General features: G+C 41.0%; 1 protein-coding gene across 4 annotated transcripts; it reads right to left on the reverse strand.

Annotated features, from left to right (window-relative positions):
- Nucleotides 1-46,895: 46,895 nt before the first annotated feature.
- On the reverse strand, nucleotides 46,896-50,280 carry LOC147886591 (transcription factor bHLH67-like). Of its 4 annotated transcripts, none has more exons than XM_087395729.1 (5): nucleotides 49,977-50,280; nucleotides 49,671-49,818; nucleotides 48,686-49,580; nucleotides 47,691-48,122; nucleotides 46,896-47,275 (listed from the first exon to the last, which is right to left on the reverse strand). In XM_087395729.1, the coding sequence occupies exons 3-5, from the start codon at nucleotides 49,493-49,495 to the stop codon at nucleotides 47,186-47,188; spliced, it is 1,332 nt and encodes a 443-aa protein (XP_087251855.1). In that variant the 5' UTR covers nucleotides 49,496-49,580; nucleotides 49,671-49,818; nucleotides 49,977-50,280; the 3' UTR covers nucleotides 46,896-47,185. The 4 variants fall into 4 exon arrangements, with proteins under 4 accessions (XP_087251855.1, XP_087251857.1, XP_087251856.1 ...); XM_087395731.1 differs by having other exon boundaries at nucleotides 49,771-49,885; XM_087395730.1 differs by having other exon boundaries at nucleotides 49,686-49,885.
- Between the last annotated feature and the right edge of the window lie 21,809 nt (nucleotides 50,281-72,089).

Consider the following 72,089-nt stretch of genomic DNA (forward strand, 5'->3'; position numbering starts at 1 on the left):
ATGGTCATCTCATGTACTTGTGCTTTTGGCTGGCTTTTTGCATCGATGTTTGCATTCATTCTTTGCTTTTCCATTTGTTGCAAAGGTCTTACCAATAGATTTCTTTCAATATTGGCAGTGTCTAATTGCATACAATGATTTTGACATGACAGGCGCGTGAAGCTCAAAAAGACGATCACTTTTCCTTTTTGGAGCATGTCCAAATTCTTCCTGGATTGCAAGTTATGGCTTGTTGAAGCTTTTGTGAAGAGGAGGGGCCTTTGATGATGTGACTTGGCTATTCACATGCGCTTGCAGGACTGTGCTTGGCAGGGGCTGTGTGCTTAGGTGGCCCTGTGCCATGTGGTAGTTGACCAACCCTGAACCTAAACCTAACCATGTTCCAACCCAGACAATTGACCCAAGGCTAACGCTAACCCGAGTCAGCTTGACCCAACCCTTGTAGGTGATGAGGGTACCACGTGTCACTCTAGTGGCCAATAACTATACCCAAGGTCTCATTGACCTAACTGTGGGTAGGAGTTATCTTCCACGTGGCAATCAGCCAGGTGGCCTAAGGTATGAAACCTTAGGTTGGAGTTTCATGCAGAGAAGCGACGATGGCAATGCGGCTTGGGTGACGCCCACGGCTGTTTGGAGAAGGTCGCACGGTGGAGGCGATGCCTGGAGCCGATGGAGTGATCTAGAGCCTCGCTGTTGTTGCCTCAAATTTGCAGATGAGCTTGGTTGCGTCGTTTGTGGTTGTCACAGGGGTCGAAAATCCGGCAGGCTGAAGGCATTGCAGAATCCAGCATCGTTTGAGACGTAGGGACTCGAGGACTCTCAGATGGCGCTGAAGCTGTGGAAGAGCCTTCCTCGATGATGGCTTTGGAGCTCGACTCAGCTGAGAGAAGCTTGCAACTCAGATGGCTGGTTGTTGGCGATGGTTGCAGTTCGTTGACTGTGCTATAGAGCCTTTGATGGAGGCACCTTGATGCTGTGGCGGTTGATAAGGAAGACAATGAAGGTCGCGGGAGTCTTTTGGAGCAGCAAGTTAAAGGCGTTTCCCTACTTGTCTGTAGATGGCAGTTCGCTCCATCTATGTATTGCTTGTCTCATCCGTGAGCAGGTTGGAGGGAGTTTAGGCTGCGCCTCAGGAGCCACAGTTGCTTGAAGGCTAAGATGAGGAGAGCAGTCGTTGGAGCAGTCCATGGAGTCACCGTGAGATAGTCAAGGTCCTTGAAGCTTGGGAGATCGGTTGGATCATTGCTGCCCTTCACAAGTGCTTTGTGTTGCTTAGTCGGCTTTGATGCCCATCTCTCCTCTCAGAATAGGAGAGTAGATCTCTTTCTCAGAAGGGATCTCTCTGAAGAACCTCACAACTTCTTATCTCAATAGAAACACCTCTCTCTCATGGACAAAATGAATGGACGGAAATTCCTCTCTCAAGGGACGGAAATTTGTTTTCAATCTAAAACTAAAACTAACCTAAGAGAAAAACATGAGCTCCTAGAACATGCCTACTACTAATCTAGGTATGGAAGCAATCCTAGTGAACTACTAATGAGCTAAACTAGGAGAGCTAAACCTATGCTCTGATACCATGACAAAACATGTGTGCCTCAGTATCTATGGAGCACTCTAAGGTGGATGGAACCTGTGTGGAGACATGATGAAGAGAGTGCTCATGACATGTATCTCAAGTCAATTAGGTTCCAAGATAGATTAGCTTGGACTCATAAAAAGAATCTTGAGATAGTGCAAAGTGCTTGATTGAATTACTTCAAATGAACCTCCCTTTTATAGGTGAGGGTACTTACATCCATTTTGCTTGCTCACATGTGGGATATCTTCTCCATGCCATGTGGCAACTTGTCCTTTGCTCATACCTTTGCTCTACATGTGCTCATGGCACCACAACTCTCAACATCTTGGTGATATTCGGGAAATGAAATACGTTAGACATGTATTTCTTTTTCCCATCCTGCATAGACAAAGGAATTTTACCGATCTGCACAATAGGATGTGCAGTATCATCACCAGTCTCCACAAATCCTGGTCTTTCTATTTTCCTTGCATCCTGCATCCATTCTGCATGACCTGTCATGTGGTTTGACGCGCACTTGTCATAGAATTGGTCATGTGATGCACCATAAATAAATGCTCATTTCTGTCATCACCCTGTCTACTAGAAGATGCATAATTCCCTTGTTGCAATTTTCCATTCATGATGTCATTATGCTTTTTATAGCAATCTTTAGCCATATGACCCATTTTACCACAGTAGTAACATTCAACATTACTATTTGCATTTTGGCCTCTCTGCCATCCACCACGACCTCTTAAGCTCCCCCTCCCTCTAGAGTTACCACGTCCTCCTCCATAGGACTGGTTTTCTTGAGTTTGCTGCATATTTTGATTTCTACCATGGCCTCCAGATCGGCCTCCTCTACCTCTGCCTCTACCTCTTCCAGCATTTGAGTAGAAGACAATTTCTTTTGAAGTTCCTCTTGAAGAAGATGCACCACCACCATTTCTCTGCTCTTCAAAAATTAGAAGAGCAAACAACTCTTCAAAATCAGGAAATTTTTCACGGATGGCAATTGATGTCCGGAACTGTGCATAATCCTTTCCTAGACCATTCAAGGTCACAAAAACTAAATCATCATCTTCCACTGGTGACCCAATGGAAGCAAGTGCATCTGTAATTTTCTTCACCTTCATGTGGTAGTCATTGATGCTCATATTTTCTCTTTGCACATTGTGCAACTCCTGCTTGAGCTACATTTTCCTGGCTTGCGTATTTGTGCTATATATTTTTGCCAAAGTATCCCATGCCTCCTTTGGCATACTTGCATCCTTAATATGCACAATCATAGAATCTGAAATACTAATAGATAGCCAGTACATAACTTTTCTGGCTCTCTCATGCCATCCTTTAAATGTCTGCATTTCCTATTGATTGGGAACATTAGGAAGAACTGATTCTTCTTCATTTCTTGTAATGAACTCCCAATAGCCTTTTCCCATAAGGAAATTCGTCATTCTGAACTTCCATGCCTGGAAGTTGTTCTTGTCAAGATTTTCAGTGACAATCTATGAAAGAGAATCAGATGCTATTACAGAATATTGCAAAATATTCTGTCACTGCAAAAAACACAGCTTCTACCTCACAAGGGCAAATTCGCAAAACTGACGAAAGTGGTATTTGACCACACAATCACTTCCTAGTGATGATTTTGCATCAACATGCAATAAGGATGATTCTGTAACTCCCAATATCTCTACACACAGGCATATGATGTGATTTTTGCGGCAAATTTTCACCGACCTTCAAAGCAGTGGTCGCACAGCAAAAATAGGGCCTTTTTCTCAGTGCTTGTGGAGAACTTCTGCCTCCGAAACGGCCCCCGAAATGGCCTTGAATCAAAAAAATAAAGTGACCCAGGGCTTTGCCCTAGCCCGCAACATATATTTCCCTCTCACCACACTTTGAAGGGCGTCTCAATCTGAGACAATGCACTCTTGCTCTTTTTGGCTGTGCTACCTGTAGAGATTTGCTCCCAAACTCAAAAAAGGAAAGCAACATTGGTCCTCTTACCAAGACACCGCGAACTTGGTTTGCTTTCTTGAGCTCCTTACCACAAACCAGGCTTTGATACCATGTGAAGATAGTGGGAGAGAAGGAAGGAGTCTCACTTGCGGCTTTCTCACATACACAATGGGGGAATACACACAAAGGTCGAGGCTGAAAACAGTTTTCCTCTTCTTAGTTGTGAAAGCCAAAAGAACTCTTGTACAAAGAAATAGAAGAACCCTATATGTGGGTCTCAAACTAAACTCAGCTAACTAAGGTGGCATACTAACTGAGCCACAAGCTAGAGTACATAAGGATAGCTATCATCTAGCTATTATTCATGGGCGGTGTACCAACCGCATCTGCAGCTAACAAGTCGGTGACATAAATGCACAACGGTCATCCTAGCATATCACGAGTGGAGCTCGATATCTCAACAAGACCTTCATGATACTTTGCAAGATAGCCTAGAAGTATTGACATTTGTTTTAGGGCTAGAGAATCATGGGAACATTGTGAATCCCACATTTGCAATGTAAGGATGCATGTTATATGGGCAGACATCCCTAGATCACTCTTCATGGATCCATCATATACCATTTTGGTAGCTTGGAATGTTTGGTGCACGGGATAATGTTGTTTGCATGTATGTTGGTGAATGAATATTTGCTTGACAATCTAGTAGTTTTTTAGGCATTGAGCAACCCCATACATATGATGGACATGTGTGCATAAGAAAGCGCAATCTAGAACTCCACTGAATAATGTGTATTGAGGTTGATAGAAATTACTATCAAGTAGATGATGCTATGAGCAGGTGATCTTTACAAAATTTGTTGAAGTAATTAGTGTTATTGAAGGTTTCAAATACCCTTGTCTAGCTTGGAATGCTGGTGCATTTGCCCTACCTACTCATAAGAGTCTTTGTGCACAATCCACCTAGTCATAGAGTAGCTCGACATACATGCAATTCCTTGGATATGAGGCATGTGGTAGGTGGATCAGTTTTTAGGGTGATTGTACCCTTGTTACTGAGTGTCACACAGAGTTGCCCAATTGGATAAGGGGTAGAGATGGCAAGAGAAACCCATGATCACTTCAAGGAAGGCCATAAACTTTGATTCTTTGAAATTGTGTTCATTGTAGTAACAAGTCTTCCTTAAAAATGTTGTTCTGTGCAGGTGGTTGTTAGGAGCCTTCACCATGATTGGGGACCTTGTGCTAAACTACTTTTGTGAGGACCGATAGCATGGCAAAGGCATACATGCAACTATTGCGGCACTGTATTAGCATTGAGAATAATTGGTGGTGCATCCATGATCATTGGCAGAACTACAAGACCAGCCCATAGAAATGGGTGTTAGTGCTTTTGTAGGGAAGGAGATATAGGCATGGCAAAGATCAAGAGGAGCTCAAGCACCCCCACAATGGTTCAAGCCATCCACTTAGCCATGCATGCCACCCATTGGGCCATTTATGCCACTGCATTTATGCTACCAACTTAGCCACAAATATCTTAGCAGCAACAATTGTATTTGCCCCCATTCACAACCCATGCATCTCCACCCTTCTATCTACCTTAGACACTTGGTCCCATTCGGAGTGCCCATGCATCTCCACCACTCTCTATACCTTAGACACTTGGTCCACCATTCCTCTAGAGTGTCTTGACTTGTAGTAGGTTATGATGTAAAAGAACCCATTTTTAATTGTATGTTTGTAATGGAAATTATTGTTATGTGCATGGGGAGCTTATGTATACAACTTTGCATAGGACACTATGCTATCCAAGATTATGTTCTTATTGGTTGCATGTCTCTATTTGATAGATTTAAAAGTGAGTTAGGCTTCTATAGAGCAATGGACTAGTTCTTCTTAGATGATGAGAGTCGTCTTGATCTAGTGGCCACTATTGGGTGGCTAACAATGTCATTGCAACCTAGTCATATGTCCTTTAGTCTTCCTTGGAACATAGCAATGAGCTCCTCCTCTGTTGGGTGGCTAGTAGTCTCATTGCAATGTGGTTATATGTCCTTGAGAATTTTCTTGTAACAAGGCAACAAGCCTAGTCAGGTTGAGCTCAATATCATGAAAGGTTTTTTTGTTTCAAGCATGCCATAAACATTCCTTCCTATCATTTCATTTTTGTTGTCTAGTGAGAGAGGAAGAAGTTTTTGTGTTTCTAGTGTGTCATAAACATTTCTTTCTATCAATTCATTTCTAATGTCTATCTATATTATTTAGATTTTCATCAAATTCCTAATTTCCTAATAGTAAGATGTCGAGTTTGGAGTTTCTTTGATGATGAATTGTGAGAGCTATGGTAGTGCGTACATCAAAGATAAACAAAACTTTCATGATCAGCCCTAGGTTTGAGATCTAATGATGAAGGCACTAAGCCTATGCTTTAGAAGTTTCCATCATACTATGCAGAACTAGTAACAATTTTATAAGTGAGTTGTGAAAATCTTGATCGGCAAGCTGAAGTGCCATAGTTGTTGAGGGGTCTACCTCCAAGCAAGTTATCTGCACTAAAAAATTCACTTTACCTCACAATTAGTAATGTGATGTGGCATGAAATGTCAATTTGTTGACCATTTCTTTTTTGGGGGGGTTTGTCGACCATTCATAAGTGATGCGAGAGGTTTTTCTTATGTGTGGGAGGGCCGAGGGAGGGGGTTGGGCAAGAGTAGGTATGCCCTTTGCATCTCCAAAAGCCTCATAAAACATTGATAAGTGAAGTGAGAGGTTTTTTTTGTGTGTGGGGGGGGCGAGTAGGGAGGGGGGGCAAGAGTAGGTATGACCTTTGCATCTCCACCACAAGGGGGGGACAAGAGTAGGTATGCCCATTGCATCTCCACAAGACTCATAAAAAATTGACACACATGTCCATACAAAAAAGGAAGACTCCCATCTATTTTGACTTACGGAGTCAGGTATCCCCATTGAGCTTCCATTGCCTCCATCTCCCCTTTGTAAAACAATGAAATCACCTCTGATTCCCATCATTTATGTTCACTGTGGACCAGGTATCCCAATAGAACTTCCATTGCCTCCTCCTCCCCTTCATAAAATAGAAAAATTGAGTTTGCCTCCCATTCAATCTTCTCTAGGGGGAAAAGATCCAAAGACCCAACTAATGTCTACCCATGGCACCCTCTCAAAGCCTATAGTAATGAAAATACTTAGTGTTCCATGGTCAGTTGATGAAAATGACTACCCACTCTGGAAAGGAGAGAAAGGACTACCCACCCTGGAAAAGAGAAATGAGTACCCACTCTGGAGAAGAGAGAAATGACCACCCACTTTGGAAAAGAGAAATGACTACCCACTCTGGAAAAGAGAGATGAGTAACTACTTTGTGTTAAGAATGATGTAAATTGCACTATCTACATAAAGCATTAGGGGCAGACCTTAACTCTAAGGGGCTCACATATATATCTTCATGTTCATGTTCAGTACAACTTAGTGTATATGTAGCTCTATCATGTGCACTCCTCTCTCTCTCCCTCTCTCACTTCTGCTATCATGGTATCAGATCTAGTTTCCATGCTCCAGGATTCAACTAGCTCTCAACACAGGCTCTCAACACACTACTCCTGTCTCCATTAGCTGCTACTGTGAAGCTATAAAATAGTCTCCGTCGACCACCTCCGTGTACCCAAACTCTGATTTCAGCTCTCTACACCATCTGAGTACCAACGGACAAGCCACAGCTATGATTGCACTCCGGCAATCCTCTAATGTTGACCCACCTTCAATGACCTTGTAGTGCCTTCATGGAATGAGGCTTCAAGGACAAATGCCTTTCTCGTCTCAATGGCTCACAAGCCTAGGACAACACCCATGCCTTTGCTTGTTGTTTCCTAAGGCAAGCTCTAGGATCTTGGGTGGCACCTCATGCAAATGAGTAGCTTCTATGAGAATGCCATAGACCCTCAAAAAAGTACCCTATAGCATAGCAAACATGGCTCCTTTCCCAACTCGTCCCTTGGATTTTTCAATGGGTTCCTACATAACTCCTTCAACGAGCAGCATAGCTTAGCTCCTCCACAGTTGCAAATATCAATGTCTCCATGAGCTTTACTAGCTCCATGGCTCCACAAAGGACGAGCATAGCTCCATACTCCAAAGCAGCTCTAGCCTCCATGCACCGATGCCTTCAGGCTACTCCAACAGCTCACAAGAACCCATCGACTGACGACAGATTGACAAAATATGAAGAGGGGAGAGGAGAAGACTGGAGATGAGGAGAGAGGGCACAGCTAGAGAGCACACCACAAATGACTAACTGTACACTAGATTTAATTGAAAAAATAGAATATATAGAAACCCATTTAGGGTTAGGGTTAGGGGATCTAACCCTTTCCTTTATAGCACTCTATAAGGTTAGTGCTATGCACATATGATCATGTGATGGTGCTATGCACACATGATCACATGATGTTGAGCATGAACTCTCAACACCTTTCCTCAAGATCAACATCATGAAGTAGGCCTTCCCTCAAGATGATGATTCTAGGGAATCGAAGAAGGACTGAGCATTACATTCCATCACACCCCTTTAATGGGAATGTCCTTCCTCTGCATCAAACTAAGAGCTAGTCGGTGTTTCTCGAATAGCTCTTTACTGAGTGGTTTGGTAAAGATGTCTGCAACGTTTTCTTTGCTATCACAATGCTGTAGTGTGATGTCACCAAGTAACACTCTTTCTCTGATGAAGTGCTCTCTGATGTCAATGTGCTTTGTCCTGAAGTGATATACCGGATTCTTGGCCAACCGATTGATTATCACAATATATTGTTGTTGGCTTTGACTCATCAAAGTAATCTGTTTCTAACAATAGTCTTCTGAGCCATATAGCCTCATGTGCACCTGTAGTGAGTGCCCTATATTCTGCTTCAATCGAAGACAAAGAAACAGTTGATTGTTTGTTTGACAACAATGATATAGCACCTTGACCAAGGAAAAATGCATATCCCTGTGTCGATCTCTTGGTCTCATGATCTCCAGCATAGTCACTATCACAGTATCCATGCAACCGTGGATGGCTTCCTCTGTATTCTATCCCAAATTGTCTTGTACCTCTGATGTATCTCAAGACTCTTTTGGCTACATTCCAATGAGACTGTTTTGGATTTGCCATAAACTGTGCTAGTGAGCTTATTGCATAACAAATATCTAGCTATGTGATTGTCAGATATGTAAGAGATCCGATGAGCTACTTGTAGTATCTGTCATTGACTGTAGGCTTTTCTAAATCTTTAGTAAGTTTCAAACTCTGTTCCATGGGAGTGGCTGCAATCTTGCAATCTGCCATATGAAACTTCTTCAGGAGACTATCAACATACTTAAGCTGACTCATGAATGTGCTATCTGAATCTCTCCAGGACTCAATTCCAAGACAATAGTGCATAAGTCCAAGATCTTTCATGTCGAACTCTGCAGATAAGTCTTGTTTCAGTTTTTTGATGAAGCTATCCTTGCTTCCTGTCACAATCAGATCATCTAGGTACAAAAGTGCAATAGTAATTTCTTCCCCTTGAACTTTCTAGTAGAGAATATGATCTGCATTGATTCTACTGTACCAACTTCTGGGTGCTTGTTTTAAGCCGTAGAGACTTTTTTTGAGATGGCAAACCTTATTCTCCTTTCCTGGTTCAACATAACCTACTGGTTGTTACATGTAGACATCCTCATCTAGATAACCATTGAGAAATGCATTCTTGACATTGAGCTGATACACATTCCATTTGCTGAGTGTTGCTAGTGATATCAAGAACCATATGGAATCCATCTTTGCTACTGGAGCATAAGTCTCATCATAATCTTGACCATATTGTTGTGCAAATCCCCTCCTGGTGGAAGGTCACATAATTCCCAAGTATTATTTTTATACAAAGCATCCATTTCTTCATTCATAGAAGTTTGCCATTTTGGCTCGTCTACTACGTCTTTGAAGTACACTGGCTCTTTTGTAGCCATGATGGTAGTCATAAGAGCATAGTTGGTGGTTTCCACCTGAATTGCTTTGAACTTTTGAGCATATGTCAATCTGGCTAGAGGTCTGCTTTCCCTAGTAGACCGTCTGAGCTGTTGTGGCTCTGCTTGGGGTGTTGCTGGCAATTCTTGCTCTTCTTCACCAACCTATTCTATAGATGACTGTGAAGTCGATGCTTCTATCTCCTGTGTAGGTGAGGTTTTCCATTTTGACTCCTCATCAAAGATTACATCTCTAGAGATAATGACTTTGTGGTTGATGGGATCATACAATTTGTATGCTTTGCTTTCTTCAGTATAGCCAACCATGATGCATTTGTGTGACTTCGCATCCAATTTCTTGCGATGATCATCATGGATGTGGGCATATGCTGTGCAACCAAATATGCAAAGATGCCCAATGTGTGGCTTTTGTCTAGTGAATTCTTCATAAGGAGTCATACCCTGTATCGGTTCGGTAGGAAGCCGATTAAGCAAGTAGTTTGTTGTAGCTATTGCTTCTGCCCAATACTGATTTGGAAGATGCTTTTCATTAAGCATTGCTCTAGCACTGTCTGCTAAAGTCCCATTCTTCCTTTCAGCTCTTGCATTCTGCTAAGGAGTATCTGCACATGTGAATTGTCTTCGAATGCCGTGATTTCTGCAAAAGTTCATGAATGCTGAAGACATGTATTCACCTCCTCTATTTGATCTCATGATCTTGATCTTTCTGCCTATCTGGTTTTCTACCATGGCTTTGAATTCTTGAAATCTAGAAAACACTTCAGATTTCTCTTTTAGAAAGTAGACCCAACAATATCTAGTATAGTCATCGATGAAGGTCAAGTAATAAAGTGAACCATTGATGCTGCGGGTCTGGGCATAACCCCATACATCTGTATGTATCAAATCAAGAATATCTCGTGCATGAGAGGTACTTCTGACAAAGTTGGTTCGCTTTTGTTTGCCGAAGCAGCATGCTTCACAAACTTTTCCAAGAAACTGTAGCTTCGGAATCCCAATTGCCATATTCTGAATCCTAAGATCTAACAAGTATCTGAAGTTGACATGGCCATATCTCTTGTGCCATTTTGAAGATAGTGGCATCTATTGTGGTTGAACTGACATGGCATGCTTACCTGGTACTGTAGCTAGCATTCTATATAAGCATCCTTCCTTGACACCTTTTGCTACTAGCTGACATCTTTTGGATTTGTCTCTGATAGTGCATTCATCATCATCAAAGATGACTTTGTAATTGTGTTCCGTCATTTAACCTACTAACAAAAGGTTCTTTCTGAGCTTCGGAACATAGAGCACATCTTTCACTAATTCCTTTTGTACCAGTGAAATTGTTCATAGGGATAACACCTGTCCCTTGAACTGGATTCGGTGTATTGTCTACTGTGTAGATGACATTCTTCTAACCTTCTAATGGCTTCATTTCTATGAACCATTCCTGATGATTTGTCATGTGAGATGATGCACCACTGTCGATGTGTGTCCATCACTATCAAACCCACTACCCTCTCCATGTCCATCCTCCATCTCCTCTCAACAACTACTATGTCAGGTTAATCTTGCAAATGTGGTGGATGACTAGTTCAGGTTCTTGTGCCATATCCAAGCTATGAGAGTTGTTGAAGATGACTCTCATGGCGTTGGCCAAAATCAAAAAAATAACTGCCACTCTTAGTGGTGGAGTCCCCATGGCAATATCAGTTGGGGGGTTTGCCAACCATCGGTAAGATGACTAGCAGTGAACTAACACATGAGCTTATCGATAGTCACCATACAAATGGTGGGCAAGGTGACATGTCATGCCACATCACATTTTTGATGGTCAGTTAAACCCCTCAACAACAAAAAAGATGCATGATTCTCTCTTTCAAGTGATCAGAGTCTATTGGCTTTCTAGTGCCAGTGGGTGAATGCAACCAGTAGTGGCATTTTTTTACAATCAGTGTTCTGGATGGTAAGATGATCAATTCTATGACCAAACAACGTCTCTTTTTAGCATCACTACCACATAAGCTTGCTCATGGTCGGCAGAGCCCCCTTGGCAATACCACATCGAGTTACTCATGGGGGGTTTTGCCGACCATCGATAAGTTGATGTGGTAGTAAATTGCCACATGAGCTTACTAATGGTCAACTTGCTGGTGGTCGGCAAGTTGACATGTCATGCCACATCACGTTATAGACACCCCGCCCAAAAAAAAAAACACACACATATCCTGGTGGCAATGGGTGAATGCGGCCAGTAGTGGCAAATTTTTATAATCAATGTTCTAAATGGTAAGATGAACAACCTTGCGACCAAATAGTCTGTCTTGCTTGGAATCACTGATATATGATACAAATAAACATGTATCAAAATCAACACCAACAAAATGTATAGCGCAGCTTGATTGAAGGACTACAACAATGATGGCCATCTTGATGTAATCTGTTATGTTGGCAAAATTAAGTCGGGCAGATTGGATCTTTGTCGAACTTAAAAGTCCTCCGTCATTAGAAAATATGTTGTTTTCACAACAATTTGCAGAGGCGCTATAGATAGGAATAATGCATAATCAGTGATTGTTTAGATCATAATGACGACGAGTAACCTGACTCAGGCTAGCGACTCGCTCCGTCGGGTCTCAAGATGCTAAAATGTCTAAAACCAACAATATAACAAAAGAAACATTTAAATGCAAGCAACATACTCTAACCAAAAAAAATATCTATGACATAGTACTTCAAAATATTGCATCCGAAAGTGAAGCCAGAGAACTCATTGATATGCCACCCAAGAAAGTCTGAGGAGGGCTTGAAAGAGCAATGTCATAATCCTAGGCTCTTGCTGTTGCCAATTGCAAAACTACCTTGTACACAACATTTGTGGTAGAAGTGTTATCCATCTCCTCGCCCCTGGCATCAGATGCACTCTGCGAAATGAAAACCTTAACATCATTTGATGCTCGGATACATGAAAATGCCATGTATAGTTGGCCATGACTAAATACCGGTGTCGCCAAGTATAGCCCCAAAACAAACAATGTTTGGCCCTGTGACTTATTGATTGTCATGCCAAATGCCAATCGAATAGGGAATTGCCATCTCCTCATGTCGAATGGAAGTTTACGGTTGGTCGGATTGAATGTTATCCTTGGAATAAACATTCTATCACCAGCATTGGTACTAGTAATGATTTCAACTTCTAACACTTTCGTGTGAAACTCTTTGCAAATACACATCCACAAACAAAGTCATAATTGAACATACAAAATCTACAATAGACACACAAACATCCCTAAAGGAAAAAGTCTGCGGCCATGCACGAACCATGTACTCCACATCCGCCACATCCAAAAAAATTTCTCTATGACAGAGTACTTCAAAATATCACATCCAAAAGTGCAGTCACATGTCTAAACATGCAATAGCTACATCAAAGAACTGATTGATATATCCAAATACATAGCCGCAAATAAAGTCATAACTGAACATACAAAATCTACAATAGACACACAAACATCCCTAAGGGAAAAGTCTGCGGCCATGTACTACAGGGAAAAGCCTACAACAACCATTCACTCATCGTCCACCACATCCATCGCATCTACCGTGGCTACAAACATACAACGGAGTACCAACAATCGTATCCCGACCAGCATCACATAGAAAGATAATTTAGGAACTATAATTATTGAGCCATAAAACTTTTATACATGTATGTTGGTAAAACCCAACTCATTCTTTAGAGTACTTACTCAGACGCAAAGGGTTGTCAACAATGCTCACAAATGTGTACGTGTAGTCCCCATTTTGCCCTTGATAGAAAATTTGTGTCTGCACACATTCATAGTATCCCAGCCAGCGAACAGTGATGGTCTGTGGTCCATCATCCCTATGAAGCCGGCAAGCCAGGACAGCGTAATATCCCAAATGGACTCGTCCATCCAAAGGATTGTGGATGTGGAGATTCATTAGAAACCTTGAATCAGGAACAGTCCTAGAAGACAAACAATAGCATGTTTTCCCACTCACATATAATCCAAAAAATCTTTTTGTTTTAACAAAGATAAAGCAACAAACAATGTACATGGTTCTTACCCAAGGTAGCTCTCCAGCTCAATCAAATCCAATAATAGTTGCATGCTCTCCAGAGATCCCAAGCTCACAGGATCTGCAATTTTCTAAAAGTGAGTGACTATACTATTACACATGTCAACATAAAATGTGGTTGTCAAGCAACTATGTACCTTGCACCTGCGCTCCTGTTTCGGTGATAAACGTGAACTGCCTAGACATCCTATCACATTGCAAAAAAGAATGCACATGTCAATCTACATATACTAGAAAAAACAATAGGCTTTGAAGAGAAAATAGCCTGTAGTGTATTGCAAAACGATGAGTCAAATGAAAAATGAAATCCAAACATTATCAAGGACACAGTCATGAAATATTACATCTCACTTCATATTTGTATAAATAGCGAACATTCCCGAAGACCTATGAGAGTTGGAATATTGAAAGAACTTAAAAAAAGCTATACAAAGATTACCGAAATGAAGATTTACCACCCAAGAAAGTCTGAGTAGGGCTTGAAAGAGCAATGTCATACTCCTAGGCTCTTGCTGTTGCCAATTGCAAAACTTCCTTGTACACAACATTTGTGGTAGAAGTGTTATCCATCTCCTCGCCCCTGGCATCATACACACTCTATGAAATGAAAACCTTAATAGTGTTTGATGCTTGGATACATGAAAATGCCATGTATAGTTGGCCATGACTAAATACCGGTGTCGCCAACTACAACCCTAAAACAGACAATGTTTGGCCTTGTGACTTATTGATTGTCATGCCAAATGCCAATCGGATAGGAAATTGCCATCTCCTCATGTCGAATGGAAGTTTAAGGTTGGTCAGAATGAATGTTATCCTTGGAATAAACATTCTATCACCAGCATTGGTACCAGTAATGATTTTAGCTTCTAACACTTTCGTGTGAAACTCTTTGCATATCAACCGTGTCCCATTGCACAAATCTTGGCAAGGATTCAAATTGCGCAACAAAATTATAGGAGCATTCATTTTCAAAACCCACCGATGCGGGGATATCCACCACCAAGATTAAGACTTTTCAAATACTCGACTGTAAACAAAAAGGAATCTCCCCCTAAGTTGTCCACTGAGTCTGCACTTAGGTACTCCCTTTCCTCACCGGGCATTGCCTTCAATGCCGTAGCATTAATTGCATCAACCTCAATGTTTCGAGGTGCAAGAATAGTGTGCTCCTGAAAGTATGGTGCATAGTCCAAAACAGTTGCAAGCCCTCGATACACCCATCCAATGAGGCCTTCCATGGACTTTGTCTCTAAAAGCATATGCAATGAAATCACAACAGTATCTTCTTTTGTACATCTATTTATCCCATTGCTAATGTCCAAAACCCATTGCATGAACTCTTGCTCAGCACAATTATCACCATTCCGAGGACTCACATATTCTCCGTCAACTTCAATAGTGTAGTGCGACCCCAAATCCTTGAGTGGCATAAGGTAGCATTGACAATGTCCTCTCGTCCTGCCTTTGGAAGAACTGGCAAGACTTGTCTAAAATCCCCCCCCAACAATACCACCTTCCCACCAAAAAGTTGCTCATTGGACATGATATCTCGCAATGTTCTATCTAGTGCCTCGAAAGCAAACCAGTGAGTCATGGGTGCCTCATCCCATATTATCAGCCTAGCCATTTTCAAAACATCTGCGAGTTGACTATTAACCTTAATATTGCAACTGCTAGTACCATCCAGCTCCAATGGTATCTTGAATCATGAGTGTGCCGTGCATCCATTGGCTAGTAGCAATGCAGCAATCCCAAAAGATGCACATGCCAAAGCGATAAGCCCCTCCCCATGCAATCGAGAGAGCAAGCAATTGTAGAGAAAGGTCTTTCCAGACCCTCCTATATCATCAAGAAAAAAGACCTCACCACCATCTCCATAGACCCTTGTCAAAATCCGATTGAATGCAACACGTTGACAGTGATTCAAGGACATTTCCATTTGCTGGGTAGTCTATGCTTCTTTCACACAATCAAACATTCTTTCTTCTTGCAATAAGCCATTTCCAGCTTCTGACAAAGATGTTCTATCTACAACAGGCATTCCATCAAACTTAGCCAACCTTCGCCCATGTTGTTGAAGAATGTGCTCAAGTGCAATACAGCCTTCTTTATCGCTAGTTCACGACGACCAATTAAATTCCCCATACTTGATTCCAATATATAAAAAAAATCATCCGAAAGCTCAACGGAAAATTTTTCCCACAAAAGTCGAGGAGACGTTGGCTCACAAAAAACCAATATTGTGACAAATAGGTGTCTCAGTTGTGCACTATTTTGACAAAACACAGCCTCTTGCATACACACAAACCATTCATCATCACTCTCCAACAATCCCCGTGCTATGCATGCTGCCTTGAAAGTAGGGTATACTTGACTATCAAAAGTACGTAGGTCATCAAAGGACTTGCATCCCGTGCACACATTAAGAAGCATACGCATGAAGTAGAGCTCACCAGCTGAGGGGGAAATATTGTACATCCGATCAATGGTCACCTGGAAGACTAGGGATGTTTTGAGAGCACCTGGAAGTGAGCCTACTTTGCGCAGGTCTACCAGAGCTAGGTATCCTGTGGATAGGCTAGAATATGATGGATTTACAGCCATTCACTATGCCTATATGGTCAAAGTGATACAAGAAACAGAACCCACTTCTTTTGCGCAAGCCATGGGAAAAGAAAAATGGGAGAAAGCGATGGATGAAGAAATGGATGCCTTGGAAGCAAATGCTACATGGGAATTGGTGCCTTTGCCTAAAGACAAGAATGCAATTGGCTGTAAGTGGTTTTAAAAGGTGAAGCACAATGCAGATGGTTCTGTGAACAGATACAAGGCAAGATTAGTTGTCAAGGGGTATGCACAAACATATGGCATTGATTATGAAGAAACATTCAATCCGGTTGCAAGGATGGCGACCGTAAGAGCGATCATTGCTATGGCTGCATCAAAGGGATGGTCTTTACATCAGATGGATGTAAAGAATGCCTTCTTTCATGGTGATTTGCAAGAAGAGGTCTTTATGGAGCAACCAACAGGTTATGTTCATGCTGTTCATCTTGAGTTTGTTTGCAGGAGGTTGAAGAAAGCATTGTATGGCTTGAAGCAAGCACCTAGAGCATGGTCTGACAAGAGAGGACAGTATCTTGTCATTATTGGCTTTCAGATTTCCAAGGCAGATTTCTCACTTTATGTGAGAGAAACAGAGAAAGGTATTATGCTGCTTGTCATTTATGTTGATGATTTGATCATCACAGGTGATAGTGATGAAGATATCCTTCATGTGAAAATGCTATTGAAGCAGAAGTTTGAGATGAAGGATTTGGGAGAGCTGCGTTATTTCTTGGGCATTAAGGTCATTAGATCACCAAGTGGGATACAACTCTTGCAGAGGTAGTATGGATTGGACATGCTGTCCAAATATGGGATGATAGGTTGTAAGCCTATTTCAATTCCTTTGGAGCAGAATGTGAAGCTGAGCGTAGATGCAGGTGAGCTTCTGGAAGACCCTACTATGTACAGAAGCATAGTAGGAAGTTTAATTTATATGACCATTACCAAGCCAGATTTGAGCTATGCTATTGGATTGGTAAGTCAGTTTATGCAGGCTCCAAGGAAACCGCATTTGGATGCGGCTAGACGCATACTCAGGTATGTGAAGTCCACATTGCAGTATGGACTATTTTATGAGGTTGGGGTTCAGATACAGTTGCATGGATACACTGATGCTGATTGGGCTGGTAGTATTTCTGATAGACGATCTACTAGTGGATATGTGTTCTCTTTTGGGAGTGCTGCAGTCACTTGGAGCAGCAAGAAATAGCCTACAGTTGACTTGTCGAGCACAGAGGCTGAGTATAGGGGTGCAGCAATGGCTGCATGTGAGGTAGCTTGGTTGCATAAGCTACTTTATGATATGCATAGGTCTATAGATGGGCCAGTTGTTATTTATTGTGACAACATGAGCAGTATACACCTGGCAAATAACCCAGTGAGTGGAGCTCGATATCTCAACATTGAACACTATGAGCATGGGCATACTTAAATAGAGTACTCCACCACAATTCATCTTGCAACACTTTTTGAGTAGTAAGCTTTGTTGAGATATGGTGCCATGAGCACATATTAGAGGCTAAGGTATGGTATAGGAATGTATTAAAGTAGCCACCCTAGGATGTAGACTACATGATGTGAGCATGTGGATCGAGGACATCCACAAGGAGAGATGTGGATTAGAGGATCCCACAAGTGTTGAATATTCTAAGGGTACTCTCTATATAAGAGTCCTATCATCTATTGTTGAATAGAGAAATGCATATACACTCAAGATTCTATTTATGAGTCCAAGCTAATCTATCTTGGAACCTAATTGACTTGAGGTACATGTCATGGGCACTCTCTTTATCTTGTCTCCACAGAGATTCCATCCACCTTAGAGCACTCCATCGATCCTGAGGCACGCATATTTTGTCATGGTATCAGAGCTCCCTTGCCTTCCACTAGGCATTGCGATCCATGTGAGTGTGAGAGATTGAGTGATTGTGAGTTCTCTTGAGTGTTCTCTATGAGAGTCCACTTTCGTGAGAGATCGTCATTTATTTTTTGAGAGAGAAAATTTTCATCACTTGAGAGAGAAAATTTCCGTTCATCCATTTCATGAGAGATTCATGAGTGATTTATATTGAATGTTCATTCATATTTGAGAGCATTCTTTGAGGAGATTTTGGTCATTGCATGTGAAAGAAATTCCATTCATTCCATTGTGATTTGAGAGACTCTACAAGCTTGACTTTATCCAGATCTTCTACATCTCATCGCAAAGGTAGCCCAAGGTTACATACAAGGAAGCTCCTATGATAACTTCTTTGATGGCTCCCTAGCGGCCTTTACTCCGTTGGACCATCTACAAGCTCTTGCGGCTCCATCATCAAATTCTTGAGCTAGCTCTCAAGTAAACACGCTGCAAATGGCTCACAGGCAGCCTCGCGACCAACAAACTTTCCAAGTTCGGCTCTCAACACCATATTAAGCCCACAGACAGCCTTTGAAACACTACGTTCCAACTATGAACCTTCTACATGATGGACTAGCCTATGCCGCCTCTCCATTGAGGATTTATAAGGTAGCCAAGCACCTTCAAAGCAAGATAAGGCAATGATTTCAAAGCTGCAATGAGCACCTTCATCAACTCTGAGAGCTGCTCTAGCAACTCTGAAGGCCAAGTCAACGTGCCTCCATGAGATCCTTCTACAAACTTCACAGAAAAGACCTCCATGCAATTGCAACCTCAACCCAACACGCCTGACTCAGCCCCGTGTGTGGCCTGATGGCTGGACAGCTTCAGTTAGAGTTGGCACACTGCCAACTAGGCTACATGCAAGTGTGAGAAGGTATCCCATGACTGACCAGATTGAGGGTAGATGGAGCATTTCCTGGGGCAGTCCACTCGGGTTGCAGGGCCCGTTTGGAGCCCCAGATGATCTCGGATGGCGCCTGTAGGTCAGTTGCTCTATTCTATGCCACAGTTCTAACGTGTGGTCGGTGGCGCTTGTAGGTCAGTTGCTCTATTCTATGCCACAGTCCTAACGTGTGGGCCGAATGGCACCTGTAGGAGGTCAGTTGCTCTATTCTATGCCACAGTTCTAACGTGTGGTCGGTGGCCTATTTTGGGACCGACGGCCGTTTTGGGTTGACTGGGTCGGTCTCCCAATTGGGTCTAACTGACTACGACTGGTGGCTATATAAGAGCACGCCCGTGAAGCCCATTATCATCACTGGCTACAGCAACCCTGATTCCTTAGCATCCAGCCTCCATCCTCTACTGTTTCCAGCATGCCATTGAAGCTTCTCACATAGGAGCGCATGGCTGGGAGGCAGCGCCATCTATTGTATCAGTTTTACAGTAATCAAATTTTTGATTCTCCATACTATCTGCTTTTCTCTCTTGCATACGAGATCCCGTTATCTGTTGAGCATAGACGTTGTATTGTTTTCTTACATGGTATCAGAGCTTGGGCTTGGTCTTGAATATAAGTCTTTTGACACTTCCATTTCGATGAGGCCAGATATGCCAGATTTCAATGAACTGATTGCTCTTTTGATACATGAACAAGTGAAGCTTGGCCTAAATACTGGTGCTAGTAGCTCTAAAAATAGAGATGCTATTTTTTACTCTAATCAGAGAGGTAGAGGTGGTAGAGGCAAGAGTGCCTCTCATGGTAGAGGTGATGCAAATATACATCACAGGCTCAAGCCCATAATTGGAGCAATCAAAATCAGCCTCATAGAGGAGGAGGATCTCTCTAAGGTAGGGAAAGATCTGGATCACGATGTAGAGGGGCTTAGCAACCACCTCACCATGTGGATCAGCCCAGTAAGGATAAGGTATGCCATTACTGTGGGAAGATTGGCCATATTGCCAGGGATTGCTTCAAGAAGCAAGCAAATCAGAGAGGAAGGGCAAATCAGCAAGGTCATTTTGCTTCTTCAAGTCATACACATGACACACCCACAGACCAGTTGTTTGCTATGAAGTATGTACAAGATCATAAGCCTACTAATGGTGGCTTTGAGGATGTGTGGTACATAGATTCAGGAGCATCTAACCATATGACACCACATGGTGAGTGGTTTGAATAGATGACTCCTGGACTGCATGGATCTGTTTGCACCGGTGATGATACTCAGCATGACATTACTCATACGAGTGTTGTACCTTTGGCTATGCATGATGGCTAGACTAAGAAATTGATTGATGTGTTGCATGTGCCTTTTATCACGAAGAATTTGTTATCTGTTGGGCAAATGGTAGAGCAAAACTTGAAGGTGCGGTTTAATAAACATGGCTGTTTCATTGAAGAATTTGATAATGGCTATAAACTTATTGCAAAAGGAAAAGACAAGGAAGAATGTTCATTTTAGATGCAGGTATACCGGAATTGAAGGCTGTCATGTTCACCCATGGTACGGGTGTTGTTCAGGACTTGGAAATTTGGCACAAATGCATTGGTCATATTAATATTTAGAAGCTGAAAAATATGTAGTATAAAGGCATTGTTGTTGGCCTACTAAAGTTTAAGTATAATGCTTTGGAGCATGTATGTCCTACATGCCAATTTGGCAAGCAATCTAGGTTGCCATTTACTAGGCATATGCAGGAAAGTAATAGACCCTTGCAGTTGATTCACACTGATGTTTGGGGTCCAGGTCAGACTACCTCGATAGGAGGTTCATCATATTATGTCACATTTATTGATGATTTCAACCGGTATACATGGCTGTATTTTTTGAAACATAAGGATGAGGTCGTGCCTGCCTTCAAGCATTTCAAGCAACATGTTGAAAAGGAGTTTGGGTCATATATCACATGCTTGAGATCAGATAAGGGAGGTGAATATCTGTCAAATGAAATTGATGACTTCTTGGCCTATCATGGGATTAGACGAGAGCTTACATGCCCATATACACCACAACAGAATGGACTAGCTGAACATATGAATGGGGTGATTGGTTCATCTGGTAGAGCCATGTTGAATGAAAAGAACTTACCTGATTATTATTGGGCAGAAGCACTTGCAACTGTAGTGTATGTGCTGAATCGCACTCCTACTACTAGCATTCATATGCTCACACCATATGAGAAATTGTATCAATAGAAGCCTGATGTCAATCATTTAAAAGTGTTTGGCAGCTTGGCATATGTGCATATACCGGATCAGAAGAGGAGAAAATTATACTTGAAGGCTGAAAAATGTGTGTTTATAAGCTATGCTCAAGACCAGAAAGGCTATAAGTGTTACAATCCCTCTACTAGGAAGACTTTGATCAGCCATGATGTTATTTTTTACGAGATGGGATCTTGGTATGGAAAATCTGATATAGTGGTTCCACATCAAGCCTCGGATGCTTAGTTGAATGATAAAAATCAGCCACATACTACTTCTATGATGTCAGGACCTATAGCCAGTGGTGATTCCACTGTGAGTCCTTGGTCAGGCAGGTTGCATTCTTCCACCACTGACACCTCTATATCAATGAGGGGGAGAGATAAAGGGAAGAACAAGGTGAATGAGATTATTTCAGTGCCTGAGATTGAGGTTGATATGCCCCCTGGACCATCTAATTCAAGTTATGATTCTTCTGGTAACGACAGTTTGGATAGTGAATTGGGCATTCCTTCTATTTCCACACTAGGTGTGAAAAGCAGTAGGTATGTGCCTCCTCATGAGAGAGGAGAAGCTGAAAAGTCAATGTCTAGAAAGTCTATGAGAAGATCTCAAAGGGTAAGATACCCTGTTGACAGGTTGACATACACTGGGTTTGTGGCAAAACATTGTGCATACATGGCAAAAGTTGTGGGACATACAGAGCCATCTAGATTCAATGATGCTATGCATGAGGAGCAATGGCAGATAGCCATGGATGAAGAAATGGATTCCCTTGCCTTGAATTAGACTTGGGATTTGGTTGAGATTCCTATAGGAAAGACACCCATTGGATGTAAATGGGTAATTTCTTATAGGATGTGTGTGTGTGTGTGTGTGTGTGTGTGTGTGTGTGTGTGTGTGTGTCTTTTCTACCACATTCCCGCAAGTCCAACACACAATCCAAGTGAGGGTAGTAGACCACCCATCACTATGGATTGGGTCACGGACTACTGCCCAAGAAATATATATATAACTGATAAGTTCATAGGAATTGTGGAGTGTGGAGGTGTATATACCTAACCACTTTCTCAATTTTTGAAGATCCAAGTCACACCCGGGGAACTCTTGTTGTATGAATCTTCTTATTAGTTTTCTACTTTTACCTCTCTTGAACTCATTCCTTTCAAAGTTCCCGATCAATTTCTTAATTTGACCAAAGGCATTGAAATCCTCTTTCTCAGTGTACAGTATGGGCATTACTTGGGAAAGTATTACTTTCTCGAAAAATGATAACGGTCTGTTACTATCTACCCAGATGAACTTACATACTGGGTAGTCTAGGGACTCAATTTTATCATATTTGTTCATCACTGCTACTCCATTGCTCTTGTTGGTAATAGTAATGGACATACTCAAGAGGTTGGCTTTTACCCCTATAGCAATACCATCATCTCCAATTTGTATATCTACTATAGTGTCTTTTATTTCCAAGAATTGGAGGGGGTAAATCCAAAGTGGATCGATCTCATCATTCTCTTGTACTTTGAAGAATTCTCTTGGGGAATCCACATTGATTAACAATATATCATCCATATATCTAAATGGGTGTTCAAATTTGGATAATCTCCCCCAATCCTTTTTCTCCCATAATTTATTATGAAGTTAAGATCAAACCAATGTAAATATAAGTTACAACATAGGGGTGAACAAGAAAATCCCATGGGTATGCCTGAGATTTGTTTATATACTTGATCTGCTAATCTCAAGTGCATGTTTTCCAGAAGCCACATATTGATCATGATACATTCTTGTTTAGACCAAGATATCATGGTTTTACTTTGTCTATTACTCCATGAAGCTTTTTTCCTATTCCAGTTTAGGTTCAGATACTTCTTTCTCTTCCCTCCATAAGCCATGCTAATGATTTTTTATATAACCTTCTTCAACCCATACCTCCCATCCAAAGGGATGTTTTCCTAACAATTTCCAATATCTGTAGTGAAGACTGAGTGGATATTTTTTGGTAAATTTAGTTTCACCTCATAAATGGAACTAACTATCCAAAATGCACTCATGATAATGTTGGACTCCAATTTAATTTGCTCTTGAAGATCCCTGGATGAGGGATCTAAGCATGCTTGTAATACAAAATTGATTAATGATGCCAATTCTGAAAAGATACAAGGTGTGCATTAGTAATCCATCTAAAAGTGTTCTTGTGAGCTTTGAAGGTAGCCATTAGATATGGTAATGAATGAGATTCCAAAGTAATATTTAAGTTAAAGTTTTGAATATCTTTGACCAGTTAGTCAAAGATGTATGGGCTATCCACTCTTGTGAAGTTCTGGCTGGATACCCTTAGTATTGCTTGATCATAAATGAACTTCTTACAAATATATCCTGGAGTTGAAGCTGACTTGTCTGTGGAAGTAATAAGAAGGGATCTTGTTAGTCTCCTAACTTCCTTCATTATAGATGGTGTCTTCATGGGATCCCCTCTTTCATCAATGTTTAGTTTCTTCCTCTCAATCAATCTCCTCAAATGGTCAGTGCAAAATAATCCAAATTCGCTCTCCATTGGGTTCAACAACTCTAAAAACACAAGACTTAGTGTAATTACTTGGTTCCAAATCATATATAATGTGTCTAGTGTCCCATCAATACTCAAATGTTTTCTAGGGATATGTCCTAATCCTTTCTTCATATATCCCTGTAATGTGTTCTCATCCACAATTTCATTGTCAATAGTACACACATGTCCCCATTCCATTTTAATGAATATCCTAAAAGTACTAGTTTGACATTGACATACAATCTCTGATCCATCCCTGAATATTGTCCCTGGTTTACAAAGTAAAGATGCTAAATTAGCAGAAAACTTCCAAGCAATGCTAATGTCTTTCATGGTGTCAATCAGGTTACCCATCTCATGGTGGGATAGAAAGCCTATAAATAGTTTTTTAATTGAAAACATTTCAAGTAGAGGGCTATCAAATAGTGCATGAACGAAGAGGTTAGACTTCTTCTCTTTACTCATCAGAATTTTCATGTTATATGGTAACATCATAATACTTCTCAAGCGAACATCACATACCTGCCATCAATCAGTCCTTGTCACATCATAAAGCAGATGTCACACAGGAAGATTCTTGTTCTTTGTATGTGTATGACATGGTCTTACCACCTCTTAAGATCTTTGATGGCCATACCTGGGATTCTGGACTATCCATATGCACCAAACTCTTTGAAGGGGGTTTCCATTCAATGATCTTACTAGAATATTGGTCCTTAGGTGAGTAATCAGATGTGTGCCCCTGGCCCCTCGTATACCTGATGCATCCTGTTGATCTCCCTCTTGCTCAAGATCCATATGCTCTAGAGGGTAGCATCTCAGGGGACCATAGCATGAGTTCCCTAATGACATCACTCCTGGCAATGGTTGGGGTAATAATGGAGCAAGGGGATTCTTCTCCAAATTCTTAATGGCTAATAAAACTAGCCCCCTCATGTAGTGGAATGTGAAAGAAGCCTTGCAGAATATAACCATATCACTAGCCTTCATAAGTCAAAAAATCATAAATATTAGTAACATCACTCCCAAGTATAAATTATGCCAAATGCATCAATGGATGAAACTACATCATACATGCCTTCATGAATAAAAGAAAGGAGTTGAAGGCATCTTTCAATGGTCTATTTGGAAAGAGCATTGGTAGGTTGTGTAGCATATACCAAATTCCATGGTCATACCATAATAAATGTGCTCTACAATCAATCTTTTCCTCCAAACATCTGCATTTAATATAAGTTCTTCCAACATTGATGATATCATTTAGGTACTTAGGAGTTCTCCTTTCTGTTTTTGATATCCGGCTCTTGAACCTCCCAAAAACACCCACGGGAGAAGGGCACTTGCCTGTAGCAAATGTTGACATCAGGCAAAAGTTGGAAAGAGGGTGATTATGTGTGATGCTAATATTGAAGCTTTGCGCCTGCCTTTTTGCTTCCATTTTCAATGTTTTAGATGATTCAACAAGATTAGCCTAGAAAAAGCCACATGTCTAGTGCAAACGGTGCTAATAAATTCATATCGTGAAATTCCCAAACTTTGTTATCATATGCCAACAATTCAACTTCCAACACTCGTGGAGGGAAAAAAGGATTAATATATGTATTTGTAGGGCTCTTTTTTAGAGTGACTACTATAGACATAAGTTGATCTGAGAATATTGTCTCTTGTACATCCTCTGAGAGACCCTCAAGATCACAGAAACTGTGCTGTGTTGTGCTGGAGGAGTACCCTTCTGGTAAATAAAAACACTTCAAACCCAGACTTTCAAGGGACAAAGGCCCCATTGGGGGAGGGAGATTAGATTATATGAAGAGGTTCCTCATTGTGTCGGGAGACTTCTCCGCAAATTCCACCAAAGCAACATTATCCTCCTCCATTAACTGGTCCAACGACAGAGATAACTAATTGATAACCTCCAAAATTTTGTATGTATTGCCCTTTCCAATTACCAAGATTCTGCACCAATCATTGATGGAAAGTTGCATAACTAGTAATTTATTTGATTCAAGGTGTTCTTTGATTTCCTGCATATCTAGGGCATAGACTCTTTTATTTAGCATAGTCATAATGGCCTGGCATCCAAGTGATGGGGCAGGTAGCGGATCCACATATGCAAGATCCATCAAATCCTTGTGCCACAAAGAGGCCCGCTAATCAAAGCCAAGCATAACCATTAGTCATGAGATTTTTCTTAGCTCACAATGGTTAGGCTAGTGTGTGTTCATCCTACAATTCTACTACCCTTTTCCATACTTCAATCAAATATCATTGACACATTTAGAATCATATTACTTCATTACCCTTAATTCATTCTTTCCTCAAAACTTTTGGATCACCTCAAATCCACCCTTCATAACTCCAAAAATCACACCCATCTCATATGAAACTTTCCAAAATCCCTTAACTTCCAAGTCTTATCTTTTTCCACACAAAGGGATCAAAATGTACTATAGATACATACATTAGCATTGCAAAATATAAAGTCTTTGTGATACAATTAACCAAATATAAGTTGGAAAGGGGGTATAAGCTGTGGCAAATCTATCTTTAACATTCCTCTTTCCCCAAAACCCTCATACAATCCATTTTGAGGGAAGGTGAACAAGCATAAATATCTGTTCTTCCAAAAAACTATGTACTAACAGTTATAACTATGGATCACTGAGTTATCTCAAAACACCCACATGATTTGACACGACCTTTCTGGAAAGGGAGATCACAATGGAGGAATTGAAGATAGTAGTAAATCAAATGGCCAAGGGAAAGACCCTAGGGGAAGATAGCCTTCTAATCGAATTTTTTAAAGTCTACTAGGAGATTCTAAACCCCTATCTCATGTTGCTTTGGCAAGAAATGGTAGCAAAAGGATCTTTTGAGTCTAGAATTAACACAGGAATGATAAAGCTAACCCAAAAGGATGGCTGAAGGAGGAACTCAAAAATTGGAGGCACTCACAATGCTTAACACCTGCTACAAAATTTTTGCCAAGGCTCTGGCACTCAGGCTAAAATAAAAAATGCATGTATGGATTAGAGAGGAGGCAAAAGGTATGGATTAGAGAGGAGAAAATAGGATTTATACAAGGGAAACACATTTTGGAAGCAATTCTCACACTATGGGAAGGACTGGAGTACACGGAAGAGCATGGGCAAGACATTTGTTTCATGAAAGTCAACTTCGACAAAGCCTATGAAAGAATGGAATGGGCTTTTATCCTCCAATCCTTATAGGACATGGGAATTGTCGAACCCGTCTTCAGGAGCTATGTTAATGCATTGCTACAAGGGGGAAAAGCAAAAGTGGAAGTTAATGGAAAAACTCAAATGTTCTACCTTTAAAGAGATCTATTAGACAAGGATGTCCTCTTTTGCCTCTGCTCTTTGCCATAGCGATAGGATGGCTAATTCAAAGAGAAGTGGAAAAAGGGAACATCATGGGTATTCGGCTAGAAGGGAACAAACAAACAATTTGCTGGAGACATAAACCTCACCCCGGCAAATGACCCCAGGTCAGTGGAGACACTGTGCTAAACTGCCTTGAGACCTTTTTTCTAGCCTCTGGTTCAAAGGTCTCATTGAAATTATAAATCTTTCACAAACACTTTGATGGGGTTTATGCTCCCTCTACAAAGTGTGCTTGGAAAGATTTATAATTTCATCAAGGGCTAGTCTTCCATCACTTTAGCCACCATCAGAACCATTTTTTGCATATCAAATAAATTCATTTTTAAGAGAATTACATTTTAAAAGGTTTGCAGTGTGAAAGAATTACATTTTAAGTGGCATTTTAAAAGAATTGCATTTTAAATAAATTACATTTCAGAAGGATTACATGTTAAAAGAATTGCAATTGCAACATTTATCAGATATAACTAGCCATCACACCAATATCTCTTCTTCTAAGTCACTAGAATTCGGCTCATGGTGAGTTAGTACAGGGGCATCATGCAAGGGACCTGGAAGATCTGTGTGTACCCACTTTGGCATATCACCATTGCTACATACCCCTTTCACATCGTCAAGCACTCAACCATTCACATAGAGGCAAACCAGCTTTTTCAATCTTTTTGATGTCAAGCGGTTTCTTGTGACAGAATGCACAAAATTATAGATACTCTAGTTGTGTTTGCTAGAGGAGTTGCTACAAGGTTGCGACAACACCTTCATGGCCAAGGCTTGCAAATGAGGCATGGATGCTCCACACTCTTCCCACCATCTCCATGCTGACATATCTTTTGCTAATTCTTTCATTCTTGGGTAGGCAAACAGTCCTTCTCTATTTCAAAAAGTTGATAGTTCCCTAACAACAGAGGCATACTCTGTCCTATCCTCAAAGAAATGTCCAAGAAGATCATGCCACGATTGCATTATCTGTACATCAGTCTCTATGTGATATTCCCACCATTGCGAATCTAATATGTGGGCAGCATAGTGCAAAGAGTTGTGAGCTTGATTCCATAATTTTCGCACCATCTTTTGCAATGCAGTTCATTTAGTCATGCTATATCCACCTTCACCTGGCCTCGCATCTTCCTTTAAAACATCCCTCTCAGTAGTAGTCCACCATGCCATATAAGCACTTCCCATGCTTGGCCCTTTCACATGCAACCTCCGGATTTCAAACCAAATTGGCATCATAGCTTCCACTGCATTGGATACCCTCTTCCAAAATGTTGGGTTATTAACCAATGCCTTTAGGTCTCCAAATTTGTTACGAGAGTTGGTTGAGTGTGCCTCGGCTATCCACTCTATGGCTTTTGTGTTAAATAGCATCTCGGTTACAAGAGCGTACTACTTTAACAACCACTCCATCATTATGTAGTTTGTGCCAAAATGCATTTCACCTGGCATTAAAAGCTCTAGCGGGTGACTTGTAGGCTGATGATTCCTGAATATGCCGAGTATTAGTCGGAAAAGAAATCAGGACCAGAGGCTAGAGGCTAAGCATGGCGTCGCTCGAGGGCCATAGAGGAAAGTAGAACATGAGGGCGAAATGTTATCATGGGAGGGGAAAAGGAATTAGAAGGGGAGGGAATGAAGAGGGAGACTATGACACAAGGGGAAAGGGACAGGGGGAAGAGAAGCATGTATATGACGGGAGGAGGAATGTAAAGATAGAGACATCAAGGGAAGAGGACCATGCTTTATTTGAAAGGAAGGGAAGGGGGAAATCAAAGTACTAGCTAGGTGGCTTTACAAGAATGAGCGTGTCTCATCAAGGAGTAGCCCCCTCTTTTTATAGCCAAGAGAGGGGCTCTCTCCCAATAAATGCATCCTCCCACATGTATGGTGTGTGTGGAAAAGTCTCCCGTGTGGGCTAGGCGGTTATGCACTCTCAATTGTATGCGACAAACCTTTGCCTCATTTTTCCACATAAAGCCCCATATCTCAAGTCTATGATACTCCCTTGGTCGCTCCCAATTTTATAATATGTTCAAACCTCTAGGAGGACAAGTGGAGGGTTGGCACAAGGATTCTTGCCATCTCATCCTACTTTCCCCATTATTTAACTTGCATCCTTGGACTATCTATACCTCCCCCACATGGGCCTATCCTATATGGAGGGAATAACCCAATATAAAATCCATCTCCACCTATTTTCTATTACTTCTCCCATGGACTTTGAGCCATATCTCACTAAATGCAGCCTAGGTGGAGGGGTGGCACATGGAGGAGCCATGCCACCTTACATTTTATAATATTACTACCATGGATTATGTACAACACACCTTATGGGTCCTCTTACGTGGAAGGGTGGCACATGGTCATGCCCTACCACCTCAACCTTGGGCCCTATGCACACCATATTTTATTATACTATTGCCACACATACAAACACACACACACATATTAATGCCTTTTTCCTTAGACAAATTTATCCATAACAGTTTCCCCCCCCCAGGCAGGGAATGCACAACATTTCCATGCTTGGGTCCATCACGCACAAAGAAAGGCTTGAGGTAACGCTTGTTGATCGCCTTCTTGCCATATGGTTCATGCAGCTCCTGAACTTGTACAGACCCATTGCTGCATTCCTTGATGACTTTATATGGACCGGCCCATAGTGGCAGAGACTTCTTATCCATTTCGTGGTCCAATCTGTTATCAAAGCATAGCACAACTACAATCGATGTCATCATAGATAATTGCCGTGTCAAAAATGTGTGTGTTGATGGGGGCATTGCATTTAATATCATGGTGCCCCGAATCATGAAGAAATTGAATTTGAAATGTACAAGGTGTTCCTCCACTTGAATAAAGGTAGCAGATGGTTGACAACTCACCACCCTGGGAGTCATTGAGGATTTGCCCATCACTGTCAATGGGTTGACCACCACCATCAATTTCTATGTAGTGGACATTGAAGATACAGGCAAGAGTTACCCAGCCATACTCGGGAGACCATAGTTGAGAAAGAGTGGTGCAGTCAGCTATTGGAAGACAGGACACAAGTCTTTTGGTGCTTCTAAGGAGAAGATCCCGGTGCAACCCGGTGCCACGGAACCAGAAGAAGAAGAGGAGCAAGACAGTGATACTCTCTCATCCTCGGTGTCTGAATCAATTGAAGAATTGGACGGGAGGAGGAATTCTCAAAGGAGGAAGTTTACATGATGGGGGTGTCTCTGACCCCGCCACCTGTAGAAAAGGTAACAACTAGTCCTCAACAACTTGAATCTATGCTTTCCCCAAACCTCACTCCAAGTGAGAAAGGCAAATTCCTAGAAATGTTCAAATATTTCCCTGACCTCTTTGCAATTAGCTACCACCACCTTCACCATGTGACTGCCATAGAGCACAAGATAGAGCTAAAGCCTGATACGAAGCCTGTGGCTCAGAAGTATCGGAGATTAGGGCCCCTACAGACAGATGCTTTGCACTCAGAGTTGCAGAAACTTGTAGAAGCTGGGTTTATTGTTCCGGTTCACAATACTGAATGGGTTTCACTAGTGGTAGTCACCCCAAAGAAAAACAACAAGTGGCGGGTCTGCATCGACTATAAGAAACTCAATGCAGCCACCAAGAGGGATCATCATCCTCTTCCCTTTCAAGACCTCATTCTTAAATAGGTAAGTAGTCATGAGATGTATACTTTCTGTGATGGTTACTCTAGGTTTTATCAAATCAGAATTGCCGAAGAAGATGTGCTTAAAACCACATTTGCCACACCCTGGGGGACATTTGCATTCAAAGTAATGCCATTTGGCCTCACCAATGCTCCTGCTAACTTTCAAAGATTTATGCAGATGGTGTTTGCTCCTTATTTGGGGGATTTCTTGGAAGTGTTTTTGGATGATTTTTGTATATTCTCGTCACATAAGAAGCACATCATGAAGGTTAGATTGGCCTTCCAAAGGGTCAATGATGCAAATGGCAGTATCAACCCTGAGAAATGCACCATTGGAGCCACTCAAGGGAGGTTACTAGGACATATTGTCTCATCTGAGGGCGTCAAGCCTAACCCCGAGAAGGTAGAAGCCATCCTCAAGCTCTCCCTGCCAACAACCAAACGTCAGGTACGCTCATTTGTCAATCTAGCAGGATACTATCGTCGCTTCATTGATGAATATGCTGCTTTGACATGACCCATGACTATGCTATTAAAAGATGGGGTTGATTTCTCTTGGGATGAGGATTGTGATCATAAGTTTGCACAAATTATCAAGAATGCTCTGGCTTTAGAACCCATTCTATGCAATCTAGATTTGTCAAAGACTTTCTATATCAAATCCTGGGTTTGGTGAGCACACTCTGGCAGGTATTCTTCTCCAGTAAGGGGAGGATCGGTTCATGTATCCCATTCGATTTGCTTCTCGATAATTGCTCGACACTGAGCGATGCTATTCAGAGGCTGACAAGCATGCCTTGTCTTTGGTGTTATGCATTGAGAAATTTAAGCATTATGTGGCTAGAAAGTCCTTCATTATACTCACTAGCACTGGTCTTGAAAAGCAGGTTCTTCAATCACCAAATCCCATGGGTCGGTTGGCCAAATGGTTGGCAGTTCTACAAGAATATGATTTTTCTTTCAAAATTGTAAAAGGGGGTTGTTCCAACTTGAAGAATGCTTTGATTGATTTAGAGGAGTGCCTCGATGTAACCCTTGTAGTAGCCATAGAAGTTGGGGATCCATGGTATGGTGGTATCTATAGGTTTTTGATTGCTTTCTCCTTTCCTCCAGAAAGTACTAGCTATGAGAGAAAGAAGATCCGCAGAGATGGTAGGTGCTACACCCTCCTTGATGGGGTGTTATACGTCAAGGCATGGATGGGGTACTAAGATGGGCCATTGATGCAGATGAAGTGCCTAAGGTATTGAAGCATGATCATGATGGATTTTGTGGAGGCCACTATGCGAAGTTTCTGGATTCTCCCATTTAAGCTTGAGGCGAAATTCATCACTTGCTCCTACTACAAGGTAGCGCAGCACATGCTGAGTCATTCCAACTCGAAATCCAACATTGTCCTCCTACGTGGCAATCAAATGGTCCAAGAGCACGGCCACTCAATCCACATATCGACTCGCCGTCTCACCTTCTGACTGCTTCAAGTTTGCCACCTGTAGGTACACATTCTCCGGCTCCTCTTCTTTGTCGAAATACTCAATCATCACTGTTGTCAACCTTGGCTAGCTTTGGCGAACATCGTCGGCCTGCTCCTCATACCACACTTGAGCCAAACCCTCTAAAAATGTGGGAAGAACCAACAGCCATCTGTCTTCAGTAAGAAAGTTGAGAGAAACCCAACAGTGCTTGAAGGCCACAAGATACTCATTTGGATTTTCTTCCACCCATCGACAAAACACAGGAATGTCAGCCATGCTTGGAAGATGGAAAAGAGAGAGGCAAGATGAGGCTTATCTATGGACAAACAATAGAAAGAGGAAGCTTGAAGTGAAAATCGGTGAAGATGCATCCACAAAGCACACATAGGCAGGGTAGGGTGTGACTGGTGTATTGTGAAATACCACACGGGAAGAATCTTCAGCATAGAATAGCACATAGACAATCTTAAAAGGACCAACCCTCATGATATCACATCCATCTTTACAAGCGAGGGCTAGAGACACGGCGCTGCATGAGGTTGTTCATCAAGGCAAACAAGAATGCCATGACAAATGTCAACAGTTGGAGAGCTTGCACATCACCTTCAGCTTCTTCTAGTTCTTGTAGTCACCATGCTATTTCTTCAAGGGGTGTGCGGTCTGGCATCCTTCTTTTGAGAAATGTCCTTGAGGACCTTTCTGATGATCTTTCAAAGTCGGTAAACTCATATCAAATACGCCCAACACTTAGTTTCATGATGACCACAACCTTTGCATTCCTTACAAATGATCACCCTCCTTCATGGCTTGTGGCTTTGTTGGGGTGGTGCTTCCACTCGCGTCATGCGTGATTAAAGTACAAGCTTCACATGCTAAGAAATTAGCAACTAGATTTCGAGGTCGAGGGATATGCTGAATTTTTACCTCTTCAAATTGGTTGCAAAGTTCCAATGCTTGTTGATGTCGTGGAACCAAGCCTTTGCTCTGCACATTCCACCTTCCACTAACTTGTTCACACATAGTTGAGAATCTCCTTGCACTTCAAGTTGCTTGACGTGATGCTCTTGTGCCTTTTGTAGCCCAAAAATGAGTGCCGAATACTCAGCTTGGTTGCATATACTTGCAAGTGCAGACTTGCTATAACAATACTCCTCACCACCCAAGTGAAGTGAGCTTCACACCCACACCGGCAGCCTTGGTCGAAGGTTTGTAAGCTCCATCAAATTGAAGGATCCAAGATGTCATCACACCAAGACTAAAATTCGGACATCCCAAGTTTCTCGGTAGTCCAAGATAGGTAGAAGGAGAGGGTGGGGAGAATTCAACACTTGAGCCAAACGTTCAGCACCAAATAAACTTGCAATCCTTTGTTGATAGTTTATCTTTAGACCAAAAAGAATTACAACTTGAAGCTTGAAATGAGGCACAAAAGTTTGATTAGGTACAAATGGATTCCTTGGTGGAAACATTACCAACCATAGCCGAGGCCTAGAAACCTTTGTAGTGAGATTGAGAATAAACCATTCAGGATGAGCTTATCCACAGGAATTCATAAGCAGATGTGCCAAATCTCCCCCCAAGCTTGGGGAGCATCCCACCCTTCGATGAAGGACACCGTTTTAATTACCTCTGAAGCAGCAAGTAGTTTGATCACCGCACAATGAATAGAATTAAAATCAAAGTTCTCCCAGCGTATCAGTAGTTCTTCACCATGAATCATCCACGGTGTATCGTCCCACCTATCATCTCCTTGAACAATGCACTGGACAATCAGCCATTGAAGGTCAACATGAAGATCAAGGAAGAGATCTCGTGCATTGGTAGCCGTAAGGTGCAGAGGACCAGGCACCAAATCCTTAAACGCGTTGAGAAGTGACATAAATATCCACCCTCCTCATGTGGCATGCATCCGTGAAATGGACTTGGAAGAGTTTTGAATCGGTGATCTAGCAGGAGATGTGAATAGAGCACATGAAATGAAGCACTTTTGCTTTTTACAGCAAGAGTAAACTCCCCATGGTTAGAGAGTTACAGTTCTCGAGATTTCAATATATAAACAAAAATCATTACATTTTCATCACTTTCAACTTATTGGCCCAATGATAAGTCTCCCTTTTGTGAAGGGGAGGTCTTGGGTTCAAATCCTACTCTTTAATAAAAAGAGAGGAGAGGAGAGGAGAAGGAGAAGAGAAAGAGAAGAAGAGAAGAGAGAGGGGGGGTGCGGGATCTGTTGTTACAGTTTTGCAGAAACTCAGAAAACTGTCCGTGACCAGAAGATGTAGTAGCCCAGAAAACTGTTGCGTGGGTGAACACAGTAGACGCGCGAAGCGAGAAAACTATCCATGACCAGAAGATGTAGGAGCCCAAAAAACTATCGCACGGGTAAACACAGTAGACGCGCGAATCAAATGCACGCACAGGAACTCTGAAGGAGCACAGATGATACAGTTCTGCAGATGCGACCAGTACGAGCAGAAGATTCGCCGGCCAGAATACACATAGGAATCATGGGCAAAAAGTAGGCACACTGAAAGTGCAGAAGCAGGGAGGTTTTGCAGTCGTAGAGATACAGAGGCACATAGTTTAGAGGCACAAAAGAAGAGAACTATGCATGGAAGAGGCCGCAGTGCCGCACCCAGTCGTAGGAGTAACAGATTTCATACCACTAGCCGTGGAGATTTCGATCCCAGCAGGCACATTATTTCTATTAGCTGGAAAAGAAATCAGGACTAGAGGCAGAGGCTAAGCATGGCGATGCTCGAGGGCCATAGAGGAAAGGAGAACGTGAGGGTGAAATGTTATCATGGGAGGGGAAAAGGAATTAGAAGGGGAGGGAATGAAGAGGGAGACTATGACACAAGGAGAAAGGGAGAGGGGGAAGAGAAGCGTGTACATGACAGGAGGAGGAATGTAAAGATAGAGACGTCAAGGGAAGAGGACCATGCTTTATTTGAAAGGAAGGGAAGGGGGAAATCAAAGTACTAGCTAGGTGGCTTTACAAGAATGAGCGTGTCTCATCAAGGAATAGCCCCCTCCTTTTATAGCCAAGAGAGGGCCTCTCTCCCAATAAATGCATCCTCCCACATGTATGGTGTGTGTGGAAAAGTCTCCCATGTGGGCTAGGCAGTTACATACTCTCAATTGTGTGCAACAACCCTTTGCCTCATTTTTCCACATAAATCAAGCCCCATATCTCAAGTCTATGATACTCAGTCTCTCCCAATTTTATAATATGTTCAAACCTCTAGAGGACAAGTGGAGGGTTGGCACAAGGAATCTTGCCACCTCATCCTACTTTCCCCATTATTTAACTTGCATCCTTGGACTATCTATACCTCCCCCACATGGGCCTATCCTATATGGAGGGAATAACCCAATATAATATCCATCTCCACCTATTTTATATTACTTCTCCCATGGACTTTGAGCCATATCTCACTAAATGCAGCCTAGGTAGAGGGGTGGCACATGGAGGAGCCATGCCACCTTACATTTTATAATATTACTACCATGGATTATGTACAACACACCTTATGGGTCCTCTTATGTGGAAGGGTGGCACATGGTCATGCCCTGCCACCTTAACCCTGGGCCCTCTGCACACCATATTTTATTATACTATTGCCACACATACAAACACACACACATATTAATGTCTTTTTCCTTAGATAAATCTATCCATAACACCAGTAATCGCTCATGGTTAAGAAAGTACAATAGGACCTTTCAAGCCTCATCCATAGCAACTTTGAAGAAGTTTGTCTTAAGTGTTTTGTACCAATCCTCCAAGACTGTCCAGACAGTGGCACGAGCATGGCAATGCCCAAATACGTCAATATCTGTGATTTACAATTTTCCCATCCTTTTGATAATTCTTGGCATTATCAGTAATCAGCTGAATAATATTGTCAGGACCGATATCTTCACTACATCTACTTGACTGCTCTACTAAAGTCTCCCGTCTTAGCCTCACCGCTTGTATCAATCGACTGTTGAAAAGCCTTCCCTTTAAACATCATAACCATGACGTTAATCAAGGGCTGCTTGCTAACATTCTTCCATTTCATATGATGGTGCAAGCAGTTATCCTTAGGGGGGTCACTCATCATATGTCCTATCACGTGAGTTCAACAGAAGGGTTTTTATTTCTAAAATTTATAGAAATAAATATACATAAGGGACTATTTAAAATAGTTTTGGGAAAATTTTACAGATTTGTATAGAAAAGGGGTACATTTTATTAATGAAAATTTTATAGATAACGGAATTTTAAAAATAGGCCTTGAACGCACGTGATATAGAGGGTTTATACATAGTGACCTCCCCAAGCAGTTTTCTCAATGCCATCATAAACCACTTGTTGCATCTCCTCTTTCATCCTACCGTAGTAGGCATCCAACATGCTATTATGGATAGCATCGTAACTAGGCATTGTGAAACCTAGGCTAGCTTTAGTGAGAGAGGCCATGGCTTTTTTCCAATTTGGGCTTTGCACCATGCTCAACTGATATCCCATGTGACAAATAGCTTCAAACACATCTTGTTGCGCCTTCTCGATATGTTGTGTTTTGAAGGAAGCTTCTAAGGATTGTTGTTATACATGTAAATGGGCATTCAAATGAGGCACATTACTGCATTGTCCTCTTTCCATATGCACATTCAAGCAACTTGCCGACTGTGCAAGGGATCCACCACCGCTACTATGTGCAGTTGCACTTTGCGAACAACTTTCCATAGTTGTTGATTGCTCGCCTAGGGGTTCTAGACCCATGGTTCTTTCTTCAATTACAACTTGAGACTAGTGGTATGTGACTATTTCATCCAAAATCATGTTTGCACCAGCGTTTATCTAACCACCCAAGATGGCCATTACCCAGATATGTGTTACATAGAGAAATCATTTCACTCATTCTTATTCTGCCAATGTTCAGTAAGTAAGCTAGACCTCGAGATGGAGCAACCATCCAATATTCTTTCCCCCTCTTGACATAATTGGATGGTTATAGACATGATAATCTGCCTAGGGACCTAAGCATGGGATGGCAAATTGCCTTTTTCCACATCTGGCTCTTTCTTGAGTAAGCATCTATCTGCACTATGATCTTTCATGACATCATGCTCTGTACACAAAAGTCGGTATTTCACACACACTAGCGTAGTAGTTAGCATTGCTTACATGCACATGGCAGCTTGCAGGTCTTTCTCTCCCACCTTCTACTTCTCAATCTTAACCATTCCACAAAATTAGTCAAAGGATCTAAATGCATTCGTTCATGCTACAAGCAATCTAAAACATTTGGACTCAAATAAATATGCAAGGAACCAGCAATTGAATGATTTAGAACATCCATGGTCTAAATCATTGTCAAATTCCATTAGAATAGTTGCACATAGTAAATATTCGCTCATTTACATCTTTAGCTTGTACACGGGTGATTCAACTTTATGCATTGCTAATGCCTTATAGGATGCCAACAACGGATTTGACATTTGGTCCCTCACATCTCTTTATTAGTTTATCTTCATCGCCAATCAAATGTTTTCTTATCCTCATGGCCGATCTTGTAAAGACTTGGTTGCAGAAGTTGCACTTCCATTTTGACACCCTAACATTGTAACAAAATCCTGCAGTTTTGCAAACAATAAAATTATTATATGTGGGTGTATGTGTGTGTGTGTACACTCACTTTTTTTTCAATGAAACCACAAAATTTATATTAGAAAAAAGTTTTTAAAATGAGAATAGTATCAAAAAAAGACTATTACAATGTTTCTTTATGTCTAGCTTCGAGAGAGAAATGAAGTATTTCCAATTAGAAGCATAAAAAATGGCATTCACATAGGTATAAACTAAAGAAACATAGGCATATGGAAACATAGGCACAAAGAAGCACATGCATAATTTCCATATAAGCATAAAGATATGGAAGCATGTAGATATGGAAGCATAAAGATATGGAAGCATATAGATATGGAACATAAAGCATAAATAGCATAGAAGCATAAAGATATAGAAGCATATAGAAACATAGGCAAGCATAAACATAGGCACTCATCAATGGCATAGAAGCATAATTTCCTACGAAGCATAGACCAAAGAAGCATAGACATAATTTCCATAGAAACATAGACCCAATGAAACAGTATGAGCTACATCTTAAACCCAATGAAATCTAATGAAGCATAGAAGCATAAACAATGCCATTCACATAGGTATAGAGTAAAGAAGCATAGACATATAGAAACATAGACATATAGAAAGACAATAGAAACTAGGCATAGACTTTAGAAACATAGGCATATAGAAGCATAGGCATAATTTCCGTAAAAACTTAAAGATATGGAAGCATATAGATATGGAACATAAAGCATAAATAGCATAGAAGCATAAAGATATAGAAGCATATAGAAACATGAACAAGCATAAACATAGGCATTCATCAATGGAAAAGAAGCATAATTTCCATAGAAGCATAGACTAAACAAGCATAGGCATATAGAAACATAGGCATAATTTTGATAGAAACATAGACCCAATGAAACAATATGAGCTAGATCTTAAACCGTGTGGTAACAATGGCATTCACATAGGTATAGACTAAAGAAACATAGGCATAATTTCCATAGAAGTATAGCATAATTTCCATAGAAGCATAGCATAATTTACATAGAAGTATAGCATAATTTTCATAGAAGCATAGGCATTCACATAGGTATATAAAAGGACAAGCATTTATTAAATAGAAGCATAAAGATATAGAAGCCTATAAAATAAAAGAATAAACCATAAATAGCATAGAAGCATATAGAATTATAGAAATATAGAAGCATAACAATGTAGAAGCATATTATAGAAATATAGGAAGATAAACATAGAAGCATATAGAATTATAGAGATGTAGAAGCATATATATATATATATATATAGAGAGAGAGAGAGAGAGGGAGAGAGAGGGAGAGAGAGCATAATGCATATAGAATCATATAGAATTACAGAAATGTAGAAGCATGTTACATATAGAAGCATAAATATAGACAAGGCATACCAACCCAAAACATAGAAGCATACCATATAATGAAACATAGAAATGCATTCATATAGGTATACATAAGCATAGACATATAGAAATATTCATTCACATAGGCATATAGAAGAATAAGCATTCAAATAGGTATATAGAAACATAGAAGCATAGAGTAAAATAACACTAAGCATAGACATATAGAAATATTCATTCACATAGGCATATAGAAGAATATGGCATTCAAATAGGTATATAGAAACATAGAAGCATAGAGTAAAATAACACTAAGCTTGCAAAATAACACTAACTATTGACCATTACTATCAAGAACCTCTAGAAAAAGCTTGACCCCTCACCATGAACTAAATTATGCCCAAAAGTTATTTAAATCTTGTTGCTCTCTGATTTGGGAGCTTTTATTGTAAGACTACTTAGTTTCGTCCCCTAACCTAAAGCGAGTGATCTAAAAGAGTAGCATAATGCGACACATTGCACTTCTAATTTCTTATGTTTGTATTTTGATTTCAATGAATATAGTAGAAATTGAGAGCTCATGGCTGAAAGGCAGATTATCTGAAGGCATCGTGAATTCAAGAACATTTGTTACCAAATACCCTTGGACCCCTTAATATAATAGAAGCAGGGGACGTTAAAAAATGAAAGACAAGGATTACCTTGATCTAGACCATTGCATTGCAATCTTCTTGTGAGCCTCCACTGTACCCTATCACCTCCCACTGTTGTTGCTACGGAATTCCAGCCGCCAACGGAAGCTAGGTGATGCCAATTATTGCGCAATGCTGAGCTGCTGCCATGGCCAACGTACTATTGAGAGCTATGCACAGTGGTCGAATGAAGGATCCTGATGCAGGGGCAGGTCAAATGGAACTAGATATATGACATCGTGAAACTACTAGCTAACCATTATGATGTACTGAGAGCTGTTGAGCCAAGACCAGTCGATGCAGATGGGATATGGAGGAGTGAGCTCACCAGCTGCTGCAGGGGTATCCATTGCCAAGGTAGGCTAGAGGCCAGGCAAGGGCTCTGTGGAGTTGCATCAAGGTTGCATGGAGACTCTGGAAGGCAAGTGCAAGGCAAGTACAGGTGGAAAGCGTGAGCTGCAAGCCACCAATCATTTGCTTCCACGATGTTGGCTACGATTACAAAGTGAGACTTGGCACGACCACCAACATCAAAGTAGGGTTCACACATGAAAGGCCAAACACTCCCTCATCACTCAATGGTGTACATCATACAAACAAAAATTTCAATATTCTCACAAGGCAAGCCTTTTAGGATACATCTACTATGTTCTCCAAGAAATAGTTAACAATCCCAATTCCATAATGTTTTGATGTTGAATCCTTGGGTTCTTTCCAATGTAATGGAAATTTGATCATAAAAAAATATCATCATGGGATCATCGTTAGAATACTCTAAGATCTAGCATCGAATCTCCATACTCCAAGATTTGTCACAAACCATCTCATCCATGTAGCCTCATGTCCAATTTCAAAAATCTTGAATACTACACTATCACCTTCAACAACCTTCATCGGAAACTTTATAGCATTAAATGTCATTGATTTGAGTATCTAGATCTTTAGGATTTTGATCAAGCAATTTGAACATCAAATCTCTTAGCTCTTGGTAGTATAACCCTTTCTGAAACTGTAAATTTCGTTCGATAATGTTATTCCATCAATTCTTCAAAGTATGGTTAGTCATATGCTTGACAACATTTCACTTTAGATGGAGAAGAACTAGCATGCTCATCAATATTTTGAACCTCAGCATTCACCACAAAAACTTGTCTCCTATATCAAAATCATTGCTCAATGTATTATGGTGAACTTCATATGCTACATCTTTGCTTGAACTTTGAAGGATCACCAACATCACAATTGCTTGAAGGATCACAACAACATCACAAATTTCAAGAGCATCACTCAATAGATCATGGTGAACTTGATATGTTGCATCTTTGATTGAAGGATCATAAACATGACAATCACTTGATGGAGCTATTGTGATATGTTCCCAACATGAAAGGGGTGCTTTGTTAGAACACATCTTCCACATACCCTAAAAGCGTGAATTATAGTAGCATGATCTAAGTGGTGCTAAGTGTTGAAGAGTACCCATTAACAAAATTAAGGGAAAGAGTGTTAGGAATGGAATCATAGCTCCATAAGACATCTCTATTCACATTTTGTTCTTTAACTTCCTAGAAAAAGCATTCAAAATCTCTGCCTTTTAGGAGATATAAAGTGTGAGCCTCCATTTTATACTAGCCTGTAGGAATGTCACAACATCACTAGCATGTTATAGCTTTGCACCACCTTGCTTTATATTTTTATGAGTCAAAATTCTATTTACAATGGCCCTTGCACTATTGTGCTCTCCCTTGCCATGTCGAAGTCTAAGAAAGTTCCAAATTATGCACAAGCTAGTGAGACTAATAGACGTGGACATGAATAGTGAACTACAAAGGTCTACATGCTTTGAACTAGGAGGCTATGCCATCAAACTAAACTCAATGTTTCTTTAAAGTAATTACAATCATTCCTAGTGTAACATAAAGCAATGTTATATGAATAATTTTTTGTGCTTCTTATCATTTGAAATGTAGAAGGTTATAAATATAGGGAAAGGTTATGTAGTTCTAGGTTATATATAGGGTAGGGAGGTACTATTTTTCCACTTTAAAGTGGTCAAGTTTTGTCGTGCCCAAAAGGTACACAAGTGGGAGAACTTTTGGAGATTCAAACTATACATGCTCGGGACCAATGTAGTAGAAGCTTGCAATAACATCCTGTAGTAGAATTGTCATTAAGCCCATTCCACATTCATATGATCTTTCAAACACTCTTTATCTGCTTTGCAGAGCTTCACATTAGGTTACTAAATTGCCACTATCTCAAAGCATAGCTTAAAAGATAGAATTTGAGTCCTCTGTGTGTGTGTGTGTGTGTGTGTGTTTGTGTGTGTGTGTGCGTGCATGTGTGTCTGTGTGTGTGTTGCTGAATCCAACACCAATATCTGCTTATCATGACTGCGAGGGCTAGTTAGCACATTAAAACTTTGAGCTACCCATCAACAAATTGGGATTGATCTTACACATCATCCTAGATGACACAATATTTAAAAAATAACTTTTAATTTGGATCTGAGAATAAACACACCCTACCTGTTAATTTAAAAACGGTGTATAAAATTACCCCTGCTATAAATATATTTCTCTAAGTCTTGAGAATTAAAATGCCCCTCATTTTGAACTCTCATAGTATACTTACATTTCCCAGATGGACCCCCCGAGAGAACAATTTACAACGGTCCCCATGCTACACTGAGGAAAGACAGTAGTGGTTTCTTTGTGATAGACTCCACCAAACTCTGGACCGATGAAAGTGATAATTTTATTCTTCCTGAGCATTGTGAACAAGTGTGTACTAATGATTTAATTAATGGAATGCTTTCATTTTTTAAGATCAATTTGTACATGTTTGTATCTACTTAAGCATAAATTCATATAATTGATGGCATTTGACACCCATCTTCAATATCAGTGGTTTTTCATCCAAATCATTCTGATGCAAGATGGTGGTACATGATCCAAGTTGCACCATGAAGTAAACATATTTTTGGAGATAGAGATATGGATATGGAGATGCCACTACCAATGTCGGATCCAATTAATCCAAATGGATCTAGCGAAGAAGATGAAGATCACAATATGAGCCAAGAAGAAGATGCACATAATGACATCATACAAGAGGAAAATGGAGATCACAATATTGAGGAAGAAGATGACGATCAAGAATCACTCGACTTTATTGAAGAAGGGGAATTACAAGATCAAGCCTTAGGTGAATGTACAATGCCAGAGTATGATGATGATATAGGAGATCAACTAGGTATAGAGTTACTTGTTTGGCATGCAGGACTTGGCTCAAGATGAAGCTGTTCATACAAATGCTCTTGATTGATTTTTTTCATCTCAAACTTGGACATGAATATATGAGCTTTTTGATCTCAAACTTGATGTACCTGCTCTTGTATTTTTATTATTTTAAAGGATCAAACATGTATCAAAAGAAAAGAAATTTGTCATTGGAAAACACTCTCTATTAAAGGCCAATATAGGGAAAACACTCTCTGTTAAACGTCAGTATAGGAAAACTTCATAGAGTCGGTATATACGAACCTTTACACTTCTTTCATTAGTCGGTATATACCGACCTTATGGAGTCGGTGTATACTGACCATTAACACTTCTGTCATTGGTTGATATATACCAACCTTATTAATCCTATCGTATGTACTAACAATTAGCACACCCATGTTGGTGCTTAATCGTTGGAACAAGGCTCATGTGTAGTACTGCTAGCATTTACTTTGATAGGGGCAAGCACGAGCAAGATTCGAAATTCTTCTCCCCCCATTTTCTCCTTTTTACTAAGCTAGTCTCTCTTCTAAACAAGCTTGTATCTTCTCTTTCATAGAAGCTAGCATCTTTGTTAAAAGGTAGCAATTGAAAACCACGCAACCTAACTATTTTTAATTATTTCATGGTTATGGTATATAGAATCTATGAACTATTAACCTAGATATACTATAATCCTTCAATTATAATTTATTGCTATCTTCACACGTGAGAGAATTTGTAAAGTATAATTTGCAATTGATACAAGCCAACAATTGCAAGCTCACAATGAACTAGACTATGAATGACCTATTATCGATTGACATAAGTAAACCACAATTAGCTCAAAGTCTAGTATTCTATGTTATTTTATAGTTAACTCTTAGTCTCGATAATTATTTTATATCTCCGTGCGAGTTGTCCGAATAAGCGATCCCCCAACTAGCAAGGGACTAAATATTTTTCATCCGTGTGCAAGTTAGCATAAGAGACCCTTAACCAACACACGGAATTTTCTTAAACAAAGTACTAAATATTTTATAATATTTATAAAAAATTTATTTCTATTATGAATATACTATTGCTAATTTTTGACAAAAGAATTTGAAATGTGCAATACTTTAAAAAAACATTAACTTCTTTAAAAAACAATGAACATACTACTAGTTTTTCCAAGTATAAACTATTTCAAGAAACAAACTGGAAGCAATTAGTTTATCCAATTTGTACCTAATTATGGGTTGAATTGGCTAGCAAAAGCAATCACATCACCAACACTAGGAACTTCTAAGAAGGATAAATAAAGCTTATCAATTTGATTTGTAATCTTATTTATCATTTTTTAAAGTCCTTCTTGTCGACTCCGAGGAGCACTAAAATCTCAAGAATGTGAATAGTATGATTGAGGTAGCTATATTATATAGATAAAATATACGTGCATGTGGCATAACAAGCACACTGACTGCATGGTATATCCATAGTATTGCGTAGTGTCTTAATCTCAGTTTTAATCTACCACACAACTATTTCTTGTAGCCAATCCCAAGAAAAAATTGCTCCTAGACCATTTCAATATGCTCCCAAGACGATGAAATGATGTTTTACAATGCTATTTTAAAATGAACAATGTAAACCCTTGCAAATCCTTACATGGGCAATCTTAATGATCATCGCCTCCTCTGCTGTACTTGCTGGAATAACCCATATGGCTTGCCATAGTCGCATCAACTCTGGAAACTGCAAAAACCATTCATCCCCCCCACTGGACACACAAAATTCCCATGCTTTTGGCATCCATTTATCAGACCCTGCTGCATATAGCTGCTCCACAAAGTCCTCTCGCTCACTAAGGCACAACTCTTTCTTTGCAACTGGGTGGTAACCGCTGCAGAATTTTTCAAGTAGCTTTCCAAGCCATTCTTGAGTCTTCTACTGCTAGGTAATCATACTTCATTAAAATGTCCAGATTGCATTTTTTCAACCGTCCATTGATTTCAAGTTTAGGTCGCAAACAAAAGCATGGAGGTTTGATGAGAAAATTTTTTGGTAGAGCAGTGGCATGGTCTAAATCACTAACAATACCTTTCTCTACCACTTTGTATTGCCTTTCAACAAAATTAAGACATTTGAGTGGCTCATCCTAATGCAGTGAGGAAATTCCATGCAAGATCCCTATCCTATTACTAGGAATGCATGGTCAAATCTCATCGCTAGTTCCCAAGTGGATAATTAACTACAACAATGATCTCTAGCTCGAAAGGAAATAGCTAGCAACTGATAGATCCATGGTTGACATAATCTGGCCCTTGTGATTACCACCTATGACAATAGACAATAGTTGAATACAAATATCTCTAGATATTTGAGCCTCATTTGATTGACTTTTGTTAAAAGGATGCCCTCTTTATTTGAACTTGAATTGAAAATAATTCTTTTAACCCATCGATCAAAATGAGGTGATAGCCTTGCATTTCCTACATGTTCTCATGCTAGTAATAATCTATAGGTTGTGAATGAGGAGCATTTTGCTCCAAACTTGAAGATTCACAAGCTACTCATCAATCTTGGTGTCTTTTTTATCATCACTTAATCTTCATTTTCTTCATCACTATCCACTTCTCATATCAGCACTTTCTTCTTTTTTTGTGTCTCCATGTTCTCTTTCTCGAGATTCAATCAGTATGTTGAGCAATTTGTTGCACATCCCTATTAAATGTCAGCTACTATCTAATATTTTGACATAAAATATTGTTCGTTGTTAGTATAAATATCGGGATTGAAAATAAAATCTAAATTGGGCCTATAAGCGTGATTGGTTGATATGCTTTTACTGCTTTGCTAGCAGTCAAAAAGCGCCCCTAATATTGTTTTTAGAACTATAGCAAAAAAGCAATAAATATGGTCCATGTCCCATGGGTATTACATTGATAGTAAGAATTTATATCCTCCTTGTGAGATATTTTATAAGTCATTAGATTGCAAGCTCATCATTATAAGAACAATCATTGAAACTAACTATGTATTCTATGAAAGGTTTGATTATAACTTTGATATAAGTATGCAAGTGAGTCCATGGGTCTATTAATCAAATCATTATCTAAGCTAATATGAGTATTTCTAAGCATAATATAGGCATCCCAAATACATGAGCATAATTAAAATTATTTTGTGATCATCATAAATAAGTCCAACAAGTCTTTGAGAAGGAAAACAATTTAAAAAATTACTATTGTTATATGATGCATGGACAAATTATTGAAGGGATGTCTTTGATTGCTTTAACCTAAGACTTATAAATAATATGTAGTGGACATGCACAACTATAAATGATAGCAATACATTATTTGGCTCATTAACTTTATTACATAGTACATACAATGTACACAAATGCAACTGCTTTCAACTTGGATCTAACTGAGAACATAAATAATAAAATCCAATGATACTTAATGCACTTTCCAATTTGACCTCATGGTGATATAAGAAAACGTTTTAACAATGGATCAATTTCTTTATGAAAAAACAAAGAGTGCTTTACATCCAATCTTTGGATACAAATGATCCAAAATTTTGTTAGAGGTTCACAATAGCCCTCTTTGTGATACATGTAGCGCACATCATAATACAAGAATTTACAATAAACCAATGGATTCATCATTCCAAATTATACACCCAATCCTATCGTATGGCTTGCTTGATTCCAAAGTGTGAAGTATATTGAGTCTAGGACATAGTAAATTACTATCCTATTTCTCATAATGGCTCCCCTTTAAGGTTTTCCATCCTTAATATCTTACATTTGAAAGTTTAGTTAGCTCAATTTCTCTTGCTAATTCGACTCTGTGCTCAATAACTGAAATATATGTTGGATGGATATGGCAAGGTCACTTGCAGAATGAAGTTGGCACTCAACTCCTATCTGTCACCTCCATGTGAAATCAAACAACAAAAAAATAATTCATTAGTCTATGGAAAACTGAAAAAGATCACAATCTTGAATTCTGTGAAAAGTTTGTTGTGTATCCAATCTATATTGAGAGTAATGCAAAAAGAAATATGCTCTTAATGAAATGGTGACCAAACAAAATTGTGTGAAATCCCATGCTAAAGATGGTGATGCTACTTTGCTTTCATAATTTCAAATGGTGTAAAAGAAAGCCTTACCCTCTTTCCTAGAACTCATTTCCAAGATAAGCTTGCCTTTTTAATAACTACATCATGTTTGAGAGACTTAAGCTTTCAAACAATGATTTAAAAATTATTAAAATTCAAGAACAAATAATAATTTTGCATTCAAGACTCCAAATCAAATACAAAACTGACACAAGCTATACCTGAATGTTGAAAGCGTACAACACTGTTTGCTCAATAGTTGTAATGTTGAGATGCATGACCTTTAGATGAAGGCTATCTATTGATGCTAAGATGTGTAGAAGTTGTTGCGGTCTTTTTTCAGCCAAAACCTTCACAACAACTGATGATCCAAGTACCTTCACCTCCACAGTTGCCACACATGATTTTGACTCTGCAAACGTTTCCTTTTCAAGTTCATGTGAACTTCCACTCATGTAAGTCATGCTTGGATGTGGAGGGTCCAATGTAAACTGTGAACCCAATATCAACTCACTTAAAAGGCTTCCTGGTTGTGAGTTGAAGGACCCATCCCCAAACTCTCTTCTTTGTTTTTGTAATTGTAAAGATTGTAGAATTTGTTCGAGCTCCCTTACAAATTCAATGGCACCTCCAATGATAGATGCTTGGTCTCCCTGTAGAACCATACCATTAAAATGATAGGAAACAAGTTGTCTTTTTTGCTTTAGCAAAATCTTTATCAATATCTGAATTGTAGACACGAGAGCTCAAAGAACAAACTGTTGTTGCTAAAAATGGAGGGCAAGAGAACACAAAACAGAAGACCGTGTAAATAAAGAATTTAGGGCCAGGCTTTGGGACAAACCAAGAGATATGCGATCCTATGGACGTAAAGTTTTCATAAAGAAAAAGGACGCACATCATGAGATGAAAACTGCATTGTTTGTTTTAAGAGGAATTCCTGGTGAGTTTGCACATATTCTCTCTCTCTCTCACGCGCGCGCGAAAGAGCAGAAAACCATGAGGTTTTAATTTCATGTGCTGTCTGTTTTCTCTAACAATTTTATGTCCACAAGTCGACTGTATTGTATTCTCTTATATAGTCGGTTTTCAAGTTACAGATAGTCTTTTTCTAATACCCAGTGCAAATAAATCGACAGAGTCTAATCGTTCTCATCATATACGAATTGGATTCTGTATCAACGTATAGAAGGCTAGAGATTTAAAGGTGGCTTACCCTTTGAATATAAGAGCCGGGCATGAGCGAGCGCAAGACAGTAAGATGCTCATTCATTTGCTTCCGCCGATTACGTTCCACTGCAATGTGGGTCATCCGCTGGCTTTCCACCTCTTCGCTGTTCTTGCAAGCCCTCGCACGTTTCCTCTTTTTCCTTTCTTGAACAGCCCCTTGCATTCCTGATTTGGGCTGCTTAGAAGTTAATCTTTCTGCGAGTCTAGGAGTATGTATTGAAGCTGTTAACTTTTTACGGGCGAAAGAGACAGGAATCACAGGACTGTGTGTTGCAGTACTTGTACTACCCTCGTCTAGGGACGCCTGGGTAGACTGCGTTAAGCGAGGCTCGTGTTGTGCCTCAGCGTAATTTTCACCGGATAAGAGAGTACTGGATGGGTCCGAATTCTGAGGCGTAGATGGATGCTGAGCTGGATTGGCAGGTGAATGCCTTACAAGAGCATCTAGCTTGTCGAGAGAATCCGGTCGACATTGTCTATTGACAGAACGACGGATATCATCCTTGGAAACATTGGCCGCTAGGATTTCTTCTTCGTTACGTAGTGGGCAGATAGTTTGCTGATGCTTTTCCTCTTGAAATGACGGCAATTTAAAATGAATTGCCTCGAGGTTCTCAAGATCGTCGCGGGCGGTTGTTGAGGTTCCCTCTAGCATCTGAATAAGGGTCGCATTGGAAGCTGTCTCCGGATCGTAGGAGAAAGCTTCAGCAAAATTTAGGTCTTCCTGAAATGTACAGTTGTGAGTTGCACCAAGCATCTGAGAATTGAGCACTTCAAACAGCATATTGCCCATCATTACTGTCGAGACTTGACACAGATCAGAACTGTCGTGCCTGGATGACTTCTCCTGCTGCAAACCTGGATCGAAAATTTACACTAACCTGAACAGTACACAATGCACGCATCTGTAAGTACATTAACGCCGACCAACAATATCCAGCTCCAGAACTTTATAACTTGCAGGCACTTGCCTTGTTTCGACGCACCCGAACTTTGAAGGTCTTTGTCGAAAATCTTCTTGCTTAAACGACTGAATAGCATGTTTCCAATTAATAGCAGTCAGCTTCGCACCTCATCATTCGCGGCCTCCGTTCATTCACATACAAAATTCGACGACAGCTGCGCAGCAACGACGCTTCGATAAAGCTTCTTGTCATGTGGGGACCGGCACCAAATTCCCTATTACCTACGAAAAAGGTGCAGAATAATCAGGGGACTGGAGAAAGGTGAGGGACACAAGAATAAGAGTCGAAGCTCTATGAAAAAGATGGTCTTACAAGAAAGTGAGCAAGCGATGTAGTCGGAAAAAGAGCAGGGGGTGAAGTGGCTGGTGAGCTGGGATGGTGATTCCTGAGGGGGCGGCTGTAGGTGTAGGCCTGTGGGTGGACCCAATAGAAGATACAAATGGAGGAAGTGTGCAAGGATGAGGCCTACACAGAGAGAGAGAGAGAGAGAGAGAGAGGAGGGGGGAAGAGGGGGGAAAACCTGGAGACGAGGCTGCTGAATGATCTTCTGGATTTACAGTCAGTGGTTTATAAAGGGAGGGCGAGGAGCTAGAGGGCTGAGAGATGAGGGAGGGGTAGAGGGGCAAAGTAGCAAGTACGAAGGCAGAATCTATGGGCGTTAGCAGCGGGTAATCAGAAGCTGAGGGGGAAGGAGGTCACAAAGCCTGAAAAGCCTGAAAACCAAGGATGAACACTTGCAACTGAGAAGGGTGAAAGGAAGGGGGTCCCTTTGGGAGAAAGTAGCGGAGGCAGGTTGGAGAGAGGGGAGAAGACAAGAGGACGAACACTTTGCAGAAGGAAAGGACGGGAGGGTGATGCCTTAAGCTAAAGTGGTGAGACTTGATTCATGCATGCACGTAGCCCAATCATCCAAGCATGTGCATGGGAGAAGTTCCAAGGTCCCCGTTCCTCAATCTTGCTGCTAGCTATCTGCACACTGTGAGAGAGAGAGAGAGAGAGAGAGAGGACTCAGGACTCAGCTCTCTCTTTTTCGAGTCTCAGGACACACGCACCCCAAAATATTCACGTAGTCTTCTCACAAGGCAGCATGTCGTAGCTGCTGCTGATTTTGCTAAGATTTGCCCGGACCCCTGTGCGGGGAAGCTTGCGGCTTGTCCCAGGACCCAGTCTCCTTCCTAAGCATAGGTAGTGCGGGCTAGCATGCCTCGACAAATCGGCTCCCGATATATTCCCGTCGCAGGGAATGTAGGGCAGCAGAATTCAATATTGAAGGGCGGTATGGTGCACGGGAGGGAGTAAAGTGTGGAGACATGGATAGTATTATACGTGATGATGATAAGCAGAAACCATTAATCGTCATAGTGCCTGTTTCTATGCGTGCACCTTGGTGCAGTGGATACAGCAATTGCTTCGGTTCATGCCTGTGAGAATGGAGGACGGTTTGGTGCACGAATGTATCCATGGATTTTCGAGCATCTTACCCCGTGTGCACCACACATGATGCCAATTCCATGTGTCCACATTTTTGGCACATGTCCATTAGCATTCAAGTAGCACATTAAACTCAGCTCATTCCCATGTGAGGTTGCAATCTTAGCATCCGGTTCAAAACTCGGGTTCACCAAGAAATTGTGGACTCGTTCTGCCATTCAAGTGCTGGTTGGCACCCGTGGAGCATCGGCCTGCGTGGATATAGGTCCTTGGTCGTCAAGCCACTTGCCTTCGTGGTTGCTACACTAGCACTACATTCGACCTAGTATACATAATGGCTAAGAGGGCATTCCCACAACACGCCATGCCAGTAGGAATGTCCAGAGTGATGCCACACCAACTGCAATGCTATTGTTTGTTCCCACGATTGCAATGCCAACAATTTTGTTGAGAAATCTAACAACCTTCACCTGGGTCTGACAAGGCGAACAGAAACACAACGTTTTGATTGGAAGATTGTACCATAGCGACGAAATACCCGGGGAGAAAGCCCAAATCTCCATCTCCAACAGAGCTTTGGAATGTTTCGATTTGGCACCGCATGCAACGGAGCGACTGGCAGGAACGACTCTAGCATCCAAAGTTTATGGCATTCCCGTTGGCATGGCATGTCGTGGGAATGCACTCTAAGGGCGCTTGTTGACGTAGAACATAGTGGACAAGCCCAACATTGCCTTCCCAAATCCAGCCCAGAGACGTAGAACATAGTGGACAAGCCCAACATTGCCTTCCCAAATCCAGCCCAGAGACTCACGCCATGGGCAATCATGGGAGAACATACTCTACCCTAAGCTATTGGCGAGCGGTTAGTTTTGAACTTTGTGGCAACCAATAACTTAGCTATTATCTACAAGGATTGTGCATGCATGCCATTATGTGGAAGCCTTATAAGGGAATGATGAGGAGCGAGGAAGAGGACGAAGCCCAAGACGAAGAAGGAAGAAGACGACACTAGAAGATAGCCATAAAGCAAAGCAACACCAGAGAGGATTCAGGAAGCCCAACGCGAAGAAGGAAGAAGACGATCCACTGATAAAGCAAGCAAAGCAACAGAGAGGAAGAGTCTGCAGAGAAAGGCCAGAGGGCATGTCAACTCAAAAGGTGGCGGTAACTTCTGGAAGACGTTCTGGGGACTTTTTTGGCCACTAAAACTTTATCAGGAGCTAAGGCTTAAAAAAAGTCTCTCCATCACCTTTTACGTGCAACAACAAAACGCTTGTCTGCATGCATGCATATCACCTTTCTCCTTCACTCTTTGCTGCTTTTCTGCATTTCCACGCATCCATCCAGCCATTTATAACCTTTGCCTCCCTCCCTTCTACGTCCTAACGATAGAATTTCTGAAGCTTTTCCCTCCTCTCCCGACACCGCTCCAGTCCGTAGCATCATTTGACAGCTTCTCACAACGTCCCCTAGGCCCTTAGCTACTTTATCGGGAATTGCGCCTATGAGCTCGTACCTCAAGTCTTCCATCAACTCTCTGCCAGATGCACCAGCAGCAGCCTGCGTCCGACTCCTACTACCCTCGATCATCTCGATTCATATTTTCTGCTTCTACAGAGCTATTCTCCCTGGTAGCGTTCTGGCTCATCTCATCATCACTACCTGCTATAGAGCAATCAAGAACTTATACACTCTAAAACTAACCCCTCCCCCTGCCCGCCCCTCTCTCTCTAATCTTGAACCTATATAGTATATACACTCAGAAAACAACCTCTCTCTCTCTCTCTCTCTCTCTCTCTCTCTCTCTCTGTCTACTGCGTCCTGTTCGTTCGATCGTTATCATCAGTCATCACTACAAAACAACAATGACATATACTCCAAATTTACCACTTCGGCAGAGCTCTCCTCCCTGGAGGCTTCTGGTTTTTTTTTTTCATAATTGCCGAATTTATTAAAAGGCTAGTCCTTTCATGGCTTACCGCCTTGGCCTACGTCAAATCTGGTTCTGGCTTCTGGTTCATTCATCGTCACTATACAACAATCAAGAACTTATATCCTCGAAATTTACCTCTCTGTATGTCGCTCTAAATCTTGAGCCTATACAGTATATACTCCAAACCACCCCCCCCCCCCCCCTCTCTCTCTCTCTCTCTTTTTCTCTCACTACATATATGTATAGAGAATATATATTTCTACGTCGTGCTAGTTCGATTGTATCACTAGAAAACAACAATCCAAAAGCTTCAACGCTATACTCCAAAACCATGTCTCTCTCTCTTCTAAAAGTTCCCAACCCCTTTCCCCAATATCCATCTCAGATTCGCCAGAGTCCACTCACATTAGTTTGTACTACGTTCGTTGTCATACTTTACAGTGCACACGCAATAAGTCTGGGGTCTCGACTGCCTTCTCTCTCTCTCCCCCTCTCTTCCTCTCTCTCTCTCTGAGAATCTCACACACACACACACACACAGTCAGACTCTCTCTTCAGAGACTCCACCATTCTTGTGTTTCGAAATGAGAGACCTTTGACAGACATCCAACGCAGCGTCCAACACACCTTTCTCATCAGTCGCCCTCATCCTTTGCCAAATTCATCTCCTCTTGCCTGTGGGGCTGCTCGGGCTTCCTGTTGAAACTTGAGAGCTGGCTCTGGTGAGAGTCAGTGCGCCTGCTTTTCTCCAAGTACTATTTATCAATATTGCACCCTGCGCATCTCCAGCAAGTTGAAACGGCGGAGAGAGCTATGAGTGGCTTGAGTGCACTGCTCAATTGCTGGTTATGATAGTCGTTCGGATGTTATGATAGTTGTTTGGACTTCGCGCACCGCTGGTAGGACTGCAGCCTGCAAGGTCTTTAGCAAAACCTCCACGGAATGCCAGCCCTACGTTTTGCAAAACTTTATCTTCTGGCTCGAGTCTCGCCTTCTTGAAACACATGTATGATCTGTGAGCGCAGCCCGTCAACGTCATCGCAGCTCCCCTGTTCTGGTCAAACCGCACTCTCTACGCCAGTTTCGACTCTTTGTCTCGAGTTTCGCATGTCCCGACTCCCGACTCCACCCGCGCTGCTGGTAATTAATAAGTCTCTAGTCTTTAATAAAAGAAAGCCACCAGTCCACGACCAGGGGATTGTGCGGCGTGCCCGTCCGCAGACGCAGCTTCCAAGTTCCCCTTCCCGTCGACCTTCTTCAATATTCTTCAAATCTCTGCTAATCTGATTATGTTTCCTGATATGTACACCCATCCTCCGAACGGCCCGGTTTTAGGCGAGCATCCATCAGGACGCTGCACGGCGTACACATCTTCTAGCTTACCTTTAAAAATTAAAAGAAACCCGACACATCTTATAGTCCACAGGTATGAAACTTGTCCTTAGGACCTAAGACCTATTCTATGATCCCGATGAAGACTATTCTCGCCTGGATGACGGCGGTACGATTAAAGTAAAAGGTAAAGCTGGGCTTCATTTCTCGAAATCTTGATGCTTGCTTAAGTTACAGCTTCCATTGCCTTGAATACAGGTCTTCTATATATTATACATTAGTCTGTCATACATTGTGAAATGTAGTACCATATGTGAGCAGTGCCGGGGACCCATTAAGAAGATTCCTTGATCTTACGTCAATGAAATTTTATAAGCCTCCTCCCCCCAAAAGTCCCCTCCCATATACATCTCATAGGCCTTTTGAGGACCTTGATAGATAGACGGCACAAACCTCCCTTATGGAGTACTTACATGGCTCATGAAAACGGTGGAAATAGCCAATCAATCCCTTTGAACTTTATACCCATTGGAAGAATCGTTGATTCACGTTCTCAAGCATTACCACAATGAGGTGCATACCTCATCTTTGAGTGCTTTTCCATCACTCAATGCTTTCAAGTGGTCTTTTAAGGCTGTGATTGCATACTTTTCAACTTCAAGTCTACTCCTCTCATTCGTATTTGTACAATGCTTGTGTGAGGTAGAGACATCTTCTGAACTCCTCGTGATCCTCCTTATATACAAGCAAACAATATTATTTTCGAGATATCAAGAACATTCTTTTCAACTCAAATTGAGTGTGAATGTATAAAATACTTTATTTAAAATTTATAAAAATTTAGAGTAATGTTTCTAATATCAATATATTCCTAGACCTTTTCAAGCATAGTACAATTAGACGATTCATGGTGTCTTTATTAGCTATATAAAGAAATGCAACACATTCCAAGTCAATATTCTCTGTAATATGTTTCACTCAAATGTTTTATCAAACGTGTCCCTAAATGTAAGGAACATGTGAAAGTAAAAATCATGCCATGTCACATTGAATGAGTCATTAATGATGTAATGCTTAATATTCTATATGGTGTAAAATATATGGTTTTAGTAGAAACACCGTACATTGTAACATTTGCTAAGGGATGAACACCATCAATATGTCTGATCAAAGATGTGTGCACTTGAATCAACCATGTCGCAATTTAAATTTTCTTAAAAATGTATATGCAAATCCTAAAGAATTTTACTCCCTAGAATTAAGAGTTGTTATCACTTGAGTTTGGGTGGACTTCCTTGAGAAAAAAATTGGGTCAACCTTGAACCATGAGGGGGCCAAAATTACTTGACCAAATTCAGACTTGAGAAGCAATGGTTTATGGTCTAATAAAGTAAAAGAAGAGAAGACCTCTCATATGGTCTTGATAGACATGCCTTGAGAAAGGTAAAGTAAAAGAAGAGAAGACCTCTCATATGGTCATGATAGACATGCCTTGAGAAAGGTAAAGTCTCTCCAACCTAGCCTCTCTCCAATTATTAGCAATCTACATATTTGACCATGTGAATTTCCCATGGATATCAACGTTCACAAAAGGATAAGACTCCTTTAGTTACAAGCTTGGAGTAACTTTTCCTTTTAGCATATCATTACTAGATGACCATATCTTTATTCCTCCTTCGATATTAGTTATATAATATACATGTATTTACATTTATTTCTTCCTATAGGTATTAGTTATGCAATATATACCAAAATTTGACATCTTTTGTGTTATAAAGCCATAAACAATTCTCCTCTATGTCTTCATACAACCCAATCAGTTATAGTGTCAGCAATGGTTATTTTGATGAAAACAATATAGTTTTTTTTTTAATAGAGGATGAAAAGCATCAAAATAAATCATCGATAATCGCACTAATTGTCTACATAACACTACAAGGCACAAGCCGTTTTCCAATGAAAATACCGGCCATTTTTACACTAAAAAGTTTTTTTTTAACAAGCGCAAAGGTCGGTATTTACATCGCTACTAGCGTCGGAAGAGAACAATCGCTATAGAAGTGTCGCTATATAGCGACACTGGTAAACGTTGCTATATAGCGACAATTAACAGAAGCCTTAAAAAAACATTAGTGGGGCTAAACAGGGTCACAGGAAGCCCTATTTTGCCCCACATGTTTTTTTTTAGTAATTACAAAAGAATATTGTTTGTTACAAAATTTCCCTTATGAAAGGAGTGATACAAAATTGCTCAAACGAGCCGAGCGACAGAAGCATATACATGCCGAAGATATACAACATTGTTTGTTACAAAATTACCCTTTCGAAGAGGGTGATACAAAATTGCTCAAACGAGCTGACATACAGAAGCATATACATGCCGAAGTATATACAAACTACTATTAATACTACTATTACTGCTCATCCAAATCGTCGTCCTCGCCCTCATCCTCATCCTGGTCACGCTGGCCTGATCCCTAGCCCTCGTCAAAGTCGTGTAAGCCTAATCCCTTGTCATCACCGCTCACCTCCGCTGATGGGACGTTCGAGCTTGCATCTAAGAGTGAAACCATATTAATTGGAAATTAGATTGGAGCTTAAAGAATAAAATAATTTAAAAAGTGAGATTACTTGTAAGTAGGAGTAGACTTATACCGTGCGAGTAGCCACCTAAGCCCGATCGATTGTCGCTCCCATAGCCTCCATCTCAATAAACCACGGCTTTGTTCCTATGCGAAACGCGTGTCTCACCTCTGTGTCTATGGAAAGGTGATCCATTGCAGCTTGCTGTGGGCCTAATTTATGAGAGTTAGATAAAGTGCATGCGATATATAATAAAACAAATATAATAATAAATTAAATGAGAAGAAGTAAACTTACCACAATTGCCTCGAACACCAACTGTCCACCTGCACCAAAGTGTGAAGTACCTACGGAGTCCACCGTCTCCTCGCAGCCCTCCTTTAATCCTCTAACATTTCGGTATGGTCCTTGTACTACTTCTTGAAAAACTTCTAGTCAGCTTTGTCTACCTAGCTGGGTTTAGCCTTCCCCTTTGCGATGGAAGTATGTAAGGTTGACGTATAATGCTTCAAGACCCCACCCATGCGTTCTTTCATGTAAGAGTTACTGAACTCCCAATTTGGGAAGTTATGGTATTGTCTTTTCAATTCATCAATGACTGCATTCTTCTTTTCGCCATCCTATAATTGCTAGTCAGTAGTAGCTATGCCACTCTTGAAGTGGTGGCTCATCAACCGCCTCATGGTGGCCATCACTGATGAGCCCCTTTTATTTTCTATTATCTCTCCAGCCACCGTGATTTCATAGGACAGGTACTCGGGCGGGTAAGGAGGACTCATGGTAGTGGCAGAGCTAGAGCGAGGGATGTTACTGCGAGCGCTTATGGAGCAAGGAGTAGCAGAGGGAGTGCGAGAGAGCAAGGGACCTGGCTGCTACTGGGTCTCATGACCAAGTGGAGACTTATAGGGATGTGAGTGTGGTGACTCATCTAGATCTCCTGAGTCAGCATAGCATAAGTGACCCTTCCTACTCTTCCTTCCCTTACGATGGGTACACCCAAGTGATGACCCCTTAGTCGAAGGGGGTAGAGGGGATGGCTGTCGAGAGTAGGTCCATCTGCCGGTGTAGGAGAGGGAAGAGCTGAGGTCATCTAGGATAGAAGAGACAAGAATCTCGCTACCTCTGCATCGGTCATCTGTGCGACAAACTCATCGGGACTCCCGACAAAGCCATGGGCTGCTAGTAAAGACATTCCCCGAGGGGTAGTCACAGTGCTAGGTCTGAGAGGAGTCGAGCCAAGGGTAGTTGCAGGGGTATGAGGTGTCGCCTGAGTGGAATCAAAGTCCTCTGGAGAGTAGAGATCATGATGTCTCCTCCTACGAGGGTTTCTGTACTCATCAGATGTGCCACATGATACCATGTCTAATTTGGGGACATTGGACAAACGTAGACACAAAAACGAAGATAAAAAACAAAAAACAAGAGCGGGTAAGAAGCAAAAAGACAATTAATTACTTAAGACAATTATGAAATTCAAACTCAAGAAATTATGAAAAGGCAATCAATCACTTGTGAAAATTATGAAATGACATTAATACATAAATGATAAATATGAAAGGACAATTATTTACTTAAGACAATTATGAAAAGCCAATTTTGAAATGACAAATATTTATGAAAGACAAGTGGAATCCAAGAAGATTTTTTTATATATAAAATATCACCTAAAGTATGTCTCCAAAAGTATGTATATAAAAAATATATGTCAACAAAGGAGATTCTTCAAAAATGCCAAAATGGTGGAGGAGGTCTACTGCTCTATGTTACTGTCTGAGGTCGCAGGGTGAGTAGATACCGATAAAGGTCTTGAGACACTTTTCCATCATTGCAAGAATATGGCACATGTTTCGATCCAAATCCATAGTGGAGTTGATGACTTGGCATGCATCTCATCGGTCCAATGATGACACATTGTGCAACTTGGAAGCACATAGACAATCAATGGTCGAACTTTGCAAGGGAGCCACACAACTTACATCTTGGGCTCGCCATGGACGACGTGAACCCTTTCAGGTTATGCTTGACATCTTGGTCGACATGGCCCATAGTCTTGGTGAATTACAATATCCCACCATGGCTAACAATAAAGGACACCTCATGCTTGCATTGCTTGTGCTAGGGAAGTACAAGGCCAAAAATATGGACGTGTACATGGCATCTTTGATAGAGGAGTTACAGATCTTATGGAGAGGAGTGTGGGTCTTTGATATTTCCAGAGCTCCTAGACATACCAATGACATTTTGGTCAGGGGAATCTTGATGTGGACCATGCATGACTACCCAAAATATGGAGAGTGTGCACGTACGTGGTTGTGTCTTTATGACTCTCTTTCATGCACGTCTTATACTAACACATTCATGCACGCGTGCAAGACATGTTACAAGTGGGTACCATGCTTGTCTTGTTTGTGGACCGGGTTTGAAAATGCTTGCACGATACTCCAAACATATGAGGAAAAATGTTTATGAAGGTCATGCTCGATATCTTCCGCTAGACCATCTCGTGCGTGGAGGTCAGCTTGATCGACCACCACCACATTTGAAGGCAAGTGACTGGATTCAAGCTTGGAGGGCGAATGGAGAGGAGCCTCCTTGTGGTACGAAGAGGCTATCCATCTTTCATGAGCTTCCTTATTGGGCTGAGTTGCAAATCAATCATCTCTTGGATCCCATGCATATCTTCAAGAATGTGGGGGCTACTATTTGGGCACACTTGGTGGGTTCCAAAGACTCGAGAAGAGTGTAAGAAGACTTGCACGCTATGAATAGGATGCCTCGTTTGTCACCCCAAGTGCATGCTCGCAAAGTTGTCCTCCTGAAAGCAACATGGATCCTCTCCAAGAGAGAGGAGGCAACGGTCAAGGCAGACATTGCCTCTTTTCAAACACCCATAGGGTACATGTGTTACTTGAAAGGAGCATTTTCAAAGGACAATAAGCTTAGCGGGCTCAAGTCTCATGATTGGCACAAGGTCTTACAGGTATTCTAAGCAGAAAGAATAGTTACAAGGAAGAGATTCAAAGTAATGTACAGGCGATCACAACCATATCCACGGGATCTCGCCCTTCTCCCCACTCATATGTTACTTGATTGGCTACAACTGGCTCTACGTAAAGCTGAATGCGATGGAGAGACAATAAACGAGCGCGAGCGAGAGTTATCATCTGGATGTATGATGCATGTAAGTTTCTTACCTCTTGACGTAATTAAGTAATTATTTATGGCAATATACGCTATAAAATAGATGCGTCCTCATTGTTTTAATGATGCTCTTTTGCAGTACAAAAGGTACAGTGCATTATGGCCATATGGACGACATTTTTGTGTGGAATGCATCAATTCAAAGAGAGACGAGTATGATTGTGGAGTCATGGCTAACTTCACACAAGATAGTCGAGCAAGTGCTTCGGATACCAATCTTCTCTCCTCGCAGTTGGATTATTGTGGGACCATACACGAAATCTATGAAAGCGATTTCAGACGATTTTGTATTTTCATTCTTGATGTAAAATGGTTTCGAATTATTTACAATGGTCCCCATGCGACAGTGAGGAAAGATAGTAGTGGTTGCTTTGCAATGGACTCCACCAAACTTTGGACTGATGAAAGTGATACTTTTATTCTTCTCGAGCATTGTGAGCAGGTGCATACTAATGATTTAATTAATCGAAGCTTTCGTTTTTAAAGATCCATTGGTACATGTACTTAAGCATAATTTCATATATATAATTGATGGCATTTGGCACCCATCTTCAATATAGGTGGTTTTTTATCCGGATCGTTCTAATCCAAGATGGTGGTAGGTGATCCAAGTTGCACCACAAAGTACGCAAATTTTTGAAGATAGAGATGTGGATGTGGAGATGCTGCTACCAATGCCGGATCCAATTGATCCAGATGGATCTAGCGAAGAAGATGAAGATCACAATATGAGCCAAGAGGAAGATGTGCATAATGACATCACACGGGAGGAAAATGGAGATCACAATATTGAGGAAGAAGATGACGATCATCAAAAATTATCACACTTTATTGAAGAAGATGATCAAGTCTTAGGTGAACGTACGATGCCAGAGTACGATGATGATATAGGAGATCAACTCGGTATAGAGTTAGAGATAGACTTGTTTGGCGCGCTAGACTTGGCTCAAGATGAAGCCGTTGATGCAAATGCTCTTCATTGATTTTTTTCATCTCAAACTTGGACATGATTATATGAGATTCAAACTTGATGTACATGCTCTTGTACTTTTATTATTTCGAAGGATCAAAAATGTGTGAAAAGGGGAAAAATTTTTCATTGGGAAAAACTATCTTTAAAGGTCAGTATGGGGAAAAACACTCTGTAAAACATCGCTATAGGAAACTATCTCAATGTCGCTATATATCGACCTTCTACAAGTCTGGTAAGCATTTCTATATAGCGACTCTATATAAATGTCACTATATAGTGACACTTGACTAAACACCGCTTTGCTTACCGATGATTAGTGCCCTGTGCATGCTAAACATCAGCGCTTAAGCATCGAAACAGGGCCCGTGTGTAGTAGTGATAACCATCTACATAAATGTCGATATGTTAGTATATTGGTGTTTATATAGATCATCAGCACTAGTATAAAAAATCCAAACCATTTTTTATGATTATATCGACACTTACAAATTGCAAAAAAAAGAGCACCAATTAGTCGTAGAAATTGTATTTGTGCAAATTCTTTTTGTAAAAGATGAAAAGCATAAAATAATCATGGAACTAAGATCCTAGTGTTTGCAGTAGCAAGATTTGATGGCAGCAGCTTTGCATCTGGAACTGCAAACATCTTGATCAGTCTCATCAGCCCTCCACCTTCAGAACCCGCTCCAAACAACCCAATCAATGAAGCACAATGCCAAACTATGAGGCCCAGCAATGCTGAGCCGCCAACAATGCCAGCCGACAGCACCTATAAGCAACTAATCTGGGAGACTCCTCCATCTACGCTGCTCCTCCAAGCTCCAAGCTTCAACAGACGCATGACTGCTGACGACTTCTATGAACTACTACCTACCTAGCTCTCCAGTGACACCTTTTGCAGCAGACCTTTGGAAACAGCCTGCAGCAGATCCATCGACGTCCCTCCAAGGCAAGCATCTCTAGATGGATCAGTGACGCTCATGCACCAAGCCTCCTTCAACAAGCCAATCCTCAATAGCCAGTGCCTCCATGGAATCTCTACCTCATCTTCCTAATCGTGAAGAGGTTGTTGAAAAGAACCTACCAATAGTCAAAAAGCAATGAATGTGATTATTTGAAATGGGCAACTGAGAGTGCACCCTGTCCAGAGGAAAGGCAATTGTACAAAGGGAAGCACAAGTATCATCATGTACTTGCTTGACATGTGAGATGAAATATGCATTTTGAAAGGAGCAAGATATTTCACATCCAAAGAAGTACATGTGTCTTCTATTGAGGATTCATCTCACCATTATGCGTTATCATATGTGCATAGCACTAACCAAAAGAGTGCTAAAAGGCACAAGGGTTGGAAACCCTAACACTAACCCTAACAACGAGCTTGAATAAGCAAATTTGGCATGGAAACATAGAAAAGAGCACCTTCTCCTTCTAGGGTGACCATGCATGTTGAGGAGGGCAGCCCTCTTATGCACATGTAGCAATTTTTGCGATTCCCCCCCAAGGTGCGAGCGACATCTTCTACTAGCCTTGCCTTCGGTGGAGAGGACCACTCACTTCCCTAGCAAGAGGAATAGTTGAAAGCTTTAGAGGAGGGCACTGATCAATTCAAGGAAGAAGAGTAGTGATCAGGAATACTTTGGAGGAGGACTCGAGGCTCTAGAGCAACCAAGCAGTGGAGCAACCAACCAGTGGAGGCTTGTCCACAACAATTTCAATGAAGCAACAGGGAGGCCATCCATGCAGGAGTTGTTCTAGACGCTGAGAGAGGCGGTACTATTTTTTTTTTGGGTAGAAAAAAGTAATTTTATATTAACTTGAGTAAACTTTGTACCTCATCATCACCGCTCATCCAAAACAAGTGGGTTGACCTCACATAAGCTTACTCTCTTGAGAAAAGAGTGATATCAACAAAAAATAGTAGATTCCTCAATGAATATTGAGAGGTGCTTCATGAACATGGAAGAAGAAACTAGTGGATTCCTCATTAGAGTCAGTACTAGGAGCTATGACAGTAGTAGGAGCTATGACAGCAGGAACAATAGTAACCTCAGGAGCAGTAACATCAAGAACATCAGCAGGAACACCTTGAGTAGGGTCAATAGACATCTCCTCAGTATCCTGCATCTGAGAGGAGAGAGTAGCATCAGCAAACCTCTGAGCAGAAGGAATATGAGTAGAGGGACCAACAATAGCAGGATTGGGATCAATTGTAGTAGTTCTTCTCTGCAAGAAGTGAGGCAGCTTTGTGTGTTCATCAGAGATAAAGTAGGAATGTTTGTGTCTTGAGATATCAGCATTCAATCTTGAGTGTTCCAAATTGTAGGCACTTATATGGAAATCAAGGTCTTTGGGGGAAGGTTAATCTTGTCATCAGCATTGCTTTCTAAAGAGAAAGGTTTCAACACCTAAGGTTCCACATTGTACTCTGGCCTAAGAGGAGGAAGAGGTGAGTTGGACTGATGGAAAGTCTCATCAATGTCACAGCCTCCATCACCATCCTCCAACTCATCTCCTTCTTCTTTGTTCAAATTTGCTTCATGTGAGCATCTAAAATTTGAGCTTTTTTACACGATACCCCATTAAACAACCCCGTTTGAAGAGTTTCTGGTTTTGGCACATCTAAACAAAGTTCAAATGCTTGCTTATATACAAAACAAAAAATTGGTAGGATCTCTCCCTTACAAAATTCTACAAAAGTAGGTAAACCCAAAATTACAACTAAGTGACACATTGTGCCAATTCTATTCACCAAGCTTGTAGCATCCCCAATGTAAGTTTTGGTTTAAAAACTTTGAACTTTTCTATATGATACCTTATTTTTAAAAACCCTTTGAAGGTGATTTGATTTTGGCACATCTAGGCAGCACCTTTGTATTGAGTCCCAACGTAAAGCATGATTGGAATTGAAGCCAAGAGTTTCCTCTAATAATGTGTGATTCCAATGCATAATGGTCATCATCAAACTTGTCTCAAAAACTCAAAAACTTAACAAAGTGAATACTCATACTTGCCATTTAATTATTCCAGCCATCAATCCCCATAGGGGCTGAGTATCTCTTTTGAATGGACGTCCATTTTTCAACTCTCTAGACCACTATGCAAAATTTATTCTTTACAAGGGGAGTACTAATTGCAATAATCCACCCACCAATTGAATATTAAGATTCATATAGTGGGCTAGAAAGCACATTAACATCAAACCGACTAATAATTGAATCATTGCTTTCCTGATTGTCTTGTATTTTTTTGTTAGTTCTTGAATCGGCATCCAAGATGTTTCTCTTGAATCTCAAATGTCCGACTACAAAATCATTCTTCTATCGCATAACTTCTAAGAATCCTTCAAATTTAAATGAGTCACATACTTCCCTTTTACCTTGCACGATAAGCCCCACCATATGCATTTACTCAAACTAGCATAGCCAAATTGCAAAATAGAAATCCTAATGATCATTTGAGCTATTCTCATAACCCATGGTCGGGAGATACTTGTTCTAATCCTTGCCAAGCTCTTCAATGAGGCTCTTTATAATGGCCTTTCCATTTTTGGACCACTATTACATATCATCATAATGGGCATTTCCCTTTAGAATTCCATTAGTGATTTCCAAGCTAGCACTAAGCTTAGTGGTTCTGGGTCTTAGATTCACATATTCCACATTCCGGATTGTCCTTGGGTCCACTTGTCTTGGGTTTTGTGTCTTAAACACCATATTAGAGAATTTGGAAAATTACCAATATTATCATAATTTCCTTTTCAATCTCGTTTTTGTTATATATTGAGTATCAAAACTTCAAAGTTGGTGGAGTTTATTCCTTTAGAATCTACTCTTTAAGAGCTTTCCAACGATATGTCACATGAGAGGGATTTGACAAGAGCTTGAAAGGGTTCACCGTGCCCCCATTTTAAGATCTTTGCAAAATGGGACTTGGGATTTTCCCAAACTCCCTAATATGATGTTCTTAGGTCCATTTATTTTAGGCTCGGGTCCTTAATCCAGTAGTTTTGGTTGCAATTGCGTAGGAGGGTGTAGAAGGAGTGGAAAATGGGGAATGGAAAATGGAGTTGGGAAATGATGGAAGCATCCAAGATGCAAATTGCAAGTGCATACCAGATTGTAAGGGGAGGGGGGAGATTTCAGCAAGTAAAACAAGACTAGCAATCGAGAGTGGAAGTCACCAATGATCAAGTGAGAGAGAGAGAGAGAGAGAGAGAGATGTATTAACATCTTTGGGAGGCCTCACAGACCTATGAGACAAAGTACACACCAAAAAAAGAGAAGTTACTACATTTCTAGAGAGTCGATGACACATGGCATCTCAGCTCAAAGTTATTTTTAGCACACAACTATGTTTCTAGTTTTACCAAAAACTGGCATGTTTCTAGTTTTACCAAAAACTGGCCTTCATTACATCAGTTTAAGACTGAGGGTTTTTGGGTTTCGATTTGAAATGCTTAATTAAATCTTGCCCATCTTGATAGACCACCCATTTCCCTACTTTGTGTGCTTCCCTCACGTGATGGGTTCATTACTCCTTCGTTTGAGCTGAATCGGAATCAACTCCTCGGATAGCCAAATCTGTGTACCCATTAGCTTAAGTGTTTGACTAAGGATCTTAACTCTTACTGCCCTCCCTCTAAACTAGACGTGTGCTTGTGTGCCGTTTCAATTGATATTGCATATATCATTCTTGTCCCATTCAACTTGCGGTATTTTTGTCTTTCTATGGATTTTTCCTCATCATCATAAAGGCACTCCTCTTACGATGCCCCAATGTGTAAAATCATTCTATTACGCACTCTGGATTCTTTCTCTTTTACTTCCATATAGAGATCTGTTTTATCTATTTTTTTACTAACATCAACAATCATCTCTCCTTTGATAAAACTTACTTGATTAGTGAGCATTCCTTAACCATGGAGACAAGCTGTGGTGCTGGTGCATTTGTTTAGTACCATCAATTCCTATTTTCCACTGCTGTCCATGTCTTGTACCTTCCTTCTAAGAGCTCCAAGTTGGAGCTTAAGCTCTCGTACTTTTTTTTGCAAGTAATAAATTTGCTCCTGCAGGTCTAAAATGATCCTCCACTTTGCATACATCTTCGCATAAGGGTAGGGCGATGGGAAGGATGCAATGGTCAAGTAAGACACCTTGTTGGGGCTGACAAGGCGAAAGGGGGGAGAGAGAGAGAGAGAGAGAGAGAGAGAGAGAGAGATTTGTGCCCATGGGATTCACGAATACTATAGGGACCCCTTGGATGCAATTATGAGTATGGTTGAAAATTTTGGAGCAAATTCTCAAAAATAAATGCATTCTTGGAGTCCCTTAATCTAGTACTTCCCCTCTTAAGTTGCAAGAGTTTTTAACATATGCTAACTTGTTATTCAAAGTAGGAAAACTTATGTATATTGCTGATATTTGCTAAGTTTTGAAAAAATCAATGGAACCAAATGGCTTCACATGTTGTGTATATGCGATTGTTTGGTACTTAGCTTCAATAGAGGATAATGCCACTATGGGTTGCTTTTTGCTTTGCAAAGAGACTGCTCCTAAACTAAGACCTACCAATCTGCATTTGTAAATGCATTCCAGCTCAATTTCAATTTGATTTTGCATACGGGTTGAGAAATAGCATAAACTAGATCTAGCCTTATTATGGTCAAATAGATCAAGTTACCTATGAGCTATCTATATTGGTTCAAATTTGCGTCCTGAAAACTAATATGCTATGATAGTTTGACATTGCATTCAAGAGATGTGTCCATCGACTAAACTAGTGTAAAATTTTCTTAGCATACTTAGTAAGCATAATCTGGTCTTTTGAGCTCTAAGTATTGTAAACTTTTCTTAGGCATGATCTGGTCTTAGGATCTCTAAATTTCGATTCCAAGAAAATAGTGTATTGGCTCACGTGTTTAATTTTCTTTAATGTTAACAGCTGATCAACTTTCCATATACGCTGTAAGAAGAAATTTATCCACATAAATAATAATCACAACACTGTAACCTCCTTTGAGTAAGCATAAAGATGGATATATTGGTAAAGTTTGGAAGGCAAATCAATGTACAATTGCATTAGTTTAAGCCGTCCACTATCTTAATGCTTCCTTTAATAAATAAAGGGATTGTTTCAATCTATATTTCATATGCTCTTTATCAAGGATTACATGAGCTTTCAGTTCTTTATAAAGGATTGCATGACCTTTAAGTTGATCCATATAGATCTCTTCATCAATATAATAATTCAAGAAAACATTTCTTAGGTCCATTTGAGGATGGGGACTAGGTAAGGAGAGGGTGCCAGTGTTGGGAAGAGTTGTGTATACATCCTGAGCATAGTTATCTGCTAGCTTATTGAAATGGGGTTGGAAAATGAGAAGAAAACATGCATCCTTAGCATGAAAAATGCTCGATAGAGGTTGAAGCCTAAACAATGTGGTTGACCCATCAAACCTAGTGGACTACTTCCAAATAAAGCACTACTATGTGTTACATGGTGAAACAAGTAGGCATTCTTTCCTATAGGATTGGAAGGTTAACATATTAGTATGTTTCAAATGGAGGTGTATGAACGACGACTTCTTTGTTCGTTTTTTTTTTCTCTCTATTTCCACTTTTTCATATTAGTAGCCTATATCTTCTAAGGTTTATAGGTTAACCTACAAATGATTTGTTTGCCTCAAGGATTCACATTTATGGTAGTCAAATTTTGATGAGATTGTGCATATGAGAATGGATGCTTGTCTAATGACATCAACATGAGACATACATTCATTGCAAAATGGCTTCATAATCTCAAAGAGTATGATTGAAGGCTTAGGTTGATACGTCTTTAGAGAGATGGTTTTGTGCAAGAAATAGACATTATTGAGGATGTGTTAAACTTATCTAGAAATGGATTATGCCTTTGCACAAAACAAAAAAGAGTCATCATATATTATTGAATACAGACTTTGATAAGGCAATAGCCATGGTCAATGGAAGCATGAAAATGATACAATATAACATGGACGGTACATGATAGATGTAACTCTAGGGGACAAGGATTTTGCTCAAAACTTTATCTACAACATATGACTTGGCTTCCTTTAATGTACTTTACCTCCTAGAGAAGCAAGCCCCATTTATCGTCCAATGAATGCAAAAAGCTTATGATTTCCTCTCGCAAGTCAACCAAATAGCTGCAAGAAGAAATTTCACCAATTGGGTGGCTATTTTTAGGTCTTGGGTGTAGGAAATTCAAACTCTCACATTGGTGATCATGAACAGTTAAAATCCTATAGCATGTGTTGGAATACAGATGGCCGCCTCCCCACTTGTGAGGCCCCATATGAAGAGTGCATCAGGGGGTGGACCAGAGAGAAGATAAGTATGGGGCTGCGACATGGGCAGTAGATGGGCTGCCATGTGGGCAGCACAAGGCAAGAGCAGGTACCTGGCTGGCATCCACGGAGGCTTGGCTGACTGGAGCAAGTCATAGATGACATCAACATGTATCAAGGCTGTCCAACAGACCTTGCAAAGAGCCTGGAAAGGAACTAGGACTGTGGCGGAGCTAGAGGAGCAAGCAAGCGCGGGTGTACAGGCAGGCTGCCTGGGGGAGCTGATTGGAGCCAACCAACTAGGCCATGGTTGGAGCAGACCTAGGGCTCGGGCCCCTTCATTGAAGTGTGGGCCAGAGTGCCCTCGGTAAGATTGTCACAATCATCTTACCAGCATTTTCTGGTCTCTTTGCCACCTGTTGACACACATACTAGACTTGAGGAAGATTTGAAACAATGATCTATATTTCTTGCAATATGGGCTTTTTCTCTAAACCTTCTGCACATCTCTACACATGTAAACATCACAGAGAGAGGAGGGTGCATACCTCTAAAGCTGCAGCAAATGTAGCTCCTGAAGAAATGCCCACAGATAAACCTTCCTCCCTGGCAAGCCTTTGTGCAAATGTTATCGCTTCCTCACTAGAGACTCTGAGAATCTCGTCCGCAACAGTGACGTCTGTGACCGTTGGAATAAAACCAGGGTTGGTGGGGGTGGTCCATTTTGAGGGGCATCCTTGCCCTATAACAGGGAGGCCCCAAGGCCTCATAACACATCATCTAGAGCAGCCCTCAGAGAGCAGACAAGAGGAGCAAGAAGGGGAGCCTTCCGCCTATCCACAGGAGGTGAAGGTGACCTTAATCAATTGCAGACTGAGCTTGAGTGGCAGCCCACCTAGGCTGATGTTCCAGACAACAACGTGGAGAGATCCTTTGGATGGAGAGTCTACATACGCTCAGTGGAGCACGTCAGCTCAGCTTGTGTATTGTATCTTGTCCAGTTTGTGGACGGACAGAAATGTTGAGCGTTGCTTCTATATATGCTTCTGAGCAGTCTATTTGCTAGTCTGTACATGAATGTTGTGAAGTACACACACTTGATGAAGCTCGATTCCATAGTGAAACACTTCCACATGTAATTCCTAGGCTATCTATCAGTCTTCCACTGCTCCAAGATACCCTCTGGTGGGATTTCAATTTTGTAACATCGTATCAGAGCCCTAACAGAAGTTCTCAGGAAGTCTTCCGTTGCGGGATACCCTCTGGTAGGATTTCAATTTTCTTGCAATATGGTCAGTTTGACCAAGGGCCTAAGAGTATCGATGAATGTGTTGAGTTCATCAATATGTTAGTGTTGGCTACCAATCACAAACATTGCTGATGTAACAAAGGGTAGCATCCGCATTGAGGGAAAGGTCATCCATGTGGCAAAGAGAGAAAGAGAGAGAACTCTCTAACGAGTTTGAGAAAGTTAGCAACGAACCCTATCAAAGCACACCTTTGAACAATGTTTCACATAGCTTTGATGTCATTTTTAAAGTCATATTTAGGATGCATTTATTGTGTAACAAACTTGGAATCAACAAATTCGATACTACTACAAAATCCGGGGATCCCCCCCCCCCCCCCACCCAAACAAAAAAAAAAACATTGATGATGTAACAAACAGTAGCATCCGCATTGATGGTCCATGTGGCAAAGAGAAAAAGAGAACTCTCCAACAGGTTTGAGAAAGTTAGCATTTGATGTCATTTTTATGTCATATTTAGGATGCATTTATTGTGTAACAAACCTGGAATCAACAAATTCATTACTGCTACAAAATCCGGGAGGAAACACCCCCCCTTGTTTACCCCTTCCCCTCTCTCGAAGAAAGGAACATTGTCAGAAAATGCCTGTCCATTTGAACTAACCAGTTTGGAAATGTAAAAGTCTCCAACCAATTTGAGAAAACTAGCATAAAAGCCTATCAAAGCACTTCTTTGAACAATGTTTCAAATAGCTTGACCTCATTTTTAATGTCATATTTAGGATGCAATGGAATCAACAAATTTTTGTTACTACTACGAAATTCGGGAGGCGGCGTCGTGAACGGCCAGCTCTCCCAAGGGATAGTGTCATAAAAATGCAACTCATGGCTAACCAGCACTGAATCGCATCTGTCCATTTTAAACTAACCAGTTTGGACGTGTAAAAGTCTCACTATCCGCATTCAGTACAGAATAAATTTTCAAAGACTGTTGGACAAATAGGCCATGCCCCACCCTTTAGCCAGGGCGACCCTGGTCAGCACATAGGATTGACTGAATGCCGAGAGCTTCAAGTCTAAAACGAACCCAGCCTAAGGCCCTCGATTAGGGCGAGTCCACAGGCTAGTGCAGGGCCTGGATAGGATAACAATAGCTGCACTTGTCGGTAGTGCAGCAGCAGGTATTGGTCAATGGTACCGGCAGTGCCAATCGACAGTACATTGCATTAATTGCACAGACTGGGTTGGCCCAGTCTGTAGGTCTGGTTGGCTGCAGCAGCAGTCTGTTTGGCCAGACTAGGGACTCACTAGGACCCCTTGGGCTCGCATTTGGCAGTTCAGCCAGTGCTGGTTGGAGCTCTCATGTGTGCAGATTACCATCAAAGTTAGCAGCAGAGAGTTCCATATGTATGGTTAGCAGCAGAGCTCCCTTGAGCAAGCTACTGAAGCCTAACAAGAGGCAAGCCACAGTTTAGAGGAAATCCTCAACAGGGTGTGCAGCATACGAGGCTCATGGGGGTGCCTTACCTCAGCAAAGCTTGCTACAGGTGTTGGTAGACTTTTGGAGCTCCTTTTGTACTGATTTCTACATATATTTATGAAAATCTTTACGGCTATAGTTCTGAGTGCTCTCTCTCCCAAATCTACAAGTGTTTTCGATCTTCTAGTGTGTGTACATGTGTTCAAGTGAGGCAAGTGGGTTAGCGTACCATGGCAGCGACTGGTTGGAACCATCAAGGTGGCCATTGGTAGAGAGTTCCATATGTATGGTTAGCAGCAGAGATCCCTTGAGCAAGCTACTGAAGCCTAACAAGAGGCACGCCACAGTTTAGAGGAAATCCTCAACAGGGTGAGCAGCATACGAGGCTCATGGGGGTGCCTTACCTCAGCAAAGTTTGCTACAGGTGTTGGTAGACTTTTGGAGCTCCTTTTGTACTGATTTCTAAATATATTTATGAAAATCTTTAGGGCTATAGTTCTGAGTGCTCTCTCTCCCAAATGTGAAAGTGTTTTCGATCTTCTGGTGTGTGTAGTGAGATACAAGTGGGTAGAGTACCAGGGCATATCTTCCGCACTAAATGTCGTGTGATCGCAGTTGGTGATTGCAACAACATTGGTTAATCTACAGCTGTGCTATGCAATGGACAAGTGTGGGTCTGTTTTCCAACAAAGACAAGGGACATATTTTAGGCATGGGAAATAAAACTGAGACACCGGATGTACTATCCGCTATGCTCCGAATCCACCATGTGGTTAGATCCCGAGGAGGAGGAGAAGGAGCATGCCATTCCAGAGCCATCTCCCAAGTCAACTTCATCCAAAGTACCTCCATCTGAGAAGAAGCTTCCTCAATGGTATTTGAAGACATTAGAAGACTCACGGGTCACGGACAT

Source organism: Dipteris shenzhenensis, chromosome 24, assembly GCF_047967505.1.
Source record: "Dipteris shenzhenensis isolate YYH24624 ecotype China chromosome 24, Dip_SZ_1.0, whole genome shotgun sequence".
NCBI classification, from domain to species: Eukaryota; Viridiplantae; Streptophyta; class Polypodiopsida; order Gleicheniales; family Dipteridaceae; genus Dipteris; species Dipteris shenzhenensis.

Bases quoted from the DNA above. Each gene is read 5' to 3' on its own strand.
- LOC147886591 (XM_087395729.1), bottom strand. From the start codon at position 49,495: ATGATGGGCAATATGCTGTTTGAAGTGCTCAATTCTCAGATGCTTGGT. The intron at 48,123-48,685 runs GTAAGCCACCTT...ATGGTTCTACAG, and splicing joins CCGGCTCTTATATTCAAAGG to GGAGACCAAGCATCTATCAT. The intron at 47,276-47,690 runs GTATAGCTTGTG...TGGAGGTGACAG, and splicing joins TGTACGCTTTCAACATTCAG to ATAGGAGTTGAGTGCCAACT.